Here is a 72,089-nt window from a genome sequence, read left to right as displayed (position 1 = left end):
TGAGTGCCCTGTTTGTAATTGCAATCGCAAACACGTATACTTTCCAAGTAGGCGAATAATTCTGTTTCTGTACTTGCGAAGTCCACGAGTCGTTTGAGGCCGGCTTTGGGAATGTGCAGGGCATTGCTATAAAATATATTTCATTTGGAACAATTTCCGAAGTGAAAGTTTAATTTCACCTCCAAATTCAAATCTTTCCAATTCAATTTCTAACAACTAATATTGTGGCTTATTCCCAGTTAAAACAGTAAAGTTAAATAAATACTACGACCATATAAATATTACAACCACCATGTATTTTGTTATATTTTTTGTCAGTTCAAAAAATGTCCCTACTTAGATGTATTATTTTAGCAACAATTATTATTTATATGTTCACATTAAATACCAACAAAACTGCTTTTTGAAACAAAACAAATATGATTTTGTTTTTCTTATATCAACACGAAAACGTTGAATAATGCTGAAAAAGCAACTGCTATATCAAAACAGCGGGCCGGACCATCTCTAGTCAGTAGGTACCATGCCACATGCCACGGACATTCCACCTCAATAGGCCTTGCCTTATATTTTCCATAAGATATGTGCGGTGTCCTTTAAAATAAACCGTTAATAAATTATTTTAAATTTCTTAGGTTATAGTTATGACAAGTTGACAGTTGACGAGTTACGGATATAAGATATAAGCTTCTTGACCAATCGCAAGCCTGAAATTTGTGGCCAATCATAGCCTTGCCTTGCCCAGTCTCTTTTTTTGGCTGCTAGATACTTTAGTAACAAATTCAGGGACCAAGACCAATTAAGGTTGGGCCACACACATATCCGCACCGCCTCCGAGTCAGCATGGCTGACCAATGGCCATGCTGGCTCGGAGGCGGTGCGGATATGTGTGACCCAACCTTTACTTGGCCCTCCCACTAGCGGCGAGGAAAAAATTACAGTGCCAGGAGGGGAACTCAATAAATGTACCGAGATTACTTTTAATTTTTGTGCTTCAAAATGTCTTACTGACAACAAATATCAAAGGCTATTTAAGACAAGATTTGCGAATCGAGGATCAAAACTTCAAAACTATTGTTGGCCTTTGCTGATGATCTAAGTGCAGTCGCTTATTCTACAATCTACAAAAGACGTGAGAGAGGTGACTTCACAACTCGAGGAAGAAACAGGTAGTCTGGGCCTTCGACAAAATGAAGAGAAGACGAAATAGGTTCATGCTAGTAACCAAAAATCCAAGACCAAAAGTTAAGCAGAACAGAAATATTAAGGGGCCGTTCAAGTATTACCTAACGCAGGTTGGGGAGGGGGGGGGGGGTGGTCAAAAATCGCGTTACGTACCTAATACTTGAACGCTCCCTAATGACCACAACTTTGAAGTAGTAAAACAGTTGAAATATCTAGCGGCGGCAACCACAGATGACAACCACATATAAAAAAAGTCGTGTGGAATAGAGCATTATACATCATCATTATTAAGATTTAAGCTACTAAAAAGACAATCTAAATTAAGACTGTACCGAGTGTCCCAATAAGAATGGCTCTCGGCCATATCTCAGTAACCGTTTATACTACAGCTTTGGGAAAAAAAAATTTATAACAAAAGTTGCCCCGAGAAAAGCCTGGAAATTATTTTCATAATTGTAACTCCCCCGCTAGAGCGTAATTGAATATCAAAAATTAAAAAATCGAAATTTTACAAAATTTGCCTAATGAAAGGGCACTGGAAATCCAATCATCGTATTGTTCATACAATTCTGTGCATATTTTATTTCACAAGTTTAAGTCTACCTGTGCAAATAAGAGTTGGGGGTGAGTGGGAACTTTTTTCTATCTCGAGATATCTTAAGAAACGTGTAAATTTTGAACATAACTGTTGCTGTCATATAAGTGGAAATATATAGAAGCACGTAGTGTGCTATGGAAAAAAACAAAGGAACAGTGTCCAGATGTCACCGTATATAATGAATCAAAACAACAATAAGACAAATAACACTATAAAATTTAACTTAACATATTAACTTCACTAACAAGAAAATCAATAATCTTCCAATTATCCTAAACAACAACTTTGTTCCTAATAAAAAAACAGCGAAATACCTGGGTTTAAATCTCGACGTCAAACTAAAATGGAAGGAGCACGTTAAAAAGAAAACTGAACAGATGAAGATAAAGTACAAAAATATGTATTGGCTAATGGGTAGGTACTCTCAACTTTCCATCCAGAACAAAGTACTAATTTATCAACAGATATTGAAACCGGTGTGGACCTATGGCCTACAATTATGGGGCTGTACCAAAAAAAGTAATTACCGAAATTTAGAAACGCTCCAGAACCGAATATTGTTGGAATATTGTATGTGCTCCCTGGTATGTTCGGAACGACGATTTGCGTAGAGATCTTAAAATCGAATCTATTCCAAATGAAATTAAGAAAGTCGCCAGGAGACATGAAGACAGGCTCCATAAGCATCCCAACCACGAAGCACTTCAGCTTCTTTTCAACGAACCCCAGATGCGAAGGCTCAAGAGGACTAAACCGTTCGAGCTCGTGTAATGTGTGAAGTTGTGCCGGGCTTGTTAGTGTTGTGCATTGTATTGTAGCCACAACAAATACGTGAGCAATTAGTGAAAAGCAGAGTCAGTGCTGTGCTGTGTAGCCACAACAAAGAAGTGGACATTTCATGTAAAAAAAAAGCTAGGATGGACCAGGTGACATCTAGTTTACAAACATTTTTAGGGAAATTAGGTTAAAGAAAAAATACTGATTAATCTTGTAGATTAGGTGTATTTATATTGTTTAAATAAAAAAAATAAATAAATAAAATATAACAAAAAAAGAGTGTGTGTACTTTGTACGCGAGTAAGAAGTTATACTTCTATTATTATCATTTTAACGAAATAAATATATTGTAAACAGTTTAATTTTATTTTTATTTAAATATTACACTAATTTTAATACTTAAAATAATACCAAAAAATAGCGTTAATATGTAAATTTTTATGAATTGTTGCCTCCGCGCATTTGTTTTTCTCTCGATGAATCGTAGAAAATGTTAAAACGTCAGATTTTCTACACAAATTTTTAATTTTTAGTTCATTATATTTTAATATCAATTATCCTATTCCCAACTAAGATAAATACTGTAGCGTGATTAGTGTAATTACTTCTAATTACAATAAAACTAGCGGTTCGTAATTTATATACGACTTTATTTATATAAGTTACAGACGAATTTATCTTATACACTCCACTTATTTACAAAATATGCCCGTATTTATACCCAGTTGTTATTCTGGAACAATCGACTCCCATCTCGAGCTATCGGCTTGTTCCGCCTACGTGACGTACCTTCCAGAATTCTCCGGCGAGGCCTAGCACATCCGATTACGTCATTCTCGAGGTGTTTACTGTTATACGGGGATCGGCCAAGATTTATCTTCCGCTACACTGCTCCCCTCTTAAGATCTGAGCGTCTCGATCAGCAACTCTAAATGAAGGCCCAGGATGGCGGAATCTACACGACTCTCCAGCTCTGCATACACCCTTCAAGAAGAAATAACAGTCTACTGTCTTTGAAGGGTACGACATCTTCGGGTTCATGCAACACACAGTGATTTGTACACCAGTTCCTCTGAAGACCACTTCAAGCATGCTTCTCACAATCTTCCAATCCAGATTTTCTACTGCATGGCCTATTTTTGGTAAAGCCAAATTTTTGATGTCATAATTACACACGATTTTCTTCAAATTAGTTAGAGCACGCCATATGTTCTCGTAGCTTGGCGTGTCCGTATAAGACTTTCTGGTCACCATATACAGCAAAGATCGAGGACCATCTTCCAATCGCAGTACTCTTCCAATTTGAGGCTGCTGATTTCTTAACTCGTCCAGGCGGCCGAACTTTCTATTGAATACGGACGATATTCCTTTAGTCATCTCGAGGTCTTGGGCAACACAGTGGGCCAGAGAGACGTTTTCTGGAACACCAAACAGATCTTGCTGAACTTCTGTGGTCACGCCGAATCTAGCACTCTTTCTCGCTGCGTAATTTGACATAAATTGATTAAAACTTGGCTGTGCGACATCTTTCATCTCCTGTTGGAGGACTCGTGCTTCTTCTGTTTCATTTGAGCCAGCATATGGTGCAAGACGATTTATGTGAATAACTTTTGGTTTACCGTTTGGCAACTTCTTAATTCTATATATTACGTCATTTATTTTCTTCTTAACTTCATATGGACCTTCCCATTGTCTTTTCAGTTTAGGACATAAGCCTCGACGACGTTGCGGATTATAAAGCCAGACAAGATCACCTACTTCGAAGCTTTCATTCTTGCATCGAGAATCATATTGATCTTTCATTCTGTCACTGGCTATCTGGATGTGTTGTCGGGCAAGTTCATGAATGTTGTTCATTCGTAATTTCAGGCGGTCAACGTAGTCTTCGCCTGCAACATGTTCCTCGGAAGGTCCGCAGCCAAACTCTAGGTCGCAGGGCAACCGAACTTCACGACCCAACATCAGGCAGGTTGGTGTTTGACCTGTAGTTTCATTTACGGCCGAGCGGTAGGCCATCAGGAATAAATGAATGTGTTGGTCCCAATCTCGCTGATGTTCAGATACAACTTTGGACAAGTGTTTACCCATCGTTCGGTTCATCCTCTCGACCATCCCATCTGATTGAGGATGCAGGGGTGTTGTTCTGGTCTTATTGGCACCAATCAATTTACAAACGTTTTGGAAAAGAGCTGACTCAAAGTTTCGCCCTTGGTCGGAGTGGATCTCCAAGGGAACACCAAATCGGCTAAAGAATTCTTTAACAAGTGCCTCTGCAACGGTAGCAGCTTCTTGATTTGGTAATGCATAGGCCTCAGTCCATTTTGTAAAATAATCCATGGCTACCAGGATGTATTTATTTCCAGCATCGGTTTCTGGAAATGGACCTGCAATGTCGATAGCTACTCTTTCCATAGGACTTCCAACATTGTACTGTCTCATGGGTGCTCTCTTTTTACCAACCGGACCATTACCGGATGCACACAGTTCACATTTTCGGCACCATCTTCTTACATCATCTTTACAGTTCACCCAATAGAACCGTTCTCGAACCTTTTGCAGAGTCTTCGTAATACCAAAGTGTCCACCTGATGTACCGTCATGCAACTGACGCAATACTTCTGACACTTTACTTTTAGGTACAATTAACTGAAGCTTAGATTCTGTACCATCATCGTTCTCAAAGGTTCTGTACAGAAGATCATCTTTTAGTACCAGGCAATTCCATTGGCTCCAGTAGGGCTTGACTTCTGGACTACATGCACTAATGTTCTGCCAACTAGGTCTCTCACCTTGCCGCATCCAATCCAATACTCTTTTTATACATGGATCATCTTCTTGGGCGTCTTGTAACTGTTGGGGCTGCCATTGCTCATTAATTACGGTGGTTCGTCTCACGGGGCAAAATCGTTCCTCTAATTTGGCACAGTGATTACAATTCGCACTGCATGGTCGTCTCGAAAGGGCATCAGCATTTGAGTGAACTCTTCCGGCCCTATGTTCTATCTCGTAATCATATTCTTGTAATCGTTCTAACCATCTTGCCATCTGGCCCTCTGGATTACGGAATTGTATGAGCCATTTTAGAGCAGCGTGATCGGTGCGAAGAAGGAACTTTCTGCCATACAAGTATTTATGGAAATGTTCGCAAGCCTTCACTACACCCAGCAGTTCTCTTCTGGTAACGCAATAGTTTCTTTCCGGTTTCGACAGGACTTTGCTGAAATAAGCGATGACTTTTTCCTGTCCGTCCTGGATTTGGGAGAGAACAGCTCCTATAGCACTGTTGCTAGCATCGGTATCCAAAACAAATTTTCCTGCCTGTCCCGGGTAGCTTAATATCAGTGCACTGATCAGAGCCATTTGTAGTTGTTCGAAAGCTTTTTGGCACTCTTCACTCCATGTATATTCTTTGCCCTCCTCCGTCAACTTTGTTAGGGGCTTGGAGATATTGGCAAATCCTTTGACAAATCGTCGGTAATATGTACATAGGCCAAGGAAACTTCTAATTTCATGTTTATCTTTTGGTACTGGCCAATCTTTAATTGCATCAATCTTTTCAGGATCAGCTGTTACACCATTACTCGATACAATATGTCCTAAGTACTTAACTTCTCGTCGAAACGTGTGACATTTCTTCGGACTTAACTTCAAGTTCGCTGCCCTCAATCGTTGAAAGACGTCTATTAGATTCTTGGCATGTTCATCAAAGGACCTTCCAACCACAATTACATCATCCAAGTAAACCAGGCATGTTTTCCATGTTAGACCTCTTAAAACGGCCTCCATTAATCTTTCAAATGTGGCAGGGGCATTACATAAACCAAACGGCATAGCCGTGAACTGCCAAAGCCCTGATCCTATCGAAAATGCGGTTTTCTCCCGATCGGCTGGCTCCATGTCTACTTGCCAATATCCACTTTTTAAATCGAGTGTGGAAAACCAACGAGAACCGGAGAGAGTATCCAATGTATCGTCTATTCTGGGCAAAGGATAACTACTGTCTTTTTTTGTTACCGCATTGAGCTGGCGGTAGTCGATACAAAAACGCGTTGAACCATCTTTCTTCTTTACCAGAACTACTGGTGATGTCCATGGACTGTTCGATGGTTCAATTACTCCTTGTTTGTCCATATCCTTGATAATCTCTTCGGCCTCATCTCTTTTCGCAAATGGAAGTCGTCTAGGCCGTTGTCTGATTGGCTGAGCGTCTCCGGTATTTATTTTATGCGTTACTATGCTTGTTTTGCCCTTATCCTTCTTATCAATAGCAAAAACATCTTGATACTCTATCAGCATAGACCTTACTTTTTCCGTTCGTTCATAGTCAAGGTCTTGGCATCTTTCAATGATCATCTCGACAAGGTCTTTTGGATATTTTGACTTTGATGATTTCTCATTGGTATTCATAGAGCAAATTGAAGCCACGGGAACACACTGTCCGATCAAAGCTCCTCTACTTAACTTAATAGCAGTTTCCCTTAAATTCATAACTCTTACAGGGATGACATCTCGAACTTTTACCAAAGTTTTCGCCGTTAGGAACTCGACATTTTCTACATCTTCGACCATCCTTAAACTTCCCTCTCGGCAGTGTCCATCAAGCATAGTCATCAGAATTTTCTCACTATTACCGGGTATGGTTACGTCGCATGTAGTTAGTAAGCGGATGACATCTTCTTTGTCGTCGTGAAAGGGCAACTCTTCACCGTTGATCCTGAGAACTCCATTTTGAACATCCAATAGTGCCCCCACTTTTCGTAGTACGTCCATCCCCAATATGAACTCGTCGGAGATCTCGGCAATTAATACTTGATGTTCAACTGTGGTCTGGCCAATGGATACTGACATATTAGCCTCGCCATATGTATTAATTAGCTCACCAGTTGCTGTTCTAAGCTTTACTGTTGCAGGTGATAATTTATTATGGTCTCGTACTACATCTGGACGTGCGATAGTTCTCGTTGCACCTGTATCCACCAAAAATGATCTACATCTATTATTGATACGACCTTCGATGTATAAGTTGTGGATTCCACCGGAGGACGTAAGGTTGACAGTTACTATGGGGGCTCTAGTTCTCGAGGTCGGCAGTTGCCCCTTGGTGTCGACCCGCTCTAGTTTTCCGACGGCTGTACGATCTTCTTACAATTACGACGAATGTGGCCTACGTCTCCACAATTCCAACATCTAGGCTCGCGTCTCTTTGGCATCTGATTACTTAATACTCTCCGTATCATTTCCTCCAGACGTTCATCGTTGTGTTCGTCACTTTCTTCAATGGTTCTTACTCTATGGCCTCGTGAAGTTTGACTAGCCGTTTCGTGTTCCAATGCAATAGCAAGTGCTTCATCTAAAACTTTCGGCCTTGCTAGTCGTAAAGCTTTCTGTAGTTCATTATCTTTCAGCCCATTGACGAAAGTATCTACTGCAATTTCTTCTAAAACGCTGTCTGGCACCTCTGGATAAGCCAACCGCACCACACGAGCCACATCTGCTTCAAATTCTTGCAGATTCTCACTTGCTCGTTGACTTCTACTTCGCAGTTGTGCTTTGTATACTTGTTGTAGATGGGCATCTCCATAGCGTTTTTCTAGACGAGTGAACAAGGTCTGGTAACAATTTTCTTGACCCTTAGGAATTGATCTTAATATATCTGCAGCATCACCTCGCAAAGCAGCAGTCAAGGAAACAGCCTTTTCCTGTTCGGTCCAATGATTGGCGGTCGCAATAGCTTCAAATTGTCTAAGATATATGGACCAAGAGGACTTTCCATCGAATGGTGGTAATTTGAATCTCATATTATGCGACGTTTCGTCTCTCGGTAGTTCATCTTTCACTACCGGATCTAACGCTGCTGCATTAACTGATGGTTGTACTTTTGTATCGGTTATCATGCTCTCTAGTTGTTTGATCTTTTCTTCTACGGTCTCTACACTTTTCTCCATCTTATCGAATGTTCTAGAAACTTCTTCAAATTTCTCGTCATTCTGTCTACAAACGTCTTTAATTACTTGAGAAACACTTTCAAATTTCTCGTCGCTTTTTCTACTAACTTCTTCAAGTTTCTCGTTGTTCTTTATAGAAGTTTCATCGATCTTTTGAGAAATGGTTTCGAATTTCTCATTATTTATCTTAGAAATATCATCGATCGTTTGAGAAAGACTTAGACTTATCTTAGACGTTTCATCGATCTTTTGAGAAACACTTTCAAATTTCGATAAGATCGCTTGTTCTGCTGATTGGAAGTGGAACGTCTTTGGGCCATCTCCATTCTCCTTGAGGACTTCCTCGAGTCGTGCTTGTAGGACTATCTTGAGCCCACTGCTGTCCACGTCCCGTTCCTCTAGCTGTTCACGGAGCTGTTTTACTGTAAGTTCTTGTAGCAACATCTTTGGTCGGCACACACGTACTTTCCAAAAGTCTTTCCGAATACCGAACAATCAACGCACTTTAACTATTCCCGACGAATAGAGTCCAAAAGTCTTTTAAAGTCTTTCCGAATACCGAACAATTAACGCACTCCGGTTATTCCCGACGAATAAAGTTCAAAAGTCTTTTAAAGTCTCTCTGTAATTCACTTATTTATATCGCACTAACTTTACCCCACACCTGACACCAACTGTAGCGTGATTAGTGTAATTACTTCTAATTACAATAAAACTAGCGGTTCGTAATTTATATACGACTTTATTTATATAAGTTACAGACGAATTTATCTTATACACTCCACTTATTTACAAAATATGCCCGTATTTATACCCAGTTGTTATTCTGGAACAATCGACTCCCATCTCGAGCTATCGGCTTGTTCCGCCTACGTGACGTACCTTCCAGAATTCTCCGGCGAGGCCTAGCACATCCGATTACGTCATTCTCGAGGTGTTTACTGTTATACGGGGATCGGCCAAGATTTCTCTTCCGCTACAATACGTAACTGTTATTGTCACCGGTAAACTAAGTTAGGAAGTCAAAGTGGAAACAAGTAGTGTGCTATGGAAAAAAAAGAACTATTTGAAGTAAAAAGTCATCATGTGTCAAATTATGTGCCAAATCAGTAAAACATAAAAATGTGTTCATTGATGGTTTGTTGCGGTTTGTTTCTATTAAATTTTATATAAAATTTATACAGAGTGAAATTCAAGATGATTCTTCCAAACTAAGAAGCATTTTACATGATAGCCACATTCTTTGAATGCATAAGAAATGCAACTGTTGCGGCTAGAATATATGCAATGAAATATTCCCAGAGCCGTGCGGTACATCTTTTCAATATGATGCAAGTCTTCGGAATGCCGCCACCTAAATATTATTGAAACTTAATACTAGTAGGTATTTATTTTTATTAAATGAAATTACACAAAATGAACGAAAACTTTTATTTTAAAAGCAAAACATACTTTAAATAAAATGAAATATATATTAACATTAAATAACATTTACGAAAATTACAATGTTATGCTTCTGATTTTAATTTTGGTAAACTCGTCAATCAGATTGGTGTAGTCTAAAGTAGCAGCTAGTGAGGACTCTATTGAAATAAGTGCTATTTTTTTAGTTTTGTTTGTCTTATGGAGTTTCGTAAATAGTTTTTAATCATTGTTAATTTTGAAAAACTTTTTTCCTCAAGCTACCGAGATAGAGAGTGTTAATAAAATTCTTAGAGCCGGAACTTTCTGCACTTCGCATGACAAAATTCCTCTAACCGGGATTTAATCGGGACAAATAATACCGGCCCTTAATGATACAACTATATTTGTGTATAAAGAAATTAGGTTATTTTGGCACAAATAGTTCAAAACCTCTAAAGGTTTCATGGAGTATGGTACCATTTGGGATAAATCATGCAATAATTCTTCTAGAAAATCATTTACCTCTATATCCGATTCTTTTTCTGTGAAAAGTATTGAATGAATATTTTCCTTGTATTTTTCTAGTATTTTATCATCTTTCCCTTTTCTTATATTTCGCTCACTTTAAAAATATCATAAAATAAATTTAAAATTTTTATTATGAGTTTGAATGATCAATTAAAGAATTAAAGGTAATGTCTAAAATATAGATAAAAAAATTTACTATAAATTTGTCTTCCTCTGTTGAGAGCTGATCCACAGATCAAATTGACGAATTTTTCTCTTGCCGCAATATTAATTTTCAGCAGAAAATTCGGAACTTATTTACAAGATTTTGTGCAATTTTATTATCAGTAATTTTCATTTGGTCATAGCCAAATGGTCAGTTAATTTTCATTTTTTCTTAGTTTCTGACAACATTTTTAAACAATCTGACAAATTTATAGTTACATGTTGCAACATCTTCGAGACTGAATTTATATGAAATAAAATATCATGCCATAAACTACACCGCATATAAAGTTATAATTTTTATTATTTTTTACTAATCCTCGTGCTTTGACTTTAGTTTCTGAATCATTGTTGACGTCTTCTATTATTTCGAATAAGGCATTATACAGGGTGTAACAAAAATACAGGTCATAAAGTTAATCGCATATTCTGGGACCAACAATAGTTCCATTGAACCTAACTTACCTTAGTACAAATGTGTACATAAACAAAGTTACAGCCCTTTGAAGTTACAAAATGAAAATCGATTTTTTCCAATATATCGAAAACTATTAGAGATATTAAAAATATACATGTGCCATTCTTATGGCAGTAGTATCTTAAGAAAAAATTATAGTGAAATTTAGACACCCAATACAAATTTTATGGGGGTTTTGTTCCTTTAAACCCCCCAAACTTTTGTGTACGTTCCAATTTAATTATTATCGTAGTACCTTTAGCTAAAAACAATCTTTTAAAAACTTTTTGCTTCTTAGCACTTTTTCGAAAAGTCTAGTTTTTATCGAGATATTTTGAATATTTGTCAAATCCACCACATATTTGTATATGGTTAAGTACGATTATGGCGACTTGGTAATAATATGAAAATTTATTTATGATTTACATTTTTAGGTATATTTTGAACCATATTAAAAAAGAAGCCACAACTCGATAAAAGGTGCCTTATCGAAATAAATGAAGAGGCAAAAAAGTTTTAAAAACACTGTGTTTAACTAATGGTATCGCAGTAATAGTTTAATTGGAACGTACACAAACATTTGGGGCTTTAAAAGAACAAAACCCTCAGGAAATTTTTATGTAAACACATTAAAAAAGAAGCCGTAACTCGATAAAAACTGCCCTATCTAAAAAGTACTAAGAGCCAAAAAAGTTTTAAAAATATTGAATTTAACTAATGGCACCACAATAATTGGAACGTACACAAACGTTTGGGGGGTTTAAGGGAACAAAACCCTCATAAAATTTTAATGGGGTGCACAAATTTCACTATAATTTTTCTTTGAGATGTTTCTGTCATAAGAATGCCACATGTCCATTTTCAATAAACAATCTCTAATAGTTTTCGATATATTCGAAAAAATCCATTTCCATTTTGTAACTTCAAAGGGCTGTAACTTCTTTTATGTGCATATTTGTACTAAGGTATGTTAGGTTCATTCGAACTATTTTTACTCCCAGAATATGTGATTTAATTTATAACCTGTATTTTTGTTACACCCTGTATATTTCACAAAATTAAAATCTTAGAGGTTTCAATGCATCTATTCGACTTAACCATCTAGTAGTACTTAACGGTTTTAGTATTAGTTGTGAACCATGTTTTTCAGAACTTCCCAACGCTTTGTAAAACCAGAAAAAAAGTGTACAGTTCTTGTATAATACAAAAAAAGGTTGTTGTTTGTTGTTTCTGTAGAAGAAGACGCTGCGTCATTTATGACTAAGGTGGCATGTGCGCAGGGCACGTAAATCGCCCTCGGATATTTTTCAAATATTCTGTTTTGCACACCCTTTCTTATTCCTTTCATATTAACCCCGCCTTGTCCTCTGAACCGTTTTAAATCAAGAACTAATTTTTCCAAATTTGACAAAATAAGTTCTGTTAAACCTTCACCAGTTAAATATTTTCGGCTGACACTTTTTCCTATATATATTTTTAATTATTTAATGGCTCAATTTGTATTTTGATTTTATTGATTATGCCGCCCCCCTTGTGATGCCGCCTGATGCGGCTGCCTCACCGCATCATAGCATCGCACGGCCCTGCCCAAAGACGTCACCCCAGTAGTAGAGTTTTTCATGTTTTGTTTTGATTTATTATATACGGTGACATCTGGAAAATGTTTCTTTTCCATAGCACACTACTTGCTTCTATATATTTCCACTTATATGACAGCAACAGTTATGTTTAAAATTTACACGTTTTTTAAGATATCTCGAGATAGAAAAAAGGTATAGACATGCGGTTTTCGGTATTCTGTTGCTAATTTGGTCTAATTTTGTAATACAGGAAAAAAAATACATACTTGTATTTAATATTTTCCAAAGAAAACTAGATTTCTAAAAAAAAAAAAATAGCGCCTCCTAGCCGGCATATTACGTAATAGGCTGTTTCCAAATTACAACTATTACATTGACGAAAAAGAGCTGTTTTCAACAAGACCAAGTTTGCAAAAATCGATTAAACAGAACCGGACTTACAGCGATTTTTTCATAACAAGGTTCCCACTCACCCCCACCTCTTATTTGCACAGGTAGACTTAAACTTGTGAAATAAACTATGCGCAGAATTTTATGAAAAATACGATAATCGGATTTCCAGTGCCCTTTCATTAGGCAAATTTTGTAAAATTTCGATTTGTTAATTTTTGATATTCAATTACGCCCTCTAGCGGTGGACTTACAATTATGAAAATAATTTCCAGGCTTTTTTCGAGGCAACTTTTGTGATAAAATTTTTTTTCCCAAAGCTGTACTGTAAACGGTTCCTGAGATATGGCCGAGCGCCATTCTTATTGGGACACCCGGTACATGCCAATGAATGATAAGGAGATGAATTGATAGGAGAGTGGAGAAGGCGACGTAATGCTGAATCGGTGACTGTTTATGGTACTGAAATTACCAGGGCCCCCGTAAGGGCTGCTGGCGCCTCTGTGCAAAAAAGGTATTTTGGCGCCCCTTAGGCATTTTGGTTTATGTTTATTTATTTATTTTTTAGAAGGTAGGTTGATAGGTAGGAAATAAAGCAAAAAATGAAGTTTGGAAGTCATAATAAGTTTTAATGAGTTTTCTCCGAAAAGTGCGTCATTTTTTTGGTTATTTCACGTTTAAATATTCGATTTGGAATTTGATTAATAAAAACGTTTTTTCATGAGTTACAATTTTGCTTGTACTATGTCTATAGACTTCATGAATACACCATTTTTTTCGTTTTTTTATAAGCTACATTTTTTATAACAATATTTTTCGATAAAATACTTAGTTTTGTTGAGAAATAAACATTTTCACTCACAAATAACTCAAAAAGTATTGAGTTACAAAACTCTATGTAACAAAAGTTGCTTAGAATTAGTCAGTTTATCCATTTCTGGACTTATTTTAAACCTATATTTTTTCACCACCGAGAAGGGGTAATATTCACCCCCCAAGGAAAAGCAACCAACGATACAAGTCCAACTTTGAAGTGGAGGGTAAGGGTAGAACCTGCAACCAAATTTTCGGGTTACCCTGAAAATTACACCGTATCGCCGTATTTCACGTCCATTTACTGGGCTATAAGTACAACAGAAAAAAAAATAGCTATTGTAGTAGCGATATTTTCTGAGACTTTGCTGTTGCAAATTCATCAATTACATCTCTAACATTTATACCATCAAAAATTTCTTGTTCAATTGCTATCTAATATTGCTAGCCCAGGCGATCGTTCTTGAAGCATTGTCTAAATGATGATGAAAATGATGAAAAAGATCGCTCGTCAGCAGCTAAAGATACAGGTAATGTCAAAAGAATTCTTAGTGAAATGCTTACGTTTTTAAGGTTGAAGATTAAATTGTTTTCAAATATACAGGATGTAACAAAAATACAGGTCATAAATCAAATCACATATTCTGGGAGCAAAAATAGTTCGAATGAACCTAACTTACCTTAGCACAAATATGCACATAAAAAAAGTTACAGCCCTTTAAAGTTACAAAATGAAAATCGATTTTTTCGAATATATCGAAAACTATTGAAGATTTTTTATTGAAAATGGATACGTGACATGCTAATGGCAGGAACATCTTAAATAAAAATTATAGTGAAATTTGTGCACCCCATAAAAATGATATGGGGGTTTTGTTCCCTTAAACCCCCCAAACTTTTGTGTACGTTCCAATTAAATTATTATTGTGGTACCATTAGTTAAACTCAATATTTGTAAAACTTTTTTGTCTCTTAGTATTTTTTCGATAAGGCAGTTTTTATCGAGTTGCGGCTTCTTTTTTAATATGTTTACATAAACGTTTTATGGGGGTTTTGTTCCTTTAAACCCCACAAATGTGTGTGTACGTTCCAATTAAACTATTACTGTGGTACCATTAGTTACACACAGTGTTTTTAAAACTTTTTTGCCTCCTGGTATTTTTTCGATAAGGCACCATTTATCGAGATGTGGCTTCTTTTTTAATATGGTTCAAAATATACCTAAAAATGCAAGTCATGAATAAATTTTCATATTATGTATTAGCAAGTCTCCATAATCGTACTTAACCATATACAAATATGTGGTGGATTAGACAAATATTCAAAATATCTCGATAAAAACTGACTTTTCGAAAAAGCTTGGGGGGGGGGGGTTTAAAGGAACAAAACCCCCCATAAAATTTTTATGGGGTGTCCAAATTTCACTATAATTTTTTCTATTAGGTGCTACTACCATAAGAATGCCACATGTCCATTTTCAATAAAAAATATATAATAGTTTTCGATATATTGGAAAAAATCGATTTTCATATTGTAATTTCAAAGGGCTGTAACTTTTTTTGTGTGAACATTTGTACTAAGGTAAGTTAGGTTCAATCGAACTAGTTTTGGTCCTAGAGTAATGTGATTAAATTTATGACCTGTATTTTTGTTACACCCTGTATATTGTAAAATACTTAAGGCGTCAGTATCATCAGGTAATGAAACTAACTTTTTAATTTCATTAAACAAATAATTGGAGTCTATACTTATCCTTATTATCCTGATCTGTCAGTCATTTTTCAAAAACAAAACAACGTTTTAAAAGATCGCTGTCACTTAATTTATAGTTATTTTCCTAACAAGTGCAGAAAGTCATACTTTTCCGCACGCGACTGCAGTTTGCCGAACGACGCGAAGCGGGAGTTCGGCAAGCAGTCGAGTGCAGAAAAGAGACTTTCTGCAAGCGTTAGGAACAATATTTTTTCTACGAGTTTTTAGAAAATTACCAAATCTTAATCAATTAATTTAATTAATATGAAAATACATACACAAATTAATTCTTTGACAAGGTTGTCAAAACCAAACTTTCAATATAATTAGTTAGCATGACGACGATCTTGGTTTCCATGACGATGATTCAAAACGACTGTTATTGTCTACCGATTTGACTTTCGAATATTATGTCAAAATAATTTTATTTCATCGATTTGTCGCGTTAATTTCATTAAAACAGGAACACAATAAGATATGTTTGAAATAAATTAGTAAATAATATCTAAATATTAGTTTATTGCATGTATTATAATTACTTTAAGGCCATATTAACATATCTAAATTAACACGCGTGCGGAAAAGTAAAAACCGTGTGCGGAAAAGTAACACCCGTGCGGAAAAGTAACACGCGTGCGGAAAAGTGAAACTTTCTAAACTAAAATGCGTGCGCGAAAGTAGACATTTTTGCACGCTCGTAGAAAAATATGTTTCGTGTGTGTTTATACCTAATCCTATTTAATTTCTCAAATTTTGTTTCAAAATTGATTTTTATTTTTTTGTTATTTTTCAATTTTTGACCCTGGGCTTTGGCGCCCCTAAAGGATGGCGCCCGTGTGCATTGCACACTAGAGTGGAGCGCTGTTATATGGAGAAAAATTAAATAACAATTTTTACAAACGCGGGGTGCGGAATCGATGCTACTGTGGGAAAGGATTCGAAAAGTTAATTGTCATTTTTTTATATTTTCACTCTAACATCTGCCCCAACGTGATTCTAATTTTGAAATTTGAAAAAAAAATTTTTTTGCATTTTTACATACGCGGGGTGCGGTATCAATTCGCTTCTAGGATATAAATCGAAAAGTTCAATTGCACTTATTTCTATTTCTATCAGAATAACTGCCCCAGCGCTACTTAAATTGATCTATTTTGAATTTCCGACTAACCCCCGACCTAACGGTGCAACCAAACAGTTATAACCTATCACAGGAGTCGACCACTCAATTTCAATTCTAAGTATGTAAGTAGAATACAAAACAGTAGGTTTGTTCTAGCATCAGTTTCAAACGGTTTGAAACCATCAGCGAATAGCGGACCAACGCGAGTAGAGGGGATAGCACTGGTAACTGTATTATGTTCACTCACTGACCAACTGTTTGCTGACGGTATCTGACTAGACTGTTTGCTAGAACAAACCTATTATTAACTAGAATTATTATAGTTTTCTACGATAGGTATAGAACATTATTGAAACCTTATAAAGGCAGGAAGGACGAAGACGGCTACAAAGAGAAGTTGTTCAAGTTTGGTGAGGATAGCAAGAAATTGTTTAATATTGCTACTTGCAAATGTTTAGAGTTCAGAGATTGCAACTGTCCTAGAAACTGAAATATTCCAAACCAGAACAAAATTTTTTAATCGACCAACGAAGTTACAGTAAAATAATGATTAATAGTTTAGATCGTGAAGCGACCAAAAAAATTGAGATGAATTTACATAGACTGTACCAACAAGAGCAACGCGAAGAACAAATAGCCTTGCAAATAGAGGTGGAATCCATTCCTAGTACTTCTAGATTACCTACAACTTCAAAGATACGACCGAATGTTTAACAGTCAGATATATTAAACAAAAGCGGTGAAATTGAGGACTTCCAATCGCGATCGATTATTTCCACTTCTTCACTCACAATGACTGATGTCACATTTCGGGTTGTTGCCAGAACATTAGATCGTTATGAGGTTTCAGATCATGCTGGAGTTGCAATCATTTCTGCAGTTTTCCACGACATTGGTCTCATTACTGAAAACGCTCCATCCTGGGTTATAGACAGAAATAGAGTTCGACGAGCTCGTTCTAAAGCTAGGGCTACTTTTCAACTCTATTCGGACATTCCTTTCCTCGAAGTCTATCGATGCAAATCAAATAATGGCTGTTGGTTGTGATGGGACTGTCGTTAACACGCCATGTTAACACACGTAACATGGCGTTACTCGTTTATTGGAAATCAAAATTCAACGTCCACTCCAATGGCTCATATGCCAACTACACACCAGTGAACTGACATTGCATTTTTTTAACATCTAGATGGCACTAAAAGTGGACCAAAAGGTTTCACATTCACAGGTCCAATTGGCAATTTGATACAATTAAATGTAAGATGCCCGATATTACTAAATCCACACAAGAATTAAGCACCGATCAACTATATCTACTACAAATATATGTCAGTATATCAATAGTGGACATTGTGATAACAATTTCCGAAAAAAAATCCGGGTAAACTAGTTCACCCTAGATGTTGACAATGGCTAATCGAATATTGAGATTATAAAATATGTCTCAAGCCAAACTCCGTCATAAAACGGAATTATACCTACTAAGCATATTTATTTTAACGATCTATACTATGTGGTTCAGGATCAACACTGGACCAATTTGTATTTTTGGTGCCAAATATTTATATGGTACGATAAAACTGTCGCGCTATTTGCCGAATGACTTGAAGAATGTTATTGACCCAGTCATATAGAGAAATGCATTCTTTGGATATTCAGAGAATCTACTACTTGGAATATTGAAGATCAGAGAGACATCATACATCATAAATATGGATGCTGATGATTACATCGATATGATAGATTGAAAATCCAAGACAGAACCTCCACTTACGAAGAATTTAAGTACTGAAAGGATTTCTCAAGCCATCATAGAGCCACAGCTTGTAGAAAATGAAATCCTGAGAAATATTGGAAAAATTCCGTGTCACGCACAATACACAATCCACTGAAAGGTGTGTCAAATTAGTTACAGAAGCACGTGCTGCCGTCTGTGGGCCACATAGAAGAGACGAATTCATTAAGAATAAGCACAAATAATGATTTTTGATGCCTAAATTTGATACTAAGAAAGACTATCGTTATCGTTCACAATGAGTTTTATGTCATTCTCCAATTTGTAAGAATTTTTTTTTTTATTTTATATTGACTATTTTTATTTATTTTTTTCTTGATATATGAATAAAAACACTATCATTGACTCTAGTTGACTCTATCGAATTTTTTTTGAATTTTTTTTTACAAAATTCCAAAATTTCAATCACCGTGGGGGACTTTTCAAACTAAAAATACGAAAAAATGTCATCTAAGTTTTTCATTCGAAAATGGAAGACGCATCAATTCCGCACCACGCGAAAATTGAATTCAAAAAAATAAATTTGAGCTCCACCCTATGCACACTTTGCACATATGGTAGCGGGGGTCCTGGAAATTACCGTCAGACATATAAAAGCTAAGATAAGATGGGCATATCATGTAAGATCAGAGGAGTGCATAGTGTTAAAGAAAGTGTTTCTTGAGAGACGATAGAAGATCAGTAAGCCGTCTCAGAAAAAGATGAAAGGATGGTGAAAAATTGAAGTACCCTGAATTAGTAATGGTTCCTTGTAGAATTATTTGCATACTTGAAACTGAAACAGTCTCGGAGTCAACGTCTAAATATTAGCAAGTCCGCCCCTGTATATTGAATCGAAGAATCGCAATTCCAAATAGATTTTTCGCTTGGTGTGAGCTTGGTCATTTCGGCGTTCCCACAGTATTACGAATTTTATTTCTCTATCCGTTCTTCGAAATTTAAGTGCCTAGAATAGGCCACCGGCGTTGTTGTAAGTTGCAAGATAAAGACTTGAATCCTTTTCGTCAATAGACAAATATCTAGAAGAAGAACCCCTGCTGTGCTGTAGACTGATGTAGAAAGTATTTTTATGGCTTTCTCAGACAAGAAATCTATTGTATGTTGTATTAGAACAGGAAGGCTCAACCTAGATAAGCCGATGTGTTTAGTAAAACCCTTAAATATTGTGTTCTCAAAACTAACTGGATAGTATGAGTCATCGCATTTCGTGTAAACTCAGGGATTTTTGTTATTGCAAAGATAGCGAGCTCGTAATTGGTTGAAAATAAGAACCATAGATAGGTGGGATGTCCTGATCCGTGATTATCTCGCCACCCGATTGGTAGAGAAATGTTTGGTATGATCACTATTGGTCAAAGTAGGAGGTAACTTCTTTTTTTTTGGAGAAGGAACCCAAGTTTAGAAGGATCGAGTTAGCTGTTCGAGAAGTCAGTTCCTTTAGGGTCATCATCATGTTCAGTTAAGTTCCTGTAGTGCAGCCATCGAGTTAAGTTTAGTTCTGAGTTCCAGTGTTTTTTTTAAGATGTAGTTTCCAGTTTCCCAGCCGGCTGAGTTGATCCAGCCCGACGTATAGGATGGTGTATCGTGAACTCCGGCGATTTTCTCGCTGTTTTTTAAGCGAATCGTCGATATAATTTCATACCACTTTTGGTATCAACAAATTTCTTTTATGCAGTCAGATCCGAAAGTATGAGTTAGAAGTTTCATTTTTGCATTACTATGTTTAACATTACAGTTAAATCATGAAGTATGCGCATACTTTTTATTTTGGTCCAGTTTAATGAACTTTGGATAATTTTGTTCGAGTAGAAGTAAATTTTGTTCAGTTTAAGTAATTAGTAGTTTGCTTTTGTTTATTTTTATTTGTTTTGAATCAATTCTTTCTGTTTTGATTGGATTGATATCGTTAAGAACGTTTCTTCTTGATATTTACCCCTTTGTTTTCAAACTTATATTTTTGTTTTAACGTTTTTTATTAAGAATATATCTCTTGTCTTTCTGGGGGTTTCCTTATTTATGAAATTTTCCGTCGCGATTAATCCCAGAAGATTTTTAAGGAACATTTGGCCATCCTTTCTTCTTCTTTTTGTTTTATAATTTCAACTTGTAGTTGGAAAGTTTCAATTGCTAGTTGGAAGCTGATTTTTTTTACTTTTTGATGTGAATAGCATGCCTGTTGGCCACCCGCCTTTGCTGAGCTGGAAGCACCACACTTTTCCGTTTCCAGAAACTTCAGCACTGGTCTGTTCCACCATTTGGTTAGGTTAGAGCCATTTTATTAGAAATCTGCCATTGGTAGTTGTGCTTAAGAGCCAACGAACCGTTCCTGGAGTCGACTCGTCAAGTCGAATGTCCAGTTTAACTTTTTTTGTCTTGAGATTGCATTAGGTCATTCTTCTTTTTTTGTTTTGACCGTTTCATTTTTTTGGAGTTCTTTTTCCGATTTCAAACTGGTTTGAACGACGTTGAAATCGTGGGGGAGGCAGTGAAACAGTCTCGGAGTCAACGTCTAAATATTAGCAAGTCCGCCCATGTATATTGAATCGAAGAATCGCAGTTCCAAATAAATTTTTCGCTTGGTGTGAGCTTGGTCATTTCGGTGTTCCCACAGTATTACGAATTTTATTTCTCAATCCGTTCTTCGAAATTTAAGTGTCTAGAATAGGCCACCGGCGTTGTTGTAAGTTGCAAGATAAAGACTTGAATCCTTTTCTGCCGTGCTGCCGTCTGTGGGCCACATAGAAGAGACGAATTCATTAAGAATAAGCACAAATAATGATTTTTGATGCCTAAATTTGATACTAAGAAAGACTATCGTTATCGTTCACAATGAGTTTTATGTCATTCTCCAATTTGTAAGAATATTTTTTTTATTTTATATTGACTATTTTTATTTTTTTTTTCTTGATATATGAATAAAAACACTATCATTGACTCTAGTTGACTCTATCGAATTTTTTTAGAATTTTTTTTTTACAAACTTCCAAAATTTCAATCTCCGTGGGGGACTTTTCAAACTGAAAATACGAAAAAATGTCATCTAAGTTTTTCATTCGAAAATGGAAGACGCATCAATTCCGCACCACGCGAAAATTGAATTCGAAAAAATAAATTTGAGCTCCACCCTATGCACACTTTGCACATATGGTAGCGGGGGTCCTGGAAATTACCGTCAGACATATAAAAGCTAAGATAAGATGGGCATATCATGTAAGATCAGAGGAGTGCATAGTGTTAAAGAAAGTGTTTCTTGAGAGACGATAGAAGATCAGTAAGCCGTCTCAGAAAAAGATGAAAGGATGGTGAAAAATTGAAGTACCCTGAATTAGTAATGGTTCCTTGTAGAATTATTTGCATACTTGAAACTGAAACAGTCTCGGAGTCAACGTCTAAATATTAGCAAGTCCGCCCCTGTATATTGAATCGAAGAATCGCAATTCCAAATAGATTTTTCGCTTGGTGTGAGCTTGGTCATTTCGGCGTTCCCACAGTATTACGAATTTTATTTCTCTATCCGTTCTTCGAAATTTAAGTGCCTAGAATAGGCCACCGACGTTGTTGTAAGTTGCAAGATAAAGACTTGAATCCTTTTCGTCAATAGACAAATATCTAGAAGAAGAACCCCTGCTGTGCTGTAGACTGATGTAGAAAGTATTTTTATGGCTTCTCAGACAAGAAATCTATTGTATGTTGTATTAGAACAGGAAGGCTCAACCTAGATAAGCCGATGTTTTTAGTAAAACCCTTAAATATTGTGTTCTCAAAACTAACTGGATAGTATGAGTCATCGCATTTCGTGTAAACTCAGGAATTTTTGTTATTGCAAAGATAGCGAGCTCGTAATTGGTTGAAAGTAAGAACCATGGATAGGTGGGATGTCCTGATCCGTGATTATCTCGCCACCCGATTGGTAGAAAAATGTTTGGTATGATCACTATTGGTCAAAGTAGGAGGTAACTTCTTTTTTTTGGGAGAAGGAACCCAAGTTTAGAAGGATCGAGTTAGCGGTTTGAGAAGTCAGTTCCTTTAGGGCCATCATCATGTTCAGTTAAGGCTGTTTTATCGCTTCTCCAAAACCGAGGGACAGTGTTTTCTCGGTTATTTACCGACAGAATGTCTCGAAATTTGGACACGTTATTCTAAATTATGTTGCCTTTAAAATGATGGTTTTACTTTTTTTATTTTTTTGAAAATTCTGTTGAAAAATTAGATTATAATGTTTAACGTTCTATTATAACCAAACTTTTTACTCCCACCACTTGAAAGAGTTTTTTTTCTGTAATCGTTGATTTCTTTTTCACCTTTCTGTGTCCAGTAATAATCGAGAAAAGCGTGTTCCAACTTTGAAGAAAAGTTGCTAAAAATATTGAAATCTAATAGTGAAACGTGTTACTCATCATTGGCGTTTAGTTTCATCGTTATCGCCTTCGTGACGTCAAATCTCATGAGCGTACGGTCAGTCGGTCAGTTCGCTTGAATCACAATCCATTTCCAGTTATTCATTCTTGTATTTTCTTCATCAACTTGCTTAGTGTTTACAGTTTACAGTATTCTTAGTTATTTTGAAAACATTAAACTTCTTTAGTTTACGGGTATTTTTAAGTAATATATTAGTTTAGTGGTATAAGTTACAAGTTGTTTAGTTTACGCGTATTTTTAAGTATTACATTAGTTTAGTGATATAAGTTGACAAGATAAGAAATGAGTCCCAGGGTGTTTTAAAATAAGACAGAAAATTATACTACTATCCACGATTTGTGTTTTATTCATCATTTGGATACTTTTCTTATGTAACTGCAACCTATAAATATATTAAAATAATGTATATGCTACCGGCCCAACCCTATTTCAGGACAAACTAGTTTGGCCTAGGCCAAACTACTTTGTCCTAACCGCCTAGGATAATCTAGTATGACCTAGGCCAAACTAGTTTAGCTTTTTTTGAATTAAATTAATTGAGACAAAAAGAAGAATGTATATAATTTATTTAATTCGAAATACATTTTACTGCTGTCAGAAAACAGAAAAAATGTTTATTTGATAAATAAATATTGTTTTTCGCTTAAATTCAATATTAAAGCTGCCACCCACCTGCCTCTTAGCAGTTTGAACATTTAATTTAAGCGAAAGGCAATGTTTATTTTTCAAATTAACATTTTTTTCTGTTTTCTGACAGCAGTAAAATGTATTTCGAAATAAATAAATTATATACATTCTTCTTTTCGTCTCAATTAATTTAATTAAAAAAAAGTTTTGGCCACCCTGTATAAATAATTATGTTAATGTTTACATTAGTGAATAGAGAATTGAATTACCTTTGAAATGAGCTATCACACGACTCCTATTCCTATTAAAAAAATCACCGATTGCGTCATCACGCCCAGATGGATGACGTCACTAGTATGATATATACGCCAAAAAATTATTACTTAAAAATAAAAATCGAGCTGATTCGTAATTTATCTCCAGAGTCTCCCATTCTCGAGAAAATGAATTTATTTCAACTCAAACGTCCTCACTGTACCTATAACTTCAGAGGCTTATATCTTAGAACTATAATTTTTGGAGCTACGCGCCCATGAAGTCATTTGTTCTACATATCAAGGACTACCAGAATCCAAAGTATCAGAGCATTTGACAGAGAGCCATTTCCGATAAGGTTTCTGCGGGGTCCTTTCTCACCTTTAGTACTAGCCTTGGATTATAAGCTTTCATTTGACACCTCATTTGTCATTATATCTGGTATATTGACGGAAGAATTATATTCGTGATTGGACGGAAAGACGGACAGACAGCCTCGCTAAGATTTCTCACGTTTAATAACATCTTTGGATTATAAGCATTTATTTGACACCTCATTTTTCATTCTACCTGGTATAGTGACGGAGCAGTTATTTTCGTGGTCGGACGGACCGACGTACAGACAGCCTAGCTCAAATTTCTTACCTTTAGTACCATCCTTGAATTATAAGCTTTCATTTGACACCTTATTTGTCATTCTACCTAGTATAGTGACGGAGCAGTTATATTCGCGGTCGGACGGACCGACGAACAGACAGCCTAGGTCAAGTTTCTCACTTTTAGTACCATCCTTGGATTATAAAGGACGTAATTTGGGAATTCCCCGCATGTAAAAGTCCTTACATGTTCGTCAAATTACTTTCGACTCGGCTAAATTAGTGTAGGCTAGGCCGTACTAGGCAAAGGATTTCCTGGCTGAAAAATCTACGTACGTGGTTCAACACAACCACTACAAATCTTTTCAGAGCAGCAGTGTGAAAAGTAGAGATTGCCATGATGGTCGCCAACATCCGAAACGGATAGGCACTACAAAAAGAAGAAGAAGGCCGTACTAGTTTATCCTGAAGTGTGAATCTTTATTATATCAGGATAAACTAGTTTGGCCTTTGGCCTGAAGTGTGCGTCTTTATATCAGGATAAACTAGTTTGGCCTAGGCCAAACTAGTTTGGCATGAAGTGTGTTTATTTATATCAGGATAAACTAGTTTGGCCTACGCGCGATAGGATAAACTAGTTTGGCCTAGGCCATACTAGTTTATCATAACGCGGTTAGGACAAATTAGTTTGGCCTACGCCATACTAGTTTATCATAACGCGGTTAGGACAAACTAGTTTGGCCTAGGCCAAACTAGTTTGTCCTGAAATCGGGTTTGGCCGGTAACATATACATATTCCATTCAGAGGATTTTTCCTCACAGTGCGTCGCGTCGCCTCGAAATACTTGCCAGATAAATACATGTACTATTATGATGGTTTGGCAGGTACCAATTTTTTATAGATAAATAAAAATATTTTAATTTTTACTAGGCTAATATCAGTTTTCTCTAATAAATAAATAACTTCTTGAGATCATTTTCAAGCTATAAGTGCAAAATTGGTTATTTGTTTGTGACAACAAATTGTAATTTTTTTATAATGATATTTTTATGTTATTTTGAATTTATTATAAATCAACACCTTGATGTTTTTTTGGACTCACGTTTCACAAATTTTTATTCAATATTATATTTAGCTAAGATATAAATTAAAAATGTGATAATTCTTTTTAAAATATTATCTACGATAAAATCAATCTAAAAAGGTATTCCCGACAAAACTAATTTGAATGGAGAATAATGCATTTTGTTGTCAATAAAATACTTGTCCGCCGGCGCCACTGAGTAAAGATCGAATTGTCGGTCGCACTCCCTACTTCAAATCAATTTCTAGCAGGCAGTCACGTGGGTCTGACGTAAGCAGTCTAGGAAAGTAAGTGATACGCCCATTTCAAATTGCAATGTGCTTCAACTGATAAAACAGCCTTAAGTTCCTGTAGTGCAGCCATCGAGTTAAGTTTAATTCTGAGTTCCAGTCAGTTTTTTTTAAGATGTAGTTTCCAGTTTCCCAGCCTGCTGAGTTGATCCAGCCCGGCGTATATGATGGTGTATCGTGAGCTCCGGCGATTTTCTCGCTGTTTTTTAAGCGAATCGTCGATATAATTTCATACCACTTTTGATATCAACAAATTTCTTTTATGCAGTCAGATCCGAAAGTATGAGTTAGAAGTTTCATTTTTGCATTACTATGTTTAACATTACAGTTAAATCATGAAGTATGCTCATACTTTTTATTTTGGTCCAGTTTAATGAACTTTTGATAATTTTGTTCGAGGAGAAGTAAATTTTGTTCAGTTTAATGAACTTTTGATAATTTTGTTCGAGTAGAAGTAAATTTTGTTCCAGTTTAATGAACTTTAAATAATTTTTTTCAAGTTTAACTAAATATTTGTGTTCGAGTAGAAAGCTGAATTTTTCTATAATTTTTTTTATAAACAATGGATAACCTTATGTACTGTTTGCTGTAGCTATTAACAGTGAAGTGTTTTATCGCGTAGTGAAATAGCGTTCTGGACTTACAAACCAACCAACAACCAGAAGAAGCCAGGACAATAATTGTAAAGGTATCATTTTTATGTTTATAGAACTTTCGGTTTCATTTTCTTTTATTTTGATAATCTAGATCTCTAATTGTAACACAGAGAGATCAGAGATTCATTTTTTTTTGTTTTTAATAAATAATGTTTGATTTACAAAATATACATTTATTATTTCTTTCCTTCTCTCTTGAATCGTAAGAACAGTAAAGAATTGACTGAGTATAGAATTTTGAGTATAAAGTAAATAAGGTACGTTACATTATAATATGTTGTATATTATGTTTATTTTTTTATTTGACTATGTTTTCTGTTTTATTTTGATTTACCTTTCTTTGTTTTATTTCTATCGTTTTATGTATAAAATTTGGTTTCCCTTCGGTAACCAATGGCGCCCAATATTTTATTTTTTGTATTTTTTTTATCTTTTTATTTCACATCCTTATTTCGATTTTTCTATCTTTTTAATTTTTTTAAGCTAATAAGAGTACATATCATAACATATATCATAAGAGTATATAACACCTTATAAGAATTCATCCCTTAAATCTCTGAGACTAGAGCTACCGAGGTACTAAAAAATTATGTAGCACGAATTTTGTCAAATCTAAGTATATCTTTATGTTTATCTAATTTGTCGTGTTTCAAAACAACGACGCGAAAGATTTTATTTCACTTTAAAATTCTGTTTAGCATAGTAGGTAGCTGGTTTTTTAGCTAAAAATAATTACTTATACCACATATCAAAACAGTATGCATCAGATGTTTCGTCTTTCCTGGGTTTCATCGGCGTTGTACAGCCATATTAAGCAAAATTTACATTACATACTACATAACAATAACGGACAAATAATTCTGTTAATATTAATCAGTTGCCAAAATGAAATTATTGTACGCAGATAATATACCTCCAAGCACATGATAATTTCATTTTAGAACCAATCTTATACTGACAGTCTTAAATGTATTGAATATATGGAAATTCAAACAAGCAAGTAAGCAAATTATCTACTGTTATGTTATATGATTGATTTTTATGTTAAATAAACTAAGGGTTCAGTTTTGTTTGTTGGGGTTTTTCATTTCGTACTTCTTATGCTATATAGTAGTGTGGACAATTGGTTGTCGAGGGTGTAGCGTTAATCCAAAAAATCGCGAAATCTTGAAAAATACTTTTGGTGTAAAAAACTCAAAATACCGAAAAAATCGCGAAAAACTCAAATACCTGGCTATTGGGATCAGATATCCTGAACGCGGTAGAATTATTTTGCTTTCCTGAACTATAATGTATCTTTTATTTTTTGTTAGATTTTGTTATAACTGTTTGATTATTATATGAAGTAAGAACTATTTATAGTATTACTCTATAAAAATTTACATAATAACAAAATTCTCTAAAATTTTTGCAATACCTAAATTTTTATTTATTTTTTAGGAAAACAATATAGAGGATCTAGACGAGTTGCTTCCTCAACCGAGACAGACGCGTAGTGTTGCAAAAGCAACAGGAACAGGGGCGATTCCAAAAACAAAACGAGACTACTTTCCAGGACTTGAAAAAGGAATGATCATAACAAGAAGTATGGTCAAAAGAAAGGTAGAGCTGTTAAAAGAGGCAGAGGAATCAAGCGCCAAGAAAGCAGCGGCCGCACAAGGACAGTCCATTTCCAGCAGACCATCACTTCCATCTACTTCCACAAAACATAAGTGTGAGTCAATTATTATTTATTATAATATATATATATACAGTATGTCCCTGTAAGTTGTATCCATATGGAAAACTTTTTTATTATTAATTTTACGAAAAAAAGTTATTCTTCATAAAAAGCTCTGCATGGTCCAAAACCTAAGATTCAACCATCAGATATCAAATTTTATGAACATTATACGAGGTATGTCAAAAAGTTTGAATTTCATTCAAGAGTAAAGTAGCTTTATTTTTCACAATATTGAAAACTGTTATAATGAAAAGTTGTTTGGAATTAAAAACTATATTCTAAAATGCAATTACATCCTTCTAATTGAAAAAAATTTTTTTTTGAAAAATTATGGATAACTAACATTATTTTCAGTAATTTTAATTCTAATAACTCTTTTATTATTAATTTTACGAAAAAAGTGATTCGTAATAAAAAGTTCTGCTTGGTCTAAAACACTCTAAAACCTAAAATACGACCATCTTATGTCAATTTTATACGAGGTGTGTCAAAAAAGATAAATTTAGATCAAAAGTAAAGTACCTTTATAGTTCAAAATATTTCAATAAGAAGGATGTAATTACATACTGAAACATGGTTTTTAATTCTTAATAACTTTTCATAATAACAATTTTCGTTATTTTGAAAAGGTATTTTCCTCTTGAGCCAAATTCATATTTTTTGACATACCTTGTATAAAATTGATAAAATTTGACATAGGATGGTTTTATTTTAGGTTTCAGACCATGAACTTTTTATTAAGAATAACTTTTTTCGTAAAATTAATAATAAAAGAGTTATCAGAATTGAAATAACTGAAAATAATGTTAGTTATCCATAATTTTTCAAAAAAAAAAATTTTCAATTAGAAAGATGTAGTTGCATATTAGAATATAGTTTTTAATTCCAAACAACTTTTAATAATAGCAATTTTCAATATTGTGAAAAATAAAGCTACTTTACTCTTGAGTGAAATTCAAACTTTTTGACATATCTCGTATAATATTCATAAAATTTTATATCTCATGGTTGAATCTTAGGTTTCGGACCATGCAGAGCTTTTTATGAAGAATGACGTTTTTCCTAAAATTAATAATAAAAAAGTTTTCCATATGGATACAACTTACAGGGACATACTGTATATATATATATATATATATATATATATATATATATATATATATATATATATATATATATATATATATATATATATTAATGTGATATTCAAAGATCGGTGTGCTCAAAGCACTTGATTAGATAATTAACTAATTAATTAAATTTAATTTTAATGATGCACTTATGATTTAATCACACTATTTAATGCTCTAATCTCAGGGTTTTATATTCTCGTGCTTCAATATCTCCTTTGCTTTACATATGATAAATAAGGTCAAAGATTAACGGAATAAAACACATATATGGTACAAAAGCATCTATTGAAATAAATTCACCCTCAAAATATCCTCTAAAAATAATATCTCCTATTCTGATTATTGAAATAACCCTACCACTATCTAAAGTACTTATTGAAATTTGCGTTATGAATAATTCTACAAAAAAAAATAAAACTGTCTCTCGGATGATGAGTTGTCCAAATTCTTGTCTCTGGTCGCCTACAATTTACTCTTAGCAGCCCCCTATGTAGTCAGCAATCTCGCAACAAATTATTGCAAGCCTATTGTCATTAATGACCCCCTACAGATGCACGTATCTTTCAAAAAACAATGCTAGCCTTTTCTCCTCTCGATAAACTGAATCTATTTCTCGTTCCGGCATGCAACGGTGACTCTTGGAATATAAGTAGAACAATATAACTTACAATGCTTTACGTGATGAGCTTCCGTCAGGACACTTATTTCAACAAACTCACAACTATTCACTTATCTGCCTTACTACTTCAGGAGACTCTTAGAGATCACCACTAGTCGACTTAACGATCATTTAACAACTGACTCTTCTTCCACCCTCTAACATTTCGCTAAACTCCCATTCTTCATACCTAGCCCCTCCTTTTTCCTTCTTCACCAATCCGAGTTCCTCAATTTTATCCCCATCTACCTTTCAGATAACAAACACCAATTTTCCCTACCATTAGAAATTTCCTAAAACTAATTACATGCCAATCGGTTTTTTTTTCCTTTCTTAATATCTAAACAAAGATTACATTCATTTAAATTTCTAAATACAATTATTCCCTCGCCGCAAAAGTCCATTTGGGAAACCCGGTCTCATTGTCCAAACACATAACCACTTTCTTATCATACTAACTGTACAAAGAAAATACTTAATCCCTATTTAAATTTTGTTTACCTACGGCCATCCAAAGATAATTGATTTTCATTTCTTCGAAATGAATTTTGGTATATTTTTATTATATGTTTTAACTTTTCTAAAATATTAAGATCGAAACCATATTAATTCAAATTTTACATATCTTAACAATATATAGTTTTATTGATGTTCTTGAACCATACTAATTATATATAATATATATTTGTTTTTCTTGGGTTTAGGTTCAGAGATTATGTTTTAAATTTGGAACTAGATTTTATTGTTCATTTACAATCAACGTTTCGGCAGAAACTCTTGCCTTTGTCAAGATTGATTTCTAAAAATTTTTACAAATGAAAAACAATACATTATTTTAGAACAATATTAAAACTTACCAAACACGTAAAGCGACACACTAACGACGATGAACAAATACAAATTAAAAATTGAGTGTTGATATCTCATTGCTTACTGTGCTAGTTAATTACAGGAGCGTATCTTTAATGTAGTAAAAGGGATACAAAATGGAAATATGTTACTTTAAAAAAAAATTTTAATGGTGTTATTTATTATTAATTAAATTAGATTAAAATAAATTCTATTCAGGTTGTCCGTGTCTTTCCTATCGTTGAGGATAAAACAAAAATTCAATCAACGATAGGAAAGACACGGACAACCTGAATAGAATTTATTTTAATCTAATTTAATTAATAATAAATAACACCATTAAAATTTTTTTTAAAGTAACATATTTCCATTTTGTATCCCTTTTACTACATTAAAGATACGCTCCTGTAATTAACTAGCACAGTAAGCAATGAGATATCAACATTCAATTTTTAATTTGTATTTGTTCATCGTCGTTAGTGTGTCGCTTTACGTGTTTGGTAAGTTTTAATATTGTTCTAAAATAATGTATTGTTTTTCATTTGTAAAAATTTTTAGAAATCAATCTTGACAAAGGCAAGAGTTTCTGCCGAAACGTTGATTGTAAATGAACAATAAAATCTAGTTCCAAATTTAAAACATAATCTCTGAACCTAAACCCAAGAAAAACAAATATATATTATATATATATATATATATATATATATATATATATATATATATATATATATATATATATATATATATATTTAAAGATGTTCCCAATATCAATATAGCCAAATACAATACTATGAACAGCAAACAATTATTCTCAAAAATTAAAGACCCAGTACCAACCTTGTATAGAAGTAATGTTGTTTATGAAATACCATGTCTAGGATGTCAGAATAGTTACATTGGCCAAACATCACAATGGTTAAAGCAAAGAATCACACAACATAAAAGTGATTGCCGCTTAAGAAAAAATACGTGTGCAGTAGTTGAGCATTATGAAAACACCGGTCATATGCTGGACTATAATAATACTCGTATTTTGGCACAGTCTGATAACTATAAAAGTAGATTATTTCTGGAGATGTATCACATTAACAAAAATAAAAAAACTTTAAATTACAAAACAGACACTGGACAGTTAAGTAACATATATTGTAATATATTGAATAAAATTTACAGTAATCATTAAGTTAACACTCGCCTTAATAAACAACTAACCTTAATAATTAAAGTAATAGTATTCCTCTAATTGTTCTTTTGTTGTTATTTTTTGCGTTTGAGTCATTTTATGTGTTTTGTCTTATTACTGTAACGAACGTGCTTCAGACCTTTCCTTATATTAATTTTAAGATGCATTTTAATATATGACAGTAACAATTTTTATTTTAATGTCAATGTTATTTATTTGTGAAATCTTTTAACTTTCTGTAAGTATTTTAAAATCTAGTTTGTACGTCTTTGTAAGTTGTTAAAATTGTTGTTACAGTATACTCCTGAAGAAGCCATCAAAAAAATGTGCGAAATATTGAGTTTTTAGAAAAAATAAAGATTTTTTATTATAGACCACATACCTGATATTTCCTACAGATTTATTTATTGTTTTTGGTCGAAATAATCACTTTGAATATATATATATATATATATATATATATATATATATATATATATATATATATTTGTTTGTTTTCGTACGAGTGGTCGTTCAAACCAGTAACTTTGGATCTTTTGATCACTGAGTGTGTTTCAAAGATCTACATCGGGAGCGTTCAAGTATTACGTAACGCAATTTTTGAAGATTTTTGACCCCTCCCCCCATGTAACGCACCGTAAAGTTTTGATGTACCCCCTCCCCCTACCTAAACGTTACGTAACACCCAAGTGACCAATTGAACCTAAATGGAAAACTAGGTTACGAAAAGTACCGGAAACCCGGTAAAATAACTTTGTTATTATTTTAATCGCATTTGAGGTAATAATAAAAACTTACAATCATCATCCAGCCTCAAAATCCACTGCTGAACATAGGCCTCCTCCCCTCGTTTCCAACCACGTCTATCCTGAGCCGCTCTCATCCAGTTTTTATTTAGCTTCCTTACGTCGTCTGTCCATCTTGTAGGCGGTCAACCGACGCTTCTCTTGGCCTCCATTCCAATAACCTTTTTGTCCATCGCCCATCTGTCATTCTGATTATGTGTCCTGCCCATCTCCACTTCAACCTGGCTATCCTTTTGATGACGTCAGTCACCGTTGTTCTTCTCCTGATTTCTTCGTTTTTGATTTTGTCTCGCATGGTTATTCCTAACATTGACCGCTCCATTCTTCTCTGCGTTACTCTTAGTTTGGTAGCCGAGGCTTTAGGTCAGGTAAATGTTTTTGATCCGTACGTCAAGACTGGGAGGACGCACTGATCAAATACCCAGAGGCGGCTCTAGCCCATGTAGCGCCCGTGTGCAGTCGATGCCCTGGCGCCCTTTGGTAGACGCGCAGTGAAAATGGAATAGTCGAATAGGTACCTACCTAGTACTTGTACATAGGGTATTAGGTACTCTTATAATGTAAACAAAAATCCAGATACAAATAGTGCAATATTAAATGATGTCGGGAGCCAATAGATATTCACGGCGTCAGAACAACCTACCCAAATCTGCTAAAACATTTAATTAAAAATGAACTTTTTATCTATGAGGTAAGGTTGAAAATTGGTTGAGGTTGAAAAAATGATGAACTACATACTACGTATTTTCAGTACATATTACTTAAAAAAACAACAACAAATTGTTAATATGGATAATTTTTGAGGAGCTCTGACTCCGCTGAAAGTCGGAATAATTGTGGTAATCTTCTTCTTAGGGTGCCTGCCCGTTCCGAACGTTGGAGATCATTCTGGCTATGATGACTTTGTTGGTTGCTATACGGAATAGTTGTGTTGAGGTCTTTCTATACCATGCTCTCAGGTTAGCCAGCCAGGATATTCTTCTTCGTCCTGGGGCCCTTTTTCCTTCAATTTTACCTTGTAAAATGCATTGGAGTAGCTCGTATCTGCCTCGATTTTTCATTATATGTCCCAAGTACTGCAGCTTACGGGCGTTCACGATGTTGACTAAATCTGCGGTTGTGTTCATCCTCCCTAGTACTTCTTCATTGGTGGCTTTGTCTGTCCATGGTATCTTCAGGATCCTTCTGTACAACCATAGCTCGCAAGCCTGAAGTTTCGATAGAGTTTCTGCCTTCAATGTCCACGTTTCTACTCCGTATAGACGCACTGGGTACACGTAACATTTAAGGAGCCTTATTTTTGTTTTTAGGGTGAGGTCATGGCTCTTGAACACAGAGCTCATAGTCAAGAATGCACTTTCTACCTTTCCGATGCGACATTTAATCTCTTGAGTGTTGTCCCATGACTCATTGATTATAGTTCCCAAGTAGTTGGATTGTGAGACACGTCCAATTCTCATTTGGTTCACATACAGATTTGCTCCAGTTATGTTTTGCTTACTGATGATCATTAGCTTGGATTTTCTGGTGTTTATATCTAGTCCATATATTCTACTTCTCTCCGTTATTTTGTTCATTATGTTTTGCAGCCCTTCTTTGGTATTGGAAAACACTATTGTATCATTTGCATACCGCCTGTTACTGAGCTTGATTTCATTTTTATTGAGATGCCTTCATCAATATCTTTTACGACTTTGGAGCCTCTTCAAAAATGTGCTTTGAGTACAGATTGAACATCAGCGGTGAAATTGTGCATCCCTGTCTCACTCCTCTTAAGATTTTGACCTGAACTGTATATTCTCCATCTACTCGGAGCACTGCTGATTGATTCCAATACAGGTTAGCTATTATTTTCAGGTCTCTTCCGTCAATCCCTGTCCTCTTCAGCACTTCCATCATTTGTTCATGCCTATGTCTATCGAAAGCCTTCTTAATGTTGTTCTGAAGCTGTTTCCTTGTGGCATTTTTATAATTAACTATTTAAATGGGAAATAAGCCACAATTCAATTGAAAAAAAAATTATTAACGTTTCGACGCCCAAATCGGGTGTCGTTGTCAAAATACAAAATACCACTAAAATAAACAAAAGTGTTGTTGCTTAGTAAAAAATTCTTCTAATAATTTATTTTATAAAGCCTTCTTGTAGTCAATCAGGCATGCAAAAACATCACAGCTGACATCTCTACATTTCTGAAACAACATCTGCACGCTAAATAAAGCCCCCCTCGTACCAACAGCGTTCACAAATCCAAACTAATTGGGCGCAATTTGTTCTTCGCATTTTCGGTAAATTGTGGTAGTAATAAAAGAAAAGCTTCCTTTTAAATAATTTTAATCAAATGAAAAGCCGGTTTACTTTATATTTACATGTTAATTTAAATAAAATTCTTAATAGCTTATTTCGCAAAATTATCCCGCGACACCTGTACAAACGCCTTTGAAAATGCCCGACAAGTCCCAAGCAATTTGACCTTTATAGGTTCCACAACAGATTTCGGAACCATTGTCGGTATATCTTCAAACGAATCAAAAGATCGCCGTCCGTCCGTTGGACGGACAGCCGGGCGGGCGGCAATATATAAATCGCGCTTAAGTGCCAATGTAATTTTTCATTAATCGTTTTAAAGCATATTTTATGTTGAAATAAAGTAAAGGACCCGTTTTTTGGCGATCGGCGCCCCCAACATCCCGGCGCCCGTGTGCGCCGCACACCCTGCACAATAGGTAAAGCCGCCTCTGCATACCTTTCTCTTTAGGCACGTGGGCAACTCACTTTTAAAAGTTTCTCTGTTTTCCAAATGCTGCCCACCCAAGAACGATTTTTCTTTTTAGTTCATGTGTCTGGTTATCCCTGCCAATCGTAATTTCATGTCCCATGACATGAAATATGTCCAAAACTTAGAATAATAATCTTTTATTACTAATTTTACATTTACATTTTCCCTGCTTGGCCCCATCCTTACATACATTTTTGGCTTCATCCTTTATTGTTCTTCTCATGCATTCTTCTATTTTATCTTTTTTAATAAAAACTTAAAATAAAATAACATATCTATTATTTCAATATTTTATTTTGCTTAGTAAAAATTTTTGTATAACAAATAATATACGATGTTGCCAGTAGTTTCGGAAAAATAGTGAAAAAAATGTGTAAAACTTTTTGTTCTTCAACGCCCTGTATCGTGAAAACGCATGCCGTTACAAAAATCTTATATTAAGCAAACCCCAATTATTTTTCAGTTTTACACCTATCTTAGAGATCGTGTTACCTTTTTCTGAAACACCCTGTATATATAAGAAGGCACTTCCTTGTAATGGAATAAAATTATTTCTGTCCTTGTTTTAATCAATTTTAAAAAACGCCGAGACCCGTAAATTTTCATATATAAAAATGTGTGCTTTTTAAACATAAATTTAAATTACAGAGTGATTCATGCAAGCCTACCGTAGTCCATAAGCTTTATTTTTTATTTCATGGTCTTTATGAATAATACATCATTTAAAATTATAATGTATGGAAACCACTTATGGAATAAAATTGTTGTCATGTGTCATTATTTTAGAAAATTATAAAAACGCTAGGATACGTCAACTTTTAAATTCAACTATGGACTATTTAAACATAAATTTGAATATACAGTGTGATTCACTCAAGTCTAGCATAGTCCATTATCTTTAACTTTAATTAAACACCCTGTATATTTTTGTTTTTAGAAGCTGCTTAACAACCTCATCTCAAAAATGTGTATTATGTAGGGTATTATGAATAATGCAAGGTGAAATTTTGAAATTATGTATAATTTTCGTCAAGATATCAATCACATAAAACTTTGAAATTAATAATTCAGGAATCACTTTAAATTAGGGTATTATTTTTTTAATATCTATCAATTTTCTAAACTAAGTATCAATATAGTGGGCTTTGTATTTAATGCTTTTTATTTAAAGACATTTTTAAATAATTTGAAAATTTGCGTATTTAAAACATTAATGAATACCTACTGCAGAAAACGATTTCAGAAAACATACATGATTTATGAACACGTAATTCCCTCTACAACCTCTAAATAACATCTATATCTTTTAATCTTTTGTTGTGGAGAGAGGTCCATCTTCAATTTATTACAAACACATGTTACTGTGCTTCATCTGTGTTACAATTTTAAGATTTTTTCACTTGAATAGGTGCTATTGTCCTGTTGTCGGAACATAAGCGGAGCGTCAGGGTGCAACATAATACAATTCAGGGGTCTATGTAAAACATAAAAGAAATTCCGTAGTTTTTTTTCATTTAAGTTAAAAAAGAATGTTACGTAACGCGCTGTTCGAACCCCCCTCCCCCCATGTAACGCTCCGTGATGTTTTAAAAGACCCCCTCCGCCCCCAAACTGCGTTACGTAATACTTGAACGCTCCCATCTTTTGTTTTTAAAACATACATTTTACTTTAAGTAGTAATTAGGGAATTAAAACTTGAGACGGTCATAGTCAGATTGGGCGTAGGCGTAGATTTACGCTCCTGCTATGTCTAGGTCTCGAATGTTGTTTTTTGATTGGAATGTGTCTGAAGATATTCAACCTCTCATCTTCACTGATGAGCCCAGAGAGGTTGAACAGGGCGAAACACATCTCTAAGAACTGGTGTTTGGATCTTTGATTCTATTCAAAAAAATTTTCCCAGCCCGAAGTAGTGGATGTGTGAATTATTCGTAAGGGGATTTTTCCGCATTCTCTATTTCATTTGTTTATATATATATATATATATATATATATATATATATATATATATATATATATATATATATATATATATATATATGTGTATATATATATATATATATATATATACAGGGTGATTGATTAGCGTGAGGAAGCTCAATAGATCTGTTATAGTAAAAATTACAAAAAAAAGTTACTGACAAAAATTGTAGGCAGCTTTAAACTCCACATTTTAAAATTAGTTACAATCTTACAGGGTGTTCCATAAGATGGTGGCAGACCAAACTTATGTTTTTTTAAATGTAACACCCTGAATTTTATTTTAAATTTGAAATCTGCTTCACTTCCACATTACAACAATGTAAAGTTTTATTATGTTATACCGGGTACTTAAAAAGTTATAGCCAATATTACCTGAAAATCGTATCAAGTTTAACTCCCTGTATAATTAAAAATTAGTATAAGAACATTGATCTATTGCAACCATAGTTTTTTAATAATTGTTAAAAATTATAAAAAATATTCGTTTTCATAATATTCGTTAAATCAAATACAGGGTAAGTCAAAATGCAAGTACATTATTTTCTTGGTAATTTTAAATATAACACCCTGTATTTTATATCACTATCGAAAAGTACTAATATCGTACTTCAAATTTTATGAAGTACTCCCTATACCTAAAGTTATAAGTTTTCTAGATATTTTTATTTTTCCATCAAAGTATTAATTTGGTAGATATTTTAAAGTTTACCAATAATTATTGTGAGTTGGCCATGATTGATTTGTCAGAAACTGACAGTTTGACATTATTATTTATTAATTCAGTATTGCGGTACACCGTAAATTAGCAACAATCATTATTTAGTAATTCAGTAATTAATTCAATTTAAATTAGCAATAATGAATTTTACTACTGATGAAATGGTATATGATCTGGATCTACAGAGTAGTAACTAAGTTCTTGTTCATTGGAATAACTCCTTATACTTGTGTGTGGGTTTTCTGTAACTGCCATCAACACACTCATTTCGTTTTCCTCTGTCACACTAGTTTTTGTTCGTTCATGTTTTTCATAATCCACTGAACCAGTGCGGTTAAATCGATCTTTCAATTTTTCAAATGTATCTTGTCTAGGTTGCCGCCTATCTGAAAACCGTTCTTGATAAATTCTAGCTAATAGTAATGAATTTTTATTGCATTCCCCCAAAATCCAGATCATATCTACCATTTCATCAGTAGTAAAATTCCTTATTGCTAATTTAAATTGAATTAATTACTGAATTACTAAATAATGATTGTTGCTAATTTACGGTGTACCGCAATACTGAATTAATAAACAATAATGTCAAACTGTCAGTTTCTGACAAATCAATCATGGCCAACTCACAATAATTATGGGTTAACGTTAAAATATCTACCAAATTAATACTTTGATGGAAAAATAAAAATATCTAGAAAACTGATAACTTTAGGTATAGGGAGTACTTCATAAAATTTGAAGTAAGATATTAGTACTTTTCGATAGTGATATAAAATACAGGGTGTTATATTTAAAATTACCAAGAAAATAATGTACTTGCATTTTGACTTACCCTGTATTTGATTTAACGAATATTATGAAAACGAATATGTTTTATAATTTTTAACAATTATTAAAAAACTATGGTTGCAATAGATCAATGTTCCTATGCTCTTTTTTAATTATACAGGGAGTTAAACTTGATACGATTTTCAGGTAATATTGGTTATAACTTTTTAAATACCCGGTATAACATAATAAAACTTTACATTTTTGTGATGTGGAAGTGAAGCAGATTTCAAATTTAAAATAAAATACAGGGTGTTCCATTTAAAAAAACATAAGTTTGGTCTGCCACCATCTTATGGAACACCCTGTAAGATTGTAGCTAATTTTAAAATGTGGAGTTTAAAGCTGCCTACAATTTTTGTCAATAACTTTTTTTTGTAATTTTTACTATAACAGATATACTGAGCTTCCTCACACTAATCAATCACCCTGTATATATAGAAAGAAATTTAGGATATTGGGTTATGCAGCAAATGAAAAGTGTACTCTTTCAAGTTTCTTTAATCCAAGCTTTCGGTTATGATTATAACCATCATCAGGGTGCTACAATGATATTTTTTCTATGTAAAAGAATATGAAAACATGTATAAATAAATAGTACTTACAAACTTATTGAGGATATTTCAAATGAGATGTCATTGAGGAGAAATGAGATGCAACTTGATCAATGGTCATGCCGATGCCTCGAATCCAACAAAATTTAATTTAAATTTAATTTTATTTTAATTTAATTTAATTTAAATTTAAATTTAATTTAAATTTAAATTTAATTTAAATTCAAATTAAATTTTGTTGGATTCGAGGCATCGGCATGACCATTGATCAAGTTGCATCTCATTTCTCCTCAATGACATCACATTTGAAATATCCTCAATAAGTTTGTAAGTACTATTTATTTATACATGTTTTCATATTCTTTTACATAGAAAAAATATCATTGTAGCACCCTGATGATGGTTATAATCATAACCGAAAGCTTGGATTAAAGAAACTTGAAAGAGTACACTTTTCATTTGCTGCATAACCCAATATCCTAAATTTCTTTCTATTTACTGTCAGCAAAGACTTCTTGTCCTCTTCTATATATATATATATATATATATATATATATATATATATATATAAAATGATGTTGGATAATCGAGTACAAATATAAAAATAAATAAGCAAAATCATTGGCTAATACTCGTAAAGTGAATGTGAATTTAGTTGGAAATATATAAAATGATGAAGGGTCATCATTCCATACATTTCTGTGCAACTATATACACCGGTGTTTCGGCCTATTTGGGCCTCTTCAGTATAGTGTAGCAAGTTAAAAAAAGTTGTTTGTTAACTTGTAAAAGGATTACTACAGGAGCAAGGTTACCATTTTTGGTCAGATTGTTAGAAGACCCGCAGTCGCAAGGCTACAACTAACATTGCCAAGGAGGTAAGGCTACCTGAGGAAATGAAAAGCCATAACATTATTAAATAAAATGATGTTGGATAATCGAGTACAAATATAAAAATAAATAAGCAAAATCATTGGCTAATACTCGTAAAGTGAATGTGAATTTAGTTGGAAATATATAAAATGATGAAGGTATAATATAATATAATCTTCTAACAATCTGACCAACACCGGTGTATATAGTTGCACAGAAATGTATGGAATGATGACCCTTCATCATTTTATATATTTCCAACTAAATTCACATTCACTTTACGAGTATTAGCCAATTATTTTGCTTATTTATTTTTATATTTGTACTCGATTATCCAACATCATTTTATTTAATAATGTTATGGCTTTTCATTTCCTCAGGTAGCCTTACCTCCTTGGCAATGTTAGTTGTAGCCTTGCGACTGCGGGTCTTCTAACAATCTGACCAAAAATGGTAACCTTGCTCCTGTAGTAATCCTTTTACAAGTTAACAAACAACTTTTTTAACTTGCTACATTATACTGACGAGGCCCAAATAGGCCGAAACACCGGTGTATATACAGTGGAACTTGGTTATAGCGTCATTCAAGGGTCCAGTAAAAAATGACGCTATATCAGAGTGACGTTATAAAAGATGTAGAAAAAAATTAAATTTTATTACAGCAGAAAATTTGACTCTGTATTATGGCACTGACAAATAATAAGAAATCATAAACTGCCAAGCTCACATAACTGTACACAAAGGGATAATGGGCCTTTCTCACATTCTTGGAAGGAGCAATGTCGCAAAGCTGGAAACGCATTTCACTTTATTCTTCATAAAATGAAAAAACAACAACCTACTGTAAAATTTTATGACGCTATAGACGAGGGTTACTTTATTTTTACTGCTAAAACCGGGTTTTTAATAATGTTATCGAATAGTTTTTGGCCGGACCTATTAAAAATTGACGTTACAACCGAGATGACGTAACTACCGAGGCCGTAATATCCAAGTTCCACTGTAGTTGCACAGAAATGTATGGAATGATGACCCTTCATCATTTATATATTTCCAACTAAATTCACATTCACTTTACGAGTATTAGCCAATGATTTTGCTTATTTATTTTTTTATATATATATATATATATATATATATATATATATATATATATATATATATAAATATATATATATAAATATATATACATAGAAAAGAAAAATCATTGGCAAATAACTCACAATGTGAATGTGAATACAAAATTAACAATATAAAAAGATGGAATGCAACTGCAGACACGTGTTTCTGACTCATTAGTCGTCATCAGTACAGTATAGCCAAGTTAGAAGAATAATAGTTTAACTTGGAAAAAGATCACAACAGGAGCAATATTACCATTTGTGACAACAATGTCTGAAGACCCTGCCTTTCAGGGCGACGACCAACACAGTCACGGAGGTAAAGCTACCTGAGGAAAGAAAAGCCAAAACCTTATAAAATAAAGGATGTTAAGTAAGCGAGTACAACTATAAACATAGAAAAGAAAAATCATTGGCAAATAACTAGCAATGTGAATGTGAATACAAAATTAACAATATAAAAAGATGGAATGCAACTGCAGACACGTGTTTCTGACTCATTAGTCGTCATCAGTACAGTATAGCCAAATTAGAAGAATAATAGTTTAACTTGGAAAAAGATCACTACAGGAGCAATATTACCATTTGTGACAACAATGTCTGAAGACCCTGCCTTTCAGGGCGACGACCAACACAGTCACGGAGGTAAAGCTACCTGAGGAAAGAAAAGCCAAAACCTTATAAAATAAAGGATGTTAAGTAAGCGAGTACAACTATAAACATAGAAAAGAAAAATCATTGGCAAATAACTCGCAATGTGAATGTGAATACAAAATTAACAATATAAAAAGATGGAATGCAACTGCAGACACGTGTTTCTGACTCATTAGTCGTCATCAGTACAGTATAGCCAAGTTAGAAGAATAATAGTTTAACTTGGAAAAAGATCACTACAGGAGCAATATTACCATTTGTGACAACAATGTCTGAATACCCTGCCTTTCAGGGCGACGACCAACAGTCACGGAGGTAAAGCTACCTGAGGAAAGAAAAGCCAAAACATTATAAAATAAAGGGTGTTAAGTAAGCGAGTACAACTATAAACATAGAAAAGAAAAATCATTGGCAAATAACTCGCAATGTGAATGTGAATACAAAATTAACAATATAAAAAGATGGAATGCAACTGCAGACACGTGTTTCTGACTCATTAGTCGTCATCAGTACAGTATAGCCAAGTTAGAAGAATAATAGTTTAACTTGGAAAAAGATTACTACAGGAGCAATATTACCATTTGTGACAACAATGTCTGAAGACCCTGCCTTTCAGGGCGACGACCAACACAGTCACGGAGGTAAAGCTACCTGAAGAAAGAAAAGCCAAAACCTTATAAAATAAAGGATGTTAAGTAAGCGAGTACAACTATAAACATAGAAAAGAAAAATCATTGGCAAATAACTCGCAATGTGAATGTGAATACAAAATTAACAATTTAAAAAGATGGAATGCAACTGCAGACACGTGTTTCTGACTCATTAGTCGTCATCAGTACAGTATAGCCAAGTTAGAAGAATAATAGTTTAACTTGGAAAAAGATCACTACAGGAGCAATATTACCATTTGTGACAACAATGTCTGAAGACCCTGCCTTTCAGGGCGACGACCAACACAGTCATGGAGGTATAGCTACCTGAGGAAAGAAAAGCCAAAACATTATAAAATAAAGGATTTTAAGTAAGCGAGTACAACTATAAACATAGAAAAGAAAAATCATTGGCAAATAACTCGCAATGTGAATGTGAATACAAAAATAACAATATAAAAAGATGGAATGCAACTACAGACACGTGTTTCTGACTCATTAGTCGTCATCAGTACAGTATAGCCAAGTTAGAAGAATAATAGTTTAACTTGGAAAAAGATCACTACAGGAGCAATATTACCATTTGTGACAACAATGTCTGAAGACCCTGCCTTTCAGGGCGACGACCAACACAGTCACGGAGGTAAAGCTACCTGAGGAAAGAAAAGCCAAAACCTTATAAAATAAAGGATGTTAAGTAAGCGAGTACAACTATAAACATAGAAAAGAAAAATCATTGGTAAATAACTCGCAATGTGAATGTGAATACAAAATTAACAATATAAAAAGATGGAATGCAACGGCAGACACGTGTTTCTGACTCATTAGTCGTTATCAGTACAGTATAGCCAAGTTAGAAGAATAATAGTTTAACTTGGAAAAAGATCACTACAGGAGCAATATTACCGTTTGTGACAACAATGTCTGAAGACCCTGCCTTTCAGGGCGACGACCAACACAGTCACGGAGTTAAAGCTACCTGAGGAAAGAAAAGCCAAAACCTTATAAAAGAAAGGATGTTAAGTATTATTTTGTACTGATGACGACTAATGAGTCAGAAACACGTGTCTGCAGTTGCATTCCATCTTTTTATATTGTTAATTTTGTATTCACATTCACATTGCGAGTTATTTGCCAATAATTTTTCTTTTCTATGTTTACAGTTGTACTCGCTTACTTAACATCCTTTATTTCATAAGGTTTTGGCTTTTCTTTCCTCAGGTAGCTTTACCTCCGTGACTGTGTTGGTCGTCGCTCTGAAAGGCAGGGTCTTCAGACATTGTTGTCACAAATGGTAATATTGCTCCTGTAGTGATCTTTTTCCAAGTTAAACTATTATTCTTCTAACTTGGCTATACTGTACTGATGACGACTAATGAGTCAGAAACACGTGTCTGCAGTTGCATTCCATCTTTTTATATTGTTAATTTTGTATTCACATTCACATTGCGAGTTATTTGCCAATGATTTTTCTTTTTTATGTTTATAGTTGTACTCGCTTACTTAACATCCTTTATATATATATATATATATATATATATATATATATAAATATATATATATATATTATATATATATATATATATGTTACACTTGAAGTTTCCGCGGGAGCTATATGTGCTTTCTGTTGTTTTCCGGGTTTGACTCCGCGTTGAATAATTTTGGTTTTATGAAAAACCATTATTTTGACGACGTTTCGGCAAGATCTCACGAAGAAGCGGAACTACCTGACTTGACAATGGCAAGTGAGATCTTGTGGAAACGTCGTCAAAATAATGGTTTTTCTCAAAACCAAAATTATTCAACGCGGAGTCAAACCCGGAAAACAACAGAAAGCATATATATATATATATATATATATATATATATATATATATATATATATATATATATATATATATATATATATGATTGTATTTATATATATATATATATACATATAAACAAACAAGTGGTTTATTAGGGTTGCAGTCAGAAGTTTGGCCAGGATATCAAAGAAACACTCTTTTGACTTTTTGTCTAGCTTTCGGGGTTGTTTGACCCCTTTATCAAGACTCTGTAATATAAAACAAAAATGTAAGTATTTTAAAATATTACATTGTTTTAGTAAACCTACTAGTCGTTGAGATTATTAAAGAGAAGCTTGATGATGCTCAACATTTCAAATTAACACAAATATTGAAAACAGAAAACAAAGGACACAATACATTTTAAAATTTTTGAATAATTAGCAGAAATACAATAATTATTCTGTCATGTTAACCTACTGATAATGTAAGTCAAAAACTCTGACACATAGAGAACAGAAAGAAGAAACAATCAAATTAAAAAGTATCAAATAAAAAAGTAATTAAGTGTTATGATTATTGTGGTTCTTTTTAAAACATCAGAGGCCCATACAAGGTGTGTTCAAATTCACTAACTGTACTTAAGAGTATGCAACTCATTATACGTCCATGTGTGTTTTGTAAAACAAACAAGTATTTTTATGTTTTGGTTTTTAATGTTGCGCAAGTAGATAACAATATATGTTGCTAAGTTTTTCTATATCTGATTTTTTATTTATACATGAGTTGCTAGATTTTATGCAACACATTTCCACAAAAACGCGTTTACAGTGGTTTGTTTCCCTTGCCAAAATACAGGAACCCTCGAAATTGAACTCATGTTTCAATGTTATAGCATGTTCTGTTAGTGCACATGCATTTATTTTGTTGACTTTTATGTCACTACGGTGACTGATGGCTCTACTATGGAAATTACGAGATGTTTCGCCAATGTACACGTTGTTACAATTGAAACAAGGTATAGAATATACAACATTCGAAGATTCCTGCATAGTGAAGGGATCCTTAGTTTTTGTGTATAACATAGACACCGTTTTCACATTCCTTGTTGCGATTTTTAAGCCATTCACATTTTTGAAAATGTTGAATAGCTTTGGTGTCAGATCAGGAATGTAGGGCAAGGAACCAAAAGTTATTTTGGGTGGTACTACTGATGTGTTGCCACTGTTGCCTGTCAGTTGTCGGACTTCATTATTATGACAATTTCGTCCGTCAGCTGATTGACAAGAAGGAGAACCAAAAATAAGTTTGTTTAGAAACCCTATGGGATAAGAATTTTCTAATAATATGGATCTCAGCTTTTTTAGTCCCCTATCCCTAAATTCCAGGTGCGACAATTTAGTGACTCTACTTTTTAAGGCCAAAACCAAGTTTGTTTTCATCTTAGATGGGTGTTGGGAATGAAAATTTATGAAACGGTTACTAAAACAAGGAATCACTATGCAGGAATCTTCGAATGTTGTATATTCTATACCTTGTTTACCTTTATATATATATATGTATATTCTATACCTTTGTTTTCATCTTAGATGGGTGTTGGGAATGAAAATTTATGAAACGGTTACTAAAACAAGGAATTCACTATGCAGGAATCTTCGAATGTTGTATATTCTATACCTTGTTTCAATTGTAACAACGTGTACATTGGCGAAACATCTCGTAATTTCCATAGTAGAGCCATCAGTCACCGTAGTGACATAAAAGTCAACAAAATAAATGCATGTGCACTAACAGAACATGCTATAACATTGAAACATGAGTTCAATTTCGAGGGTTCCTGTATTTTGGCAAGGGAAACAAACCACTGTAAACGCGTTTTTGTGGAAATGTGTTGCATAAAATCTAGCAACTCATGTATAAATAAAAAATCAGATATAGAAAAACTTAGCAACATATATTGTTATCTACTTGCGCAACATTAAAAACCAAAACATAAAAATACTTGTTTGTTTTACAAAACACACATGGACGTATAATGAGTTGCATACTCTTAAGTACAGTTAGTGAATTTGAACACACCTTGTATGGGCCTCTGATGTTTTAAAAAGAACCACAATAATCATAACACTTAATTACTTTTTTATTTGATACTTTTTAATTTGATTGTTTCTTCTTTCTGTTCTCTATGTGTCAGAGTTTTTGACTTACATTATCAGTAGGTTAACATGACAGAATAATTATTGTATTTCTGCTAATTATTCAAAAATTTTAAAATGTATTGTGTCCTTTGTTTTCTGTTTTCAATATTTGTGTTAATTTGAAATGTTGAGCATCATCAAGCTTCTCTTTAATAATCTCAACGACTAGTAGGTTTACTAAAACAATGTAATATTTTAAAATACTTACATTTTTGTTTTATATTACAGAGTCTTGATAAAGGGGTCAAACAACCCCGAAAGCTAGACAAAAAGTCAAAAGAGTGTTTCTTTGATATCCTGGCCAAACTTCTGACTGCAACCCTAATAAACCACTTGTTTGTTGATATTGACAGTCACTAATATCCAGTATTTCTTATATACATATATATATATATATATATATATATATATATATATATATATATATTGTTATATTTCTATTTGATCTGAAAATTAAATTTTGATAGTTATAAGCAGAATTCAATTTTATATAAAATATTTTCAATTTTCTCAACCACGGGCATATAAATTTAGAACAACCTGTATACAACAAATTGTTATATTTAATTTTAAGAAGTGATTAAACGAAACTCGGGACAATGCGCTTAGAATAAACAAAGTGAATGGCGCGTACCATTATCGTTGTTCGCGGAAGGTTCGATCATTAGCCTATGCTAAATAAAACTCAAGTGAAATCGATAATAGGTCATTATCGTTGTTCGTGGAAGGTTCGATCATTAGCCTATGCTAAATAAGACTCATTTGAAGTAGATAATAGGTCATTAAATTTTGTAAATAGTAGAAAGTAATTTTAGAATGGGAATTAACTATTTTTTTTGGAAATCCATTAAGCATATTTAGAAAGATTAAAAATTGGTTTTGAGGAAGACTGCGAATGAGAGTTGGTGGTGGAAGGTTGATTTGTGAATCTGGAAGGGATATTTAGAAAGTAGGGGAATGACTGAAAAGAGAGATCAGAATGTTTTGAGCTGTCGAGAAGTGAAGTCCAGTAGTAGACGGTAGTGTACGGAGAGTGAGAAAGCCGGTGTAGTTCCGTGAGTGTGGAGTATCTATCGTGGAACGAGAGGTAGGCCAGGTTGAGAGTAAAAGAACCTTCTTGAGCCAAGAGTGTCCCGGTAGCTGATTGCAGTTTCGAAAAAGGTAGAATACAGCATCACGACAGAAGCAGGAACGAGAGCTATACGAGCTAGTTTTCAAAGGAGAACATTACTGAAAGCCAGGACGAGGTTTTGATCGCAGCCAAGGATAGCAGGAAACGGGTCTTGTGTGAAGACATTCTCAGTTCACCAGAAAAAGGTCAGTCTCATTTGTTTGGACACGAATGTATGGGTTTTTCGTATTAAATACCACATTATAAATTGAAGAACATAATAAATAATATCAGAAAAGCTTCATCAAACTTAAATAGAATTGTTGCTAATAAATCCTAATAGTTAAATGTTAATAAAAACTTTCAATTGGAAACCAAAAGGAAATAAGATTCCCATTTGTAAATGTTATGTTTAAGAATAATAAGATCTAGCACATATTAAGCATTGATTGCCATTTAAATAAAATAAACAATATTTTGATTATAATTGTAACCCATATGTGTGTATTATTTTACTCTTTTCTTTCCTATCCCGATTAGGAACCATTGAGAAATACTTAGAAGCCACGAGAGTAAGTAATTAATTTTATAATTCGCCCTGAGATTGAATTGATATGTGATCTGGTAAATTAATTAGATTATGATTAATGCATTGATTAAATTAAATGACATATAAGAATATTATCTCATATCAATAATCAAGATCACATCAACTGTCGTCCAACGTGGAAAGCATTGAAAAGTATTTCTAGTGGCAAATTTGAAGGATAGAAAGAGTAAAGCCGGTATTTGAAAATTTATATGCCTGTGGTAAAAAGTGAGATACTTACATTTGATAACATAAAATTTTAGATCTCTTTAGGTACAAATTTTGCATAACTGATTTAATATTTTATTTTACGATATTTACATTTGATATATTTATTGACAATTTATAATATTTGGGTGAGAAAAAGTCGTCTTGGTAACATACTAGTAAAATTTTATATTTGGCGGGGACAGTACTTCTTGAAAACAAATGTCTGTGACAAGAAGCCAAAGCAAAGACAATAAAAAACAAAAAGAACATTCAGACCAAGAAGATATTTTAGACACGACAATCATGGCATCAGAACAGCAAGAATTATCAGGAATAGATAAACTATTACAACTGATGCAACTCCAGTCACAAAAACTGGATGACAATCAAAGAGAAACAAAACAAGCAATGGATAAAAATCAGGAAGAAACATCAAAGAAAATGGATAAAGTGGATCAAAAAATGGATGAAACACAACAAAAAATGGATGAAACACAACAAAAATTGGATCAAAAAATGGATAAAGTGGATAAAAAAATGGATGAAACACAACAAAAAATAGAAGAGAACAACAAGAAAATGGAGGAACGCATAGAAAAGTATGAAATGAAAATTAAAGATCACATGCAAGAGCAAGAAATGAGAATGAAGGACCACATGAAAGAACAAGAAATGAAAATTCAAAATAAAATGAAGGAGTTAACGAATTGCCAGAAAAAAGAAATGGAAAGTTTGGAAAACAAGTTGGAAAATGCTATTCAAGTAGACAGAGAAGAAGTGGAAAAAAGAATCACAGAAATAGAAAAACAAGTCACCGAAAACAGGACGCAACAGAATGTCGGAGAAAGAAGAGAAATGGTTATACATAGCACAGATGACGTGAAGATAAGGTTTGGCGGGGATGTAAGAAGATTACACCCAGTGCCGTTCATAAATAGCCTGAAAAAGAAAATACAGCACATCGGAAATTTCGAAACAGCAAAAGAAACTATCAGAAACCATCTAAAATATGAAGCAAGCCTATGGTTCGATTGCAAGGAAGAAGAATTTGACAGTTGGCAACAATTTGAACAAAAATTTTTGAATTATTTCTGGGGAAAAGTCCAACAATTGGAAATTAACAAGGAATTGCAAAATGGGAAATACAATGATAGGATGGGTATATCAGAAAGGACATATGCATTACAAATTTACTATAACGCAAAACATTTACAATATAATTACTCATCGGAACAATTAGTCGAACTGATTGCAAGACATTTCGAAGAAACGCTGGAAGACCATATCACATTGCAAAACTACAAAGACATAGATAGTTTATGCCAATTCCTACAAATAAGAGAATCACGTTTAAGAGAAAGAAAATCAAGAAGGTCGCGAGAAGATTACAGGCCCCGAGAAACACAGGATTACAGAGATAGAAATCAAAATAGGAGGGACTATACAAGACGAGATTTTAATCCCAGAAGGGAAAACGAAAATAGAGACAACGGAAGAGGAAATTATGAACAAAGAAATAGGCAATGGAATGAGGACAGAAATCGAGAATACCAGAGTAGAAACATCACACGCTCAAATCAAGAAAACAGAAATAATGGTAGACAAAATGAACAGGGATATCGAGAAAACCGAAACAGATCCGACAGACCAAGAGAAAAGAGAAGAGAAGTAAATAATACCCAGACAGATGGATATGACGAAGAGAGACATTATGACGAAAATATAAACAACGATGAGCAACCGGCGTCTTTTCACGACGGCGCTCACTAAAAACCAAAAATCAAACAGGAATCTTTTGTAACCCCAAGGAGTTTATTAAATTGGCAAGAAACAACGAAAAGAAAAATGGAGTTAATTTAAAATTTGTGGATGGATTTATCAACGAGAAACCAATTAAAATTATGATAGACACTGGATCTGAAATAACATTGGTCAACAGAAAACTAATAGAAGAAGTTAACTTAACAAATTTAATTTACAAAATACCTAGGGTAAATTTAGTGGGCGCAAACAAACGGACATTGGCAACTATAAATGAAGGCATACGAGTAATGGTACGACTGGGTAAGAAGATGTATGCACTACAATGTGTAATAATGCCAAACATGTCACCTGACATGATAGTAGGAGTTGACGAATTGGCAGAAAAACATGTAGTGATAGATTTTAAAAATAATACGATGAATCTAACAGAAGAAAAAGAAGAAGAACAGGACAAGGAACAGGAGAAACAAAATACGGACGAATCAGGTAAAGAACAAACAGTGGAAATAAATTTGGCAACGAAGCAAGGACAAAGAAGAAAAGGGAGAAAAAGTCAGAAAAAGACAAAAGAAAATGAAACCTGTGGCTCCTCAAAAGAAGAGTTGAGCCCAGAAGAAGAAAAATTGAGAGTATCAAAAGCAAAAGAAAACTGGGATTCCTCAAAAGAAGAGATGAGCTCAGGAGAAGAAGAAATAAAGCTAACAAATGAAAGCGAAAAAAATATGATCGAAACAGTGGCATTTGAAGAGGAGGCATATGAAAACGAGGATGGAGAATACACGGTAAAAGTATGTGAAAAATCTGAGGAAAAAGACAGAAGATTGATATGGGAAAAAGGGAAAGACAACATAATAGCCGACACTCTAACACAGGATGAGGACACTGAAAATAAGGAAACAATTACTCTACAGGTGGGACAAATTAGAGTAATACAAGAAGAAGGGGTATAAGACGTAGATTAAAGTAAGGAAATATACAGGGAGTTGGTTTTGCCTCGAGAAAATTTATTTAAAAATGCAGATAAATTTTATCGGATACAAGGCGGGGATTTGTTATATTTCTATTTGATCTGAAAATTAAATTTTGATAATTATAAGCAGAATTCAATTTTATATAAAATCTTTTCAATTTTCTCAACCACGGGCATATAACTTTAGAACAACCTGTATACAACAAATTGTTATATTTAATTTTAAGAAGTGATTAAACGAAACTCGGGACAATGCGCTTAGAATAAACAAAGTGAGTGGCGCGTACCATTATCGTTGTTCGCGGAAGGTTCGATCATTAGCCTATGCTAAATAAAACTCAAGTGAAATCGATAATAGGTCATTATCGTTGTTCGTGGAAGGTTCGATCATTAGCCTATGCTAAATAAGACTCATTTGAAGTAGATAATAGGTCATTAAATTTTGTAAATAGTAGAAAGTAATTTTAGAATGGGAATTAACTATTTTTTTTGGAAATCCATTAAGCATATTTAGAAAGATTAAAAATTGGTTTTGAGGAAGACTGCGAATGAGAGTTGGTGGTGGAAGGTTGATTTGTGAATCTGGAAGGGATATTTAGAAAGTAGGGGAATGACTGAAAAGAGAGATCAGAATGTTTTGAGCTGTCGAGAAGTGAAGTCCAGTAGTAGACGGTAGTGTACGGAGAGTGAGAAAGCCGGTGAAGTTCCGTGAGTGTGGAGTATCTATCGTGGAACGAGAGGTAGGCCAGGTTGAGAGTAAAAGAACCTTCTTGAGCCAAGAGTGTCCCGGTAGCTGATTGCAGTTTCGAAAAAGGTAGAATACAGCATCACGACAGAAGCAGGAACGAGAGCTATACGAGCTAGTTTTCAAAGGAGAACATTACTGAAAGCCAGGACGAGGTTTTGATCGCAGCCAAGGATAGCAGGAAACGGGTCTTGTGTGAAGACATTCTCAGTTCACCAGAAAAAGGTCAGTCTCATTTGTTTGGACATGAATGTATGGGTTTTTCGTATTAAATACCACATTATAAATTGAAGAACATAATAAATAATATCAGAAAAGCTTCATCAAACTTAAATAGAATTGTTGCTAACAAATCCTAATAGTTAAATGTTAATAAAAACTTTCAATTGGAAACCAAAAGGAAATAAGATTCCCATTTGTAAATGTTATGTTTAAGAATAATAAGATCTAGCACATATTAAGCATTGATTGCCATTTAAATAAAATAAACAATATTTTGATTATAATTGTAACCCATATGTGTGTATTATTTTACTCTTTTCTTTCCTATCCCGATTAGGAACCATTGAGAAATACTTAGAAGCCACGAGAGTAAGTAATTAATTTTATAATTCGCCCTGAGATTGAAAACATATTGATATGTGATCTGGTAAATTAATTAGATTATGATTAATGCATTGATTAAATTAAATGACATATAAGAATATTATCTCATATCAATAATCAAGATCACATCAATATATATAAATATATATATATATATATATATATATATATATATATATATATATATATATATATATATATATTCAATATATGTATATACAGAGTTGGGCTAAAGAATGGAACCAAACAAATATCTTTGAAATGAAAAGAACAATATTTTTGAAACTTTGCATGCAAGTACAGTGACGCAAAACGCATCTGGTGCTATACTTTTTGTTACTAGTTTACTTCCGGTTTCACCGGAAATACCCTTAACTTATTTACTTTAAATGGGACACCCTGTATATTTTTGCAGATTTTAAAAGAACTTTTTATTTGTTATTCATAAATACCAAGTTTGGAAGAAAAAACTATTAAAACAAGAAATAAATCTCTTAACAGTTAAAAAATAGGTTAATTTATTTACGTTAGACCAATGATAATAAAAATAAAAAAAATCATTTCAAATGTTGAAAATGCCCGCCATTCAGCTCTTAACAACGTGCAAGCCTATAAATAAATTCTTGAGTCATTCTTTCCAGAATTTTTCCACGTATTAGATCACATTCATCAATTATTCTCTGTCTCAAATCCTGCAAGCATGTTGGTCTATTAACGTAAACCCGTGATTTTATATAACCCCAAAGAAAAAAATCTAACGGGTTGAGGTCGGGAGAACGAACTGGCCACTCTAGGAATCCTCTACGTCCAATCCATTGATTTGGAAAATTCATATCCAAAAAATCCCTAACCGTCGATCATAGTGGGGAGGCGCTCCATCTTGTTGAAACCAAAAATTTTGTGGTAACTGGCCATTCTGTTGAAGTGCAGGAATAATTTGGTTATTTAGTAAATTTAAATACTTGTCACCATTCAAATTTCCGTCTATGAAAAGAGGGCCTATTAGTCTATTTTGAACAATTCCCATCCAAACATTTAACTTTTGTGGATGTTGGGTATGTGCTTCAATAATCCAACGAGGATTCTCATTCGACCAATACCTACAGTTATGGCGGTTAACGGTTCTATTTAAGCAAAAAGTTGCCTCATCGGAAAACACTACATTACTTGCAAAATGTTCGTCATTGTTACAAATGTCCATCATTCGTTCGCAAAACTCTAGCCGTCATCATCATCAAAATCATCATCTGACAATTCTTGAACCAATTGTATCTTATACGGATGATATTTTTCCATTTTCAATATTCTCCTTACAGAACATTGACTTATTCCATGGTTTAGTGCCAAATTTGTTGTGGAAGTTTGAGGTGATTCCTCTAAATCAATTGCAATATTTTGTTTAATAACTTCGTTCGTTGCAGTCCGTGGTCTTCCAGTTTTTGGCAAATCTTTGACTATCCCAGCTACATTAAAACGTTTCAATGTTTTAGTAACCGTTGAACGTGATATAGGATTTCTTTGAGGATGCAATTCATTAAAAATATTACACACCTCGTCATGAGTTCTAACACGATCACCATGACCAATTATCATTAATATTTCAATGCGATCTCTTTCACTTAAATGAACCATTTTGAATAAAACTTATTTCTGTCAATTAGTTCAGTAACAGTTACCTACTATGCTAAATTCAAATAAATACAACAATAGTTTTAGTCTATAGTATGGATGGTAGTACTCGTTTATTTTTAGTACAAAAAATTATCTACAGACACTTTTTAACTATTTTTTCTTCCAAATTTGGTATGTATGAATTAAAAATAATAAGTTCTTTTAAAATCTGCAAAAATATACAGGGTGTCCCATTTAAAATAAATAAGTTAAGGGTATTTCCGGTGAAACCGGAAGTGAACTAGTAACAAAAAATATAGCAACAGATGCGTTTTGCGTCACTGTACTTGCAGGCAAAGTTTCAAAAAGATTGTTCTTTTCGTTTCAAAGATATTTGCTTGGTTCCATTCTTTAGCCCAACCCAGTATGTATATACAGTATGTCCCTGTAAGTTGTATCCATATGGAAAACTTTTTAATTATTAATATTACGAAAGAAAGTTATTCTTCATAAAAAGCTCTGCATGGTCCAAAACCTAAGATTTAACCATCAAATATCAAATTTTTTGAATATTATACGAGGTATGCCAAAAAGTTTGAATTTCACTCAAGAGTAAAGTAGCTTTATTTTTCACAATATTGAAAATTGCTATTATGAAGAGTTGTTTGGAATTAAAAACTACATTCTAGTATGCAATTACATCATTCTAATTGAAAAAATAATTTTTTGAAAAATTATGGATAACTAACATTATTTTCAGTTATTTCAATTCAGATAACTCTTTTATTATCAATTTTACGAAAAAAAGTGATTCTTAATAAAAAGTTCTGCATGGTCTAAAACCTAAAATACAACCATCTTATGTCAAATTTTATCAATTTTATACGAGTTATGTCAAAAAATATGAATTTCGCTCAAGAGTAAAATACGTTTATTTTTCACAATATCGAAAATTGTTATTATGAAAAGTTATTTAGAATTAAAAACTATGTTCAGTATGTAATTACATCCTTTTAATTGAAATATTCTGAACTATAAAGGTACTTTACTTTTGATCTAAATTTATATTTTTTGACATACCTCGTATAAAATTGATAAAATTTGATACAAAATGGTTGTAGGTATTTTAGGTTTTAGACCATCCAGAACTTTATATTAAGAATCACTTTTTTTCGTAAAATTAATAATAAAAGAGTTATCTGAATTGAAATAACGGAAAATAATGTTAGTTATCCCTAATTCTTAAAAAAAAAATTAATTAGAAGGAGATAATTGCATACTCGAATATAGATTTTAATTCCAAACAACTTTTCATAATAGCAATGTTCAATATTGTGAAAAATAAAGCTACTTTACTCTTGAGTGTAATTCAAACTTTTTGACATACCTCGTATAATATTCAAAAAATTTGATATTTGATGGTTAAATCTTAGGTTTTGGACCATGCAGAGCTTTTTATAAAGAACAACTTTTTTTCGTAAAATTAATAATAAAAAAGTTTTCCATATGGATACAACTTACAGGGACATACTGTATATATTTTATACTGTATATATACTGTATATATTTTAATATTAATTCTTTTGTTGATATTGATTTTAGCTTTAAGTTTCATTGCATTAACCGCGGAAACCTTTCCGAACATATATATATATATATATATATATATATATATATATATATATATATATATATATATATATATATATAGTTTTGTTATTTCCTGAAAGTAAATTTTTAAATAGAAATTTTTTAATTCCTGGGTTTTCGGTCTGATAAAAATAAAACACTTTGTTATGGCTTAAACGTTTCGGCTAATTGCCATTTTCAATAAGCACTTTAATTAATAATTATAAACATTACATAAAACAAAACAAAACACTAAAATTTACATTGCACTTGTTGGCTTGGCGTTTTGTTGTGGAATGCGAGCTTGACTCTTGAAACCATATGGCAGAATTCAAATTGACGTCCGTTAAGGACCGTATTTAAAATATTTGCCAAATTGCACATTTATAAAAATTAAATCAATTTATTAAATTATGATATACATTGTAGAGATCCTTGATGTCAGTTTTATTATTTATGCAATTTTGGTCTTTCTTTATATGAATCATCTCCAATATACATCTTCTGTTATAGTTTTGTTCTTTTTCTAAAATTTGTAAATTTTCAAAATCAAAAGCATGGTTATTTTCTATGGAATGCTTGGCTAATGCTGTAGTATTTACTTTGTTGATTTGTACACTATGTTTGTGTGCAACAATCCTTCTATGTATATATTGATGTGTTTGCCCAATGTATGTCGAATTGCAGTCTTTACAATTTACTTTATAAACAACATCTGACTGCTGGTCCTTAGTAACAATGGGTTTAAACTTTGAAAAACATTGCCCCGATGTTTTAGATGCTTTATTTCCAACATTGATATCATATTTTACATTCTCGACATTTGTTCGGAAAATCAATTTATATATGGTAGAGATATATAGCGTTTATTTGGGTTTTTGATATTACTATTGATATTGTTAGGTGAAATTTGGATTTGATTTGGAGTGGTATTGGAATTTGATTGGTTGTTGATGATATATCTTCTTTTTTTAATTAGAGGGTTGTAAAATTCTGGCGGATAATTATTTTTTTCTAAAATATCTTTAACTCTTCTCAGTTAAAGATATTTTAGAAAAAAATTATTATCTACAACGACAATTTACCTGTCGCAACAATATTATTACAGTGATATTCTTAAAGAATAAGGCTATAACATGTTGAAAAATCACTTAAATCGGACAACAGGTTTTATTAAATTTGAGAAATCAAAAATGCCATATTTTGTGGAGTGCCCGTTTTTCGTACCGGTCTATGTATATACACATATAACTAATTAGTTTTGTTTTCATTAATTAGGAACCCCAGCTTCATTTCTTCCTGTTCTAACCTGATGGACAGTCTTCTTCATCCTTAATCTGCTGTTTCCCATCAGATCGACGTGGCTGGGCCGCACACTTCGTATGTTCCCAGATGCCATTGCGAGGACAGCGCTGGATTGTAATCCTCAAGGCCGACTGAAAGTAGATCGACCTAGATAAACTTGGAAAAAGAACAGTACTGGACGAAGGAAAAGAAATGGGAAAATCCTGGCTTGAAATCAAAGGACTGGTCAGAAATATAGTTCGCTGGAGACACTTCAAATTTTTTTCTGGTAGTTAGAAATCGTTGTCTTAAGGTATGAAGTCGTAAAAAACGGTCTTAAACGGGCATTGTTACATGACGTCGACCTTGTCATGGATGCCTAGAGTGATTACCGGTCCCTCTGTACCGTTCCGTCATTCGTGAGACCGACATATGGTGTACACCGAATGGCTTCCTAAACATCTGTAACTCCAACCTTCTTCGTGCAAAACCACTATTTCAACACACTCTTCATTAGTCAAATTTCTCGATTAGCGTTGCATTTTGATTAACCTTCCGATGACCAACCTTTTTTTGTTACACGGATGACCAAGGGGGGCGAAATGACCCCAGGTCAAAAATGACAATTAACAAAAAATTGAAGTTTTTTTTTATTTATTTATTTCTTTTTTTTGCATGGACTTTATGTCATTCAGCCACTCACAACATGAGTATTAGTGTCATGTGTAGTGTGTATGTTGAGTAAGTGTCTTGTTACTTTGCAAAGTCGACGTCATTAGCGTAAAACTACTTGGAATTACACATAATAGACGGTATTTTACTAAACATCAACTTCAGAATATATTTTTTATTCGTAAAATATAGGGAATTTTTTTTATTTCAAAATATGAGGATATCTAGAATGATATTAAAGTCAAATAAAAAAATAATGAGTTAAAAATTGAACATACTTTTTAATTTATTAAAGGAAAACATACGCTGGGGTCACAATTTCCCCCGCTTGGTCATCCGAATGTTAAAACAATAGCAAAATGTTAGCAACAAACAACAATAGTTCACACAACGACTTAAAAATGACACTAACCTCTTATCGACATTAACAAACGTACAGCACTATTGTGTTAGAACACGGTTGAAACAAAAAAGAATACATGTAACCACTAACCTGATAAAAACATTGCAAATACATGGCACACTTCCCGTCATAAAAAACTGGTACAACTTTTATAACCGAAAATCGTGTTTTTCAAGTTGTGTAAGTTGATCTTGTCACATGTGGCATTCTAATTTCTAGGACAACATTTTCAGTTCAAGGAAAATATTATACATATCAAACCATCTAAAAGCAGGGCTGTGCGACAGACCGCAAGTTTTTAGCATACTAAAAACTAAAACAATATCGATAATTCTCGATCAGTCACATTTGAAGAGTACAGGGGAAAAACAAGGAATGCCACTTTTTCATGAACTTTGGCTTTTCTCGCCATGTGGTAGCAAAAACTGAGTACTATCGACTAGACTATCGATTCAGAACAATAACCAGAAAGATCAGTCTATATAAATTTTTTAAGAATTTGTATCCAGGCGAAGGACCAGGATTGTCCGCACGCCACTGGGCAAAAATAAGGAATGTTAGCAGTTTTTTGGTGCATTATTAAATTAATAAGTTAATATTGATTATTATTATATTAAGATTATAGACTAATAATTGCTAGAATTCTGCTAAGAATCTGATAAGTAGTTGTTAGATATCATAAGAATTAAACCTTTATTGGTGTTTATCTCAATATGTATAAAATGTGACATTCCTTGTTTTCCCCTGTAGGTACTCTTCATTTATTTAAACATGCACCTTAAATAATTCTAGTTTATTTTTTTAATTTTTGATTATCTCAATTAAGTACCCATTAGACCAGGGCGCATCTGTAAAAATATTAGTACATTTGGATGTTGAGAGGTGACTCATATTTTTTTGCAGAAATTGCTTACCATACATTAATTCGTGTTTTATTATAATTTATGAAAATACTTCAATTCAAAAATAATGATAGCTAATAAATCTAGACATGACATTAAATTATTATGTTTAATTTTAAAACGAGAGGTGTGATTGGTTTCTCGAAAAGTGTAACACAAAACGGTATTAAACTCTCTCTGGTTATGAAATTGATTAGATACTGTTTTTTGTTATATACCTATCTAAAAACTTTACATATTTTTGAACGTTAGTTTTTTATTTAGATTTAGTGCAATGGACCGTGATAGTCGTGACGTCAAATCAGTGTTGGCTACTCTGGAATAATTGCCAAACAAAACAAAAATTCACACGTGGTGTCACGATCGGCGGACTTAAAGTACGCGTACTTGCTGTGATACACGCGCGAAAAAGGTCGTCGAGCCATAAGTTCGCGTACTTACTCGCGTGTGTATCACACGCTTTAGATTTACAATCACGTTTATTAATACAAAAATTCTTTTACTTTAACCAATTAGATACATTGATATAACTTAGGTACCTATCACTTAAGATTAGGTACACCTTGACGATCGAATAAAATCAATTTTTAATTAGAACTAGAACGATACTATAATGTTATATTTTTATTGAAAAGTTATATGAGTATTTGTTAGAATTAAAAACAAAACTTCCGTCTTCAATTAAAAATTTATACGTCTACTTTTTTTAAGAGCAAAGTCTTTCAGTGCACCATCAATGTCTATCGCATCACACACCTCTTGCTCAATAGACAAAATAGGCAAATTAGTTAGTCTAGAGTAGGTACCTATTTATTGTCGATCTTATTTAAGTTTTAACCATTTTCAATTTTTAAAAACTCCTCTCACAGCTGGCATTGCTGATAGCAACTGTGAAAAATATTCGGAACATTATTAAAATATTGGGCATGGTATCTTCCAGCTTGGATTTAACAATAAATTTAAATAATTCAAGTGAGTCTGCATTAATCAATTTCGTTGCCTGTAGCAGCAACGAAAGTCCGCAGTCGAAGTTTTTCCAGCTTGAAACCCTGCTCGTTAATTTCATCAGATGCGTAGTCTAGATTACATTCAGTGTTGTCTGGATCTAATAAAATAGCCGGCGTTAGATAAACAAACTTATCCGTTAAATTCTATTGCTGTTGAAAATGCTCACGAATTTCTACAATAACTCTATCTAATGAAGAAAATAGCTTTCGTGTCAACTCATTTTTCCGTCATCGAAAATATGCTTTCCTGTTATGCGCCTCCGAGGTTTTATGTAAATTCCAATTGCTTCACACATATTTTTGAATAACCTACAGCGCCACTTGCCCATTTCTCTCTTTTTTCTGTCAATATCATCTGCAAAAAGCATTTACTTTCTGTGCGCACAATCTTATGTCAAGTCCCCTTGTTTGTATTTTTGTGCATCATTTACTTCATGTAGCACCGGTTGCCACAGGCCCAAAAAAACAAAGAAAGGAAAATGACTGCATCGAAACTAATAAAGCACCTGCATCTGTCCTAGTGTTTAAGCTTTCACCTGCCTTTGTCAGTTTTTCCAAAGTGACGAGAATGTCTTTGTAATGATGCCATGTCACATTTACGACATCGCCTCTTGCCCTCCACCGCGTGTCTTGAATCCTTCTTTTGCCTGTAGCTGCTATCACAACTTCCCAACGATGTGTCGATGAGAAAAAAAAAAAGAATAGGCAATGGTCTAAAGTGCCGAAAAAAGTTGTGCTGATTGTTAGACATAAAAGGGGAATTCCCACAAGGCAGTATAGTCGTTGTTGCCAGTCGCTACAAAATATCATATCAAAGAAAAGGAAAATATCAAAGAAAAGGAATTCCCCGAATTCGTCACAAAATAAGTATGTAATGAAAAATTCCGTGCGCCTTTCAATCGATCCGAATTTGTAGTTGCGATAAAAATATAAAATGGTTCAAATATTTACAAAATATTTTTATTATTTATTGTTAAATTTTGCCGCCCCCTAAAAAGTACCGCCCCTGCCGCCCCCACTACGCTACGCCACAGGTGTAAATCCTTGATTTTGTGTAGGGACATTTATAAAATTAAAAGCAATATGATTGATATGACTAACAAGGATTGTTGTCTTTAGAAAAAATGTGCAGATACTTGTTAAAACAAAATAAAATGATTACACAAATCACGTGTATAATAGGGTGGAGCGCTGTTATATGGAGAAAAATGAAATAATGATTTTTACAAACGCGGGGTGCGGAATCGACGCTACTGTGGGAAAGGATTGGAGTTAATTGTCATTTTTTTATATTATGATTCTAACGGCCAGTTTCACAATCTGTGGTTAACCCTAGCGGTCAACTAACCTTTGCCCACAGTCTAACTGACAGATGCTGTTTCACAACCACAGATTCAATCATGGTTAGGTGACCATAAGTTTTGTTTTATTTTTCTTATGTTGGTAGGAAATTATGGACAATGATCACCAGAAATAACATTTTTATGGAAAATTATCAGATCAGCTGATGAGCCAGATGAGTTTTGATTAATTTTTATTAGGATAAATTCAATAAATTGTTATATTTCGACTATTTGTTGTATATATTTTTTAGGGATTTTATATTGAGTTGCGTAGTTTATTTTGCAGATTAAGGAAAAATAAATGTGTGTATATGTGTGGTTAGGATATTCACTGCGAGACTTGTGGTTTCATTTGCATAATCATATTTTTGATGTTGATTCTTGCTATCTTGCCTTAAAAATTCATATATTCTAACATATCTCCTATGGGATTAATAAAATTTGATATATGATGGTTGAATCTTAGATTTTGGACTATATAAATTAGTATGCAGAACTTTTTTTGATGTATCTTTTTTTCGTAAAATTAATATTAAAAGTGCTTCCCGTACGTGGCCAACTATAGTACACACGCTGTTTATTACATGCACATTATACATTTTAAGTTTTGCTTAAGAATAATATTTTTTTAAGGTCTTTCGCCAAAATCGTTAAAATGAAATTGTTAATATAAAAACATGTAGCAAGCAAGAGACTATATATTATGTGTATTAATAATTACCCCAGGAAGCAAATCATTTAAAAATCGAAAAATTATTGGCCGCTGAAATGCTAAACACATTTAAGTACATCATATTATAAATTCAAATTCATATACCTGTAATTAATAATTTACGTGTATCACTCTACATTCTGTCCTGTCAATAATTCGAAATTAGGTTAGGATAACCTCTGGTTAAGAGCTTAACCATCACTCCAAGCTCTGGTTAAAAATTCTGTCGGTTAACCACAACTTCGCCGTTGACCTGATAATGACCTGATATTGTGAAACACATATTTCGGGGTAACCTCTGGTTATCTCTTAACCACAATTTAACTTGACTTTGTGAAACCGGCCGTAACATCTGCCCCAACGTGATTCAAATTTTGAAATTTGAAAAATTTTTTTTTGCATTTTTACCTACGCGGGTGCGGTATCAATTCGCTTCTAGGATATGAATCGAAAACTTTAATAACACTTATTTCTATTTTTATCAGAATAACTGCCCCAGCGCTACTTAAATTGATCTATTTTGAATTTCGCGCCAACCCCCGACCTAACGCTGCAACCAAAGAGTTATAACCTGTCACAGGAGTCGACCTTCACTCTCCCACTCAATTTCAATTATAAGTAAGTAGAACACAAAACAATATTGGCTAGAATTATTATAGTTTTCCACGATAGGTATATAACATTATTGAAACCTTATGAAGGCAGGAAGGACGAAGACGGTTACAAAGAGAAGCTATTAAAGTTTGGTGAGGATAGCAAGAAATTGTTTGATATTTCAAATTGCAAATGTTTATGAGTTCAGAGTTTGCAACTGTCCTAGAAACCGAAAGATTCCAATACCAGAACGAAATTTCTTAATCGACCAACGAACTGGCCATAAAATAATGATTAATAGTTTAGACCGTGAAGCGACCAAAAAAATTGAGATGGATTTACATAGATTACACCAATAAGAGCAACGTGAAGAACGTCTTCCAAATAGGGGTGGAATACATATTCCTAGTACTTCCAGATTACCTACAACTTCAAAGATACGACCTAATGTATAGCATGAGTAGCAATCATTTATGCAGCTTTCCACGGCATTGGTCTCATTACTGAAAACGATTCATCACGGGTTATGGACAGAAAGAGAGTCCGACGAGCTCGTTCTAAAGCTAGGACTACTTTGTAACTCTATTCTGACATTTCTTTCCTCAAACTCTATCGATGTAAATCAAATAATGGCTGTTGGTTGTGACGGGACTGTCGGAACCAAGGAAACAAAGGTGGCGTTATTCGTTTATTGGAAATCAAGTTTCCACCTCCACTCCAATGGTTCATATGCCAACTACACGCCAATGAACTGACATTGCGTCATCTTTTTCAACATCTAGATGGCAATAGAAGTGGACCAAAAGGTTTCACAGGTCCCATTGGCAAGCCAGTTACTAACTGTGAAGTATTACCGGTTGTTCCGTTTGATGCAATTCAATGTACGTTGCCCGATATTACCAAGTCGACACAGGAATTAAGCACCGATTAACTATATCTACTACAAATATGTCAGTATATCAATAGTGGCCATTGTGATGAACATTTTGTGAAAAAAAATCCTGGTAAACTAGTCCAGCCTAGATGGTTGACAATCAATGGTTAATCGGATATTGAGATTATATGTCTCAAGCCAAACTCCGTCAGAAAACCTAATTATACTAAGCACATTTATTTTAACGGTCTATGCTTCTATATGGTTTAGGATCAAGACTAGACCAATTTGTATTTTTGGTGCCAAACATTTATATGATACGATAAAACTGTCGCGCTATTTGCCAAACCACTTGAAGAATGTTATTGTCCCAGTCATACAGAGAAATGCATTCTTTGGACATTCAGAGAATCTACTACTAGGAATGTTAGCCGACAACAGACAGTACGTCAGAGAAGTTGCACTCCCCCAGAATATTGAAGATCAGAGAGACATCATACATAGGAGCCTTACATATTTTCCAAGTATATATATATATATATATATATATATATATATATATATATATATATATATATATATATATATATATATATTGTAACAAAATAATTATTGACCTACCCTCGTATACCAGCTCCCGTCTCCGCACAGACAGAACACTATCGATGTTTCGAGATACGCCGATGCAGCGCCGATGACGTCCAAGCGGTCGAGTCACATGGACATAGCTGGAGATATATAGATATTTCTAGAATATCTGTATCGCATATATAAATAGGACATATTTGTAAATAGAGTTAGTCTTAAGCTAAAGTTTGTAAAGTAAACTTGTATAAATATAAATAAAGTCGTATATAAATTACGAACCGCTAGTTTTATTGTAATTAGAAGTAATTACACTAATCACGCTACAGTTGGTGTCGGTGTTCGGTTAACTTAGTGCGATATAAATAAGTGAATTACAGAGAGACTTTAAAAGACTTTTGAACTTTATTCGTCGGGAATAACCGGAGTGCGTTAATTGTTCGGTATTCGGAAAGACTTTAAAATACTTTTGGACTTTATTCGTCGGGAATAGTTAAAGTGCGTTGATTGTTCGGTATTCGGAAAGACTGTTAAAAGACATTTTGGAAAGTACGTGTATGCCGACCAAAGATGTTGCTACAAGAACTTACAGTAAAACAGCTCCGTGAACAGCTCGAGGAACGGGATCTGGACAGCAGTGGGCTCAAGATAGTCCTACAAGCACGACTCGAGGATGTCCTCACGAAGAACGGAGAAGACCCAAAGACGTTCCACTTCCAGTCAGCAGAACAAGTAATCTTATCGAAATTAAAAACTGTTTCTGAAACGATCGATGAAACTTCTAGAAGAAGCGACGAGAAACTTGAAGAAGTTAGTAGAAGAAGCGACGAGAAACTTGAAGAAGTTAGTAGACAGAACAACGAGAAATTTGAAAGTGTTTCTCAAAAGATCGATGAAACTTCTAGAAGAAGCGACGAGAAACTTGAAGAAGTTAGTAGACAGAACAACGAGAAATTTGAAAGTGTTTCTCAAAAGATCGATGAAACTTCTAGAAAAAGCGACGAGAAATTTGAAAGTGTTTCTCAAGTAATTAAAGACGTTTGTAGACAGAATGACGAGAAATTTGAAGAAGTTTCTAGAACATTCGATAAGATGCAGAAAAGTGTAGAGACCGTAGAAGAAAAGATCAAACAACTAGAGAGCATGATAACCGATACAAAAGTACAACCATCAGTTAATGCAGCAGCGTTAGATCCGGTAGTGAATGATGAACTACCGAGAGACGAAACGTCGCATAATATGAGATTCAAATTACCACCATTCGATGGAAAGTCCTCTTGGTCCATATATCTTAGACAATTTGAAGCTATTGCGACCGCCAATCATTGGACCGAACAGGAAAAGGCTGTTTCCTTGACTGCTGCTTTGCGAGGTGATGCTGCAGATATATTAAGATCAATTCCTAAGGGTCAAGAAAATTGTTACCAGACCTTGTTCACTCGTCTAGAAAAACGCTATGGAGATGCCCATCTACAACAAGTATACAAAGCACAACTGCGAAGTAGAAGTCAACGAGCAAGTGAGAATCTGCAAGAATTTGAAGCAGATGTGGCTCGTGTGGTGCGGTTGGCTTATCCAGAGGTGCCAGACAGCGTTTTAGAAGAAATTGCAGTAGATACCTTCGTCAATGGGCTGAAAGATAATGAACTACAGAAAGCTTTACGACTAGCAAGACCGAAAGTTTTAGATGAAGCACTTGCTATTGCATTGGAACACGAAACGGCTAGTCAAACTTCACGAGGCCATAGAGTAAGAACCATTGAAGAAAGTGACGAACACAACGATGAACGTCTGGAGGAAATGATACGGAGAGTATTAAGTAATCAGATGCCAAAGAGACGCGAGCCTAGATGTTGGAATTGTGGAGACGTAGGCCACATTCGTCGTAATTGTAAGAAGATCGTACAGCCGTCGGAAAACTAGAGCGGGTCGACACCAAGGGGCAACTGCCGACCTCGAGAACTAGAGCCCCCATAGTAACTGTCAACCTTACGTCCTCCGGTGGAATCCACAACTTATACATCGAAGGTCGTATCAGTAATAGATGTAGATCATTTTTGGTGGATACAGGTGCAACGAGAACTATCGCACGTCCAGATGTAGTACGAGACCATAATAAATTATCACCTGCAACAGTAAAGCTTAGAACAGCGACTGGTGAGCTAATTAATACATATGGCGAGGCTAATATGTCAGTATCCATTGGCCAGACCACAGTTGAACATCAAGTATTAATTGCCGAGATCTCCGACGAATTCATATTGGGGATGGACGTACTAAGGAAAGTGGGGGCAATATTGGATGTTCAAAATGGAGTTCTCAAGATCAATGGTGAAGAGTTGCCCTTTCACGACGACAAAGAAGATGTCATCCGCTTACTTACTACATGCGACGTAACCATACCCGGTAATAGTGAGAAAATTCTGATGACCATGCTTGATGGACACTGCCGAGAGGGAAGTTTAAGGATGGTCGAAGATGTGGATAATGTCGAGTTCCTAACGGCGAAAACTTTGGTAAAAGTTCGAGATGTGATCCCTGTAAGAGTTATGAATTTAAGGGAAACTGCTATCAAGTTAAGTAGAGGAGCTTTGATCGGGCAGTGTGTTCCCGTGGCTTCAATTTGCTCTGTGAATACCAATGAGAAATCATCGAAGGCGAAGTATCCAAAGGAGCTTGTTGAGATGATCATTGAAAGATGCCAAGATCTTGATCATGAACGAACGGAAAAAGTGACATCTATGCTGATAAAGTATCAAGATGTTTTTGCTATTGACACGAAGGATAAGGGAAAAACAAGCATAGTAACGCATAAAATAAATACCGGAGACGCTCAGCCAATCAGACAACGGCCTAGACGACTTCCATTTGCGAAAAGAGATGAAGCCGAAGAGATTATCAAGGATATGGACAAACAAGGGGTAATTGAACCATCGAACAGTCCATGGACATCACCAGTAGTTCTGGTAAAGAAGAAAGATGGTTCAACGCGTTTTTGTATCGACTACCGCCAGCTCAATGCGGTAACAAAAAAAGATAGTTATCCTTTGCCCAGAATAGACGATACATTGGATACTCTCTCCGGTTCTCGTTGGTTTTCCACACTCGATTTAAAAAGTGGATATTGGCAAGTAGACATGGAGCCAGCCGATCGGGAGAAAACCGCATTTTCGATAGGATCAGGGCTTTGGCAGTTTACGGCTATGCCGTTTGGTTTATGTAATGCCCCTGCCACATTTGAAAGATTAATGGAGGCAGTTTTAAGAGGTCTAACATGGAAAACATGCCTGGTTTACTTGGATGATGTAATTGTGGTTGGAAGGTCCTTTGATGAACATGCCAAGAATCTAATAGACGTCTTTCAACGATTGAGGGCAGCGAACTTGAAGTTAAGTCCGAAGAAATGTCACATGTTTCGACGAGAAGTTAAGTACTTAGGACATATTGTATCGAGTAATGGTGTAACAGCTGATCCTGAAAAGATTGATGCAATTAAAGATTGGCCAGTACCAAAAGATAAACATGAAATTAGAAGTTTCCTTGGCCTATGTACATATTACCGACGATTTGTCAAAGGATTTGCCAATATCTCCAAGCCCCTAACAAAGTTGACGGAGGAGGGCAAAGAATATACATGGAGTGAGGAGTGTCAAAAAGCTTTCGAACAACTACAAAGGGCTCTGATCAGTGCACCGATATTAAGCTACCCGGGACAGGCAGGAAAATTTGTTTTGGATACCGATGCTAGCAACAGTGCCATAGGAGCTGTTCTCTCACAAATCCAGGATGGACAGGAAAAAGTCATCGCTTATTTCAGCAAAGTCCTGTCGAAACCAGAAAGAAACTATTGCGTTACCAGAAGAGAACTGCTGGGTGTAGTGAAGGCTTGCGAACATTTCCATAAATACTTGTACGGCAGAAAGTTCCTTCTTCGAACAGATCACGCTGCTCTAAAATGGCTCATACAATTCCGTAATCCAGAGGGCCAGATGGCAAGATGGTTAGAACGACTTCAAGAATATGATTATGAGATAGAACACAGGGCCGGAAGAGTTCATTCAAATGCTGATGCCCTTTCGAGACGACCATGCAGTGCAAATTGTAATCACTGTGCCAAATTAGAGGAACGATTTTGCCCCGTGAGACGAACCACCGTCGTTAATGAGCAATGGCAGCCACAACAGTTACAAGAAGCCCAAGAAGACGATCCATGTATAAAAAGAGTATTGGATTGGATGCGTCGAGGTGAGAGACCTAGTTGGCAAAACATTAGTGCATGTAGTCCGGAAGTCAAGGCCTACTGGAGCCAATGGAATTGCCTGATACTAAAAGATGATCTTCTGTACAGAACCTTTGAGAACGATGATGGTACAGAATCTAAGCTTCAGTTGATTGTACCTAAAAGTAAAGTGTCAGAAGTATTGCGTCAGTTGCATGACGGTACATCAGGTGGACACTTTGGTATTACGAAGACTCTGCAAAAGGTTCGAGAACGGTTCTATTGGGTGAACTGTAAAGATGATGTAAGAAGATGGTGCCGGAAATGTGAACTGTGTGCATCCGGTAATGGTCCAGTTGGTAAAAAGAGAGCACCCATGAGACAGTACAATGTTGGAAGTCCTATGGAAAGAGTAGCAATCGACATTGCAGGTCCATTTCCAGAAACCGATGCTGGAAATAAATACATTCTGGTAGCCATGGACTATTTTACGAAATGGACCGAGGCCTATGCATTACCGAATCAAGAAGCTGCTACCGTTGCAGAGGTACTTGTTAAAGAATTCTTCAGCCGATTTGGTGTTCCCTTGGAGATCCACTCCGATCAAGGGCGAAACTTTGAGTCAGCTCTTTTCCAAAACGTTTGTAAATTGATTGGTGCCAATAAGACCAGAACAACACCCTGCATCCTCAATCAGATGGAATGGTCGAGAGGATGAACCGAACGATGGGTAAACACTTGTCCAAAGTTGTATCTGAACATCAGCGAGATTGGGACCAACACATTCATTTATTCCTGATGGCCTACCGCTCGGCCGTGAATGAAACTACAGGTCAAACACCAACCTGCCTGATGTTGGGTCGTGAAGTTCGTTTGCCCTGCGACCTAGAGTTTGGCTGCAGACCTTCCGAGGAATATGTTGCAGGCGAAGAATACGTAGACCGCCTGAAGTTACGAATGAACAACATTCATGAACTTGCCCGACAACACATCCAGATAGCCAGTGACAGAATGAAGGATCAATATGATTCTCGCTGCAAGAATGAAAGCTTCGAAGTAGGTGATCTTGTCTGGCTTTATAATCCACAACGTCGTCGAGGCCTGTGTCCTAAACTGCAAAGACAATGGGAAGGTCCGTATGAAGTTAAGAAGAAAATAAATGACGTAATATACAGAATTAAGAAGTTACCAAACGGTAAACCAAAAGTTATTCACATAAATCGTCTTGCACCATATGCTGGCTCAAATGAAACAGAGGAAGCCCGAGTCCTCCAACAGGAGATGAAAGATGCACCACAGCCAAGTTTTAAGGAATTTATGTCAAATTACGCAGAAAGAAAGAGTGCTAGATTCGGCGTGACCACAGAAGTTCAGCAAGATCTGTTTGGTGTTCCAGAAAACGTCTCTCTAGCCCACTGTGTTGCACAAGACCTCGAGATGCCTAAAGGAATCTCGTCCGTATTCAATAGAAAGTTCGGCCGCCTGGACGAGTTAAGGAATCAACAACCTAAAATTGGAAGAGTATTGCGATTGGAAGATGGTCCTCGATCTTTGCTGTATATAGTGACCAGGAAGTCTTATACGGACACGCCAAGCTACGAGAACATATGGCGTGCTCTAACTAATTTGAAGAAAATGGTCTGTAATTATGACATCAAAGATTTGGCTTTACCAAAAATTGGCCATGCAGTAGAAAATCTGGATTGGAAGATTGTGAGAAGCATGCTGGAAGTGATCTTCAGAGAAACTGGCGTACGGATTACTGTGTGTTGCATGAACCCGAAGATGTCATACCCTTCAAAGACAGTAGACTGTTACTTCTTTTCTAGGGGTGTATGCAGAGCTGGAGAATCCTGTAGATTCCGCCATCCTGGGCCATCTAGGGTTGCTGATCGGGACGCTCAGATCTTAAGAGGGGAGCAGTGTAACAAAATAATTATTGACCTACCCTCGTATACCAGCTCCCGTCTCCGCACAGACAGAACACTATCGATGTTTCGAGATACGCCGATGCAGCGCCGATGACGTGCAAGCGGTCACATGGACATAGCTGGAGATATATAGATATTTCTGGAATATCTGTATCGCATATATAAATAGGACATATTTGTAAATAGAGTTAGTCTTAAGCTAAAGTTTGTAAAGTAAACTTGTATAAATATAAATAAAGTCGTATATAAATTACGAACCGCTAGTTTTATTGTAATTAGAAGTAATTACACTAATCACGCTACAATATATATATATATATATATATATATATATATATATATATATATATATATATATATATATATATATATATATATATATATAATCCTAAACCCATTTACCCTAAGGTGTCGGGTGTAATGTCTTTAGTTAGTTGCATGCACAACTTTTCTCCATTGCTTCTTATTCTTTGCTTGGTTTCTTGCTTGTTTTTTGCTGATTCCTCGTGTTTCTAGGATTGAGGTTACATTATCATCCCATGTCTTCATTGGCCTGCCCCTTGGTCTCTTGGTTTGTCTTTTGGCTTCCCATACTTTTTTAACTGGTCTTTCTTGGTTCATTCTAACCATGTGTCCATACCATCTCAATTGGGCCTCTTCAATTTTTTTTATAATTGGTTGGACCTTAAGATGTTCTCTGACTGCCTCATTTCTAATCCTGTCTAACCTGGTTATACCCATTATTCTTCTAAGAAATTTCATTTCTATGCTCTGTATTTTCGATTTTAACTTATCAGTAAGCGTCCAACTTTCACTACCAAAAGTTAAAATCGGCACAAACACCGTCTTGTATATGGACACTTTGGCTTTTTGGGATACTTCTTTTTTTGACAGAAACGTACTTTTGATTGCGTGGTACATCCGAGCAGCACTTTCTATTCTGGAACTTATTTCAGTTTCTTCAGTTCCTCTGCTCTCTATTTGTACTACCAAGTATTTGTAAGTATCGACCAGTTCAAGTGTATTTCCGTTAATTGTTATCTTCGTTTGTTTTCTACTTTTTCCACATACCATTACTTTCGTCTTCTCATTATTGATTCTCAGATTTCGTTTAATTAGTGCAGCGTTCCATACTTGTAAATTTCGATTGAGTGCTTCTTCATTTTTCCCAAATATAACTAGATCGTCTGCGTATGCACACTCTGAGATCCACACTGCTTCTAAATTTCTATGTCCGGCATATAACTTTACCGTTCCTGCTCTAGTTTCTTTAATTATGTCATCCAAGACAATGTTAAACAGTATGGGGCCTAGGACTCCTCCTTGACGTAGACCTTCATTTACTATGAACTCTTCG

This window comes from Diabrotica virgifera, chromosome 10 (assembly GCF_917563875.1).
Source record: "Diabrotica virgifera virgifera chromosome 10, PGI_DIABVI_V3a".
NCBI lineage: Eukaryota > Metazoa > Arthropoda > Insecta > Coleoptera > Chrysomelidae > Diabrotica > Diabrotica virgifera.
Note: the sequence above shows the minus strand (reverse complement) of the source record.